General features: G+C 35.8%; 2 protein-coding genes across 2 annotated transcripts; both read left to right on the top strand.

Annotated features, from left to right (window-relative positions):
• Positions 1 to 20,798: 20,798 nt before the first annotated feature.
• Positions 20,799 to 27,250, top strand: LOC109461112 (uncharacterized). Its single transcript, XM_019757076.2, has 3 exons — positions 20,799 to 20,930; positions 22,538 to 22,605; positions 26,614 to 27,250. The coding sequence occupies exons 2-3, from the start codon at positions 22,552 to 22,554 to the stop codon at positions 27,145 to 27,147; spliced, it is 588 nt and encodes a 195-aa protein (XP_019612635.2). The 5' UTR covers positions 20,799 to 20,930; positions 22,538 to 22,551; the 3' UTR covers positions 27,148 to 27,250.
• A 24,520-nt stretch (positions 27,251 to 51,770) lies between these two features.
• On the top strand, positions 51,771 to 55,827 carry LOC141568483 (uncharacterized). The gene is made up of 2 exons (XM_074318610.1): positions 51,771 to 51,803; positions 53,672 to 55,827. Exons 1-2 carry the CDS (start codon positions 51,771 to 51,773, stop codon positions 55,541 to 55,543), a joined length of 1,905 nt encoding a protein of 634 aa, XP_074174711.1. The 3' UTR covers positions 55,544 to 55,827.
• Positions 55,828 to 72,089: the final 16,262 nt, after the last annotated feature.

Raw genomic sequence — 72,089 nt, 5'->3', positions numbered from 1 at the left:
GTGATTCTATGTTGCCAGAAGACAATATTAGGTTTAGAGGATTCCTAGCTCTACAAATCCCAGAAAAGTACATGGTTATTCCTAATGCCTTAAATGAAAATCTTGAAATCTTTGACCCAGTGACAAATAACTCCTTGCTAATCCTTCAGTTCTATGGTCAAACATGTTTGAGACAATGATTGAATACCCTAATTCTATTAATGATGGTGATGGTCCCATTAAAAATAAAACAGACCTCAAGCCTTACTCTTTGACATCAACTAAACTTCCCATTGGTCCTACTACTTTTTCAGACAACCCCACAAATAATAAGTTTTATTCAATGACTTCGGCAAACAGAAACTACTGACATTTCTAAAATTGATACAGATGAGCAATCATGAAAACATGAGAACAATCATGAAAGCCTTTTTTCCTACAAAAGCCTCTCAACATAGGGTCTATGAAGAAAGAAAAATAGCTAACTTTTCTAATCAAGATCTAGCTAATAAATTTGTATATAAATGCAATCATTCTCAGTTCAGCTATGGAGAAAATCCTTCCCTCCGTATCTGAACCAAATACTCTGTCCAAAACTGACAACAATGTGGAGGAGGAAGTCCAGATTTCTGAAGCAGACATTTTCTTTCCCAAAAGATGCAAGTACATTGAAAGATAAGTCTTTCACTGGTAAATTCAGTGCTAATTTTACTAAACCTCAAGCACCTCCAATTCAAAAGGAATATTTTCAGTTGACTTCACAATCACTCTTCCAGAAGCATCTAGGTCTAGTGTTCCAAGTTCTTCTCTTGAAGTCTACTACCAGAGAAAAGATCATTGCAAATATTCCCACTGGGGCATAGGCCTACCATCAGAATTATTTCTTCTTCCTTCTGATTTCAAAGCATTCATGAGTTCATCTAAGTATTCTGAATTTGATTCAGTTATCAGAATGAAAAAGACACCACAACAAAGACTAATAATATTATTCCACCTGGAGAAAGAAATACTGCATCTGACAAAGCCATTATTTCACCTACTATCATTATTTCAACAAGAGACATAAAAAACATTATTAATAACAATAAATTTGGAGACAAGATGTTTATAGAGAAAGACACATTCACTAAAATAGCTCCTTTTACAGAACACATTTCGGAAGAGGCACATGACATCCTTTTGGCAGGTAAAACTATTCCAAATAATGAGGATATAGTAACTATTAAGAATGTTGACAGTGTCCTTGAATATGTTGCAGATAACTATGATTTTGAACTAGTGAAGAAAGGGAATGGTCCACTTATAGGAAAGATCACATTAATGATTCCAATGTATTTGAGTCTCATGCACCCTATGCCAGTGCTGCAATCTTGAAACATTTATCCCAAGGAACTCCAATCGATATCAAAACTACCAAAAAACACCAAACTTCATCCCCAAAGTGGAAAACCCTAATTCTCACAATGATGCAACTGTTCTCAAAAGTTCTACTATCAATTTTAATACTTAGGCTCCTAGACGATTTATTCTTTAACTGAATCAAGTGGATTTTTTTCTCCTGAGTTTCAAGATGAAACAATTATGGAAAATAGTTCTCTAGTTGGAGACAATACCATCACTATTCTACCTAGTCAAAAAAATGGAATACCCATTTCTTTCAGACTCAGAACTAATGATAAGAATGGGAAAGCATAAGATATTCACAACTTATTCCATTGATTCTGCTGTGATCACCAATCGTATTGAATATAATGACCAATGAACATCAGAGCACATACATTTTTACGGATAAATGTTTTCAGATTTTTTGGGTAGATACCCAAGACAGGGATTGCTGAGTCAGATGGTAATTATATTCTTAATTTTTTGAGGAACTTCCACACCGCCTTCCATAGTGGCTGCACCAATCTGCAATCCCACCAACAGTGTATAAGGGTTCCTTTTTCTCCACAGTCTTTCCAACACTTGTTATTATTTGTCTTGTTGATGATAGCCATTCTAACTGGTGTAAGGTGATATCTCATGGTGGTTTTTATTTGCAATGGAATACTATTCTGCCATAAGAAAAGATGAAATATTGCCATTTGCGACAACATGGATGGATCTTAAGATTATTATAAGTGAAATAAGTCAGACAGAAAAAAATTGAGAACCATATGATTTCACTGATATGTGGTATATAAAACTGAAAACAAAAGAACAAGACAAACAAATGAAGAAACAAAAACTCAGACCCCGACAATAGTTTAGTGGTTATCAGAGGGTAAAGGTGGAGGTGGGTGGTATATGAGGGTAAAGTGGGTCAAATATATGGTGATGATTAGGGTTTATTGTATGTAGATGTGTTTGATATTCTAGTACAGAATACTCAAATTAGGAGGGATGTAAGTAAAATGAAAATCTACTGTTTGTTTAAAGAATAACTTAGCTCTGGAATAACTTATAGGGACTCATAATTTTATTATTATATTAAAACAATAAAAAGCCAAAGCATTGGGTGAATCACAAACAGTACACATGGGGGGGAGATGGAGTGAAAAGGAATAAGGATTTACACCACGAGGTAGACTATAAACTAAAATAATTATGGTAGCTGTTAAAACCCAGAAATACATTTTAATATAAAAATTTAGTATATGGTACAGTTGACTTCAAAACCATGGGATATGGTGGTTAATTAATCTTGCCTTAACAATTGAGTATTTGGGGAAAAATTAAGCTAGAGTGCTATTTAAAAACATACTCTGAAATAAATTCTACATGAATCAAAGACTTAAATATAAATAATACAAAAACTTAGAAGGACACATGTGTATATTTATCCAAAAAGAGTTGAGAAATCTAGACACATAAGAAATGGCAACTTTCTTGAGAAAGTGAGACTTAAGCTAAAGACTGAAAAATGTGGAGAGTTGGGGTCACCACGTGCCTGAAGCCCTAAGGCTAGAAATGGCTCTGAATCACTAGCTGATCCTATCCACAGTTCCCTCTAACACAAGATACCTCCACCCAAAGTTCCCCTCTGTCCTAATGTAAGCTGATATAATTTTCACAGTCCACAGTATCCCTTACTCACAGCTACCCCTGCCCTGTGGCATAAAATTCTCTTTAACATTATAAGAAATTCCTGATAGCAATATGAGAGAGAGAGAGAGAGAGAGAGAGAGAGAGAGAGAGAGAGAGAGAGAGAGAGGGAAAGGGAGAAGGGGAAGATAGTGGGAGGGGGAAAAGGAGAGGGAGAGGGAGAGGGAGAGGGAGAGGGAGAGGGAGAGATGAAAGGACTTCTGACCACACAGAAAAACAGTTCTAAGACGCTCTATATGAGGATGTGTTAAAGAATATTCATCACCTCAAGGTACCAAGAAGACTGGAGAATTGGGCCATTATGTGTGTGGTATATGGGCATTGCCCAATTCTACTTGTTGCACATTAAGAGTAAATAAATGATACAAGAATTAAATTTTGAATCCCTTAAATGTTACTTCCATGTAGGCTTCTGTATTCTGCCATCACAATGCCCAATGGTGCACAATATCTTGCTTTTTGTGACACCCATAATGTTTTAAATTGCTTGTATTACTTTCCTATGACTGCTATAACAAATTACTATAAACCGGGGGCTTAAAACAATAGAAATGTATTCTCTCACAGTTATGAACAATATAAATCTGAAATTAAGGTGTCAGCAGGGACTTGTGTTCTCTGAAGTTTCCTTGCTTCTTCCTACTTCTAGTGGTTGCTGGCAATCTGAAATGCTTTGGCTTATGGACACATCATGACAATCTCCGTCTCCCTTATCACATGATATTTTCTTTGTGTATCTCTCTGTCTACATTTTTCTCTACTTATACAGACACCAGTCATTGGCTTAGACCCCTTAATCCAGTATGACCTCATTTTAACTTGGGTACATCTGAGAAGACCCCATATCTGAATAAGGTCACATTCACAGGTTCTGGGAGTTAGGACTCCAACATATTTGGAGGTTGGAGGGGAAAAGACAGAATTCAACCTGTAATTTGTGTTTAATATTTATCTTCCCTAATAGGTTGCATCTTTGGATAATTAAAAAGATCACATAATTTATAATCAAAATCAGAACACTTTTAAGACTGAAAGGAGGACTATTAATAATGACTTCAAAGCAACAGGTATAAGCTAGTGTCCTGAGTAAACACGGCTGATCATTCCATCCTAAGGGAAGGGATCATATCCCCCTTGTCCACTGCTCAATTCTGAGAATTTTGAACACAGTAGATGTTCAATAAGCATGCTAAAGGAATGAATTCCATGAAATAGTGAATAATGATTTCATGTATTAGGCTATGAATGCTCCCAGGGGAAGGATGGTGTGAACCAAAGACTTAGAGATGAATATGAGCTTACCAGGACAAGAAGGGAATCACTGGTTTCAAGATGTGGGAAAGGAAGTGGCAAAGATCAGAAGTATAAACATACATGATGTGCTCAATAATACTGAAGTAAGGTTAGAGCACAGTGGATCTAAGAGAGACTGGTGACAGATATACAAAATTTTGACTGATATTATAATCTTACAAAGCAAAAACAATCAAATTGTGTCAGACACGTATATTAGTCAGGGTTCTCCGGGGCAAGATGCAGGTGATAAGGTGATAGATAAATGATAGATAGATAGATAGATAGATAGATAGATAGATAGATAGATAGATAGATGATAGATAGATAGATAGAGATTTCTTTTAAGAAATTGATTCACGTAATTTTGGAGATTGTTAAATTCAAAATCCATAGCACAGGTTAATAAAAGTTGATATTGTGGTCTTGAGTCCAAAATTCACAAGGGAAACGAGCAGGTGGGATATTCAAACAGGGTTTGCATTGTTTCAGTCTCAAGACAAAATTCTTCCTTTTTTTAGGAATTGACAGTTTTACTCTTAAGGCATTCACCTGATTAGATGAAGCCCATCCACATTACGGAAAGTAATCTGCTTTACTTAAAGTCACCTGATCGCAAATGTTAATCAGACTTATAAAATACCTACACAGCAACAGCTACACTAGTGTTTGTAACTATGCACTGTAACCTAGCCAAGCTAACACATGAAATTAACCATCACATCATGTGTAGCAATTTAGGGTTAAAATTTCACATAACTAACAGCTCATATTTCCTCAGCTAGTTTCACTGGAATTAATTTTGTTTGCAAGAGTTAAAAAGAGCTTTAGGGTAAAATGCACTGATAAAATTCTGGGGTAAATTTCCTGGAGTCTTTAAATGAGACTAAGTATATGAAATGTTCCTGGTGCTCCAGGAACTCTAGGAACTAATGCTGTATCTTACATGGTTTGGGAAATGCTGATATAGACAATGGGAGACATCAAAAGTTTTAAGCAAGGGGTTAATTTGTTAACTGTACTTTAGAAAGATTATTTTGATGAAAAAGCAAAAGTTGGATTGGGGGTGATAGAGAAAGTAAGAGGTAGAGAGACAAGAAACCATAGCAGGAACAATATTCTAATATTTATCAGTATATTCCATTTATACTATTAATCAGGATGATAATAAAATAAACACAATCTCAATGACATAGACTCCTTGATATGAAAATTTTATGTAAAAACCTGAAAGCTCTAGCATCAGTCCCTGTTCTTAGCCAAGTTGGCTGCCTCTCTGTAATGAGGGCATCTTGTGAATTGGAATTCTCACATTTTCTCTCATTCTATAGAATTTTGGATTACATATAATTTACAACAAAGTCAGAAAACGAAAGAAGCTCATATATACAGAGGGTGCCAAAAAAATATATACACATTTTAAGAAAGGAAAAAACTGTATTAAAATTGTAATACAATGAATGACGCTAGCATTCATTTGATTAACTCCATCTTTTGAGCGAACATCATACTGCACATTGCTACCATAATTCAATTCAACTTCAAAAAGTAATACATAGATGACAGCTCTTAAAATGTGTATTTGGGGGGAGGGGGCACCATTGGTATTTACTTTGCCAAAAGCATTATTCATCACCTAAATTTATATCAGAAAATCTACTAGCTGATAAGAACAAAAATGCCTAAGACAGTTTATCTACAGCTTACACATTATAATAACTCATCAAAAATTATTTTAACAGAAGTTAAAAATACTTCGAAATATTTTGGTTCAATGAAAAGAAAAAGCTAAGGAGATAAACAAATCTTGGTTAAAATACTGGCTTTTGAAACTAAGAGCTAGTTACTTATATCCTCAAGTCATTCTCTTCCCGTACAAAATTACTTTTCATGTAAAGCACACAGATCTAGGTCTGTAACTTGATTTAGAATATAGGCTGCTCTCCTAAAAAAAAAAAAAAAAATTAAAGATATGAACAAATTTAAAAACCAATAACCAAGGAGAAGCTGTGTCCAGTGCCTTCAAATTCACCTTTAGGATAAAAAGTCTGGATCTTCTTTCATCTATCTGATCTTCAGTTCATCACAGGGTGAATTATGCCAAGGTACACCACAGTTAACAGCTAACTTGAAAGAAAAGCATCACAAATCTGATTACCCATAAGTAGACCTTCCACGTGTAAATACATGATGTTTTCCTATCTATCTGGTAATAAACACCATTTTCATGAAAAGTAAAACTTACTGACTTCAAACAAATGTCAAACTACCAAAATGCTCACATTTCATATTGTTCAATAACTTGACCATTTCTCCTGAGCAAGATAGTTACTGTGGTGCACTACATACCTTCTGTTACAATTTGTTTAAAGAATTATTATTGGTTTAGTGGTACCATGCATATTAAAGAGTGTCAACACGGTTCGTTAGTCATCACTTTCTGATATTTTTGTCCCAAAAAGTCAAGGAAGTCTGCAATGTTTGCAGCTACCTTCCAATGTTTCAGTAGAGCTCTTTTTATAATCTCTAAAAACTAACGTTCAGGAATGAAGTACTTTACATTAGAAAGCTAAACATGAATACAAAACAAGCTACCCTCTTCAAATACTTTCTGCCAGCTTGGAGTCCACAACATTCACAAATAGTAGTAGCAAGGCAAATATAAACAGCAATCTTAATTACAAAAATGTTCACTAAACCTAGCGTTTGTAGTCAAGTTTCATTAATTATTGCTGTGTTAATAAAATGTTGTTATTTAAGAAAACAACCAAAACAAAGGAAAGAAATAGACTCAGAGAATTATCTTTAAATTATAAAAAACAAGCTTTTGCTTTTGCTGATGCACAATTAGCCAGAACGCTTCTTTGAAAAATGAAAAGGACAAATGTCAACTTTTGAAGATTATACCACACCTTTTTTGCTTCAGGAAATAGTCAGATTAGCCCAGAGCAAATGTTAAATAATAATAATAATATTTTGCTTAACAATAAAAACAAAATAGAAAGGATGAAGGAGAGGGGAGAAATCCTTTATAAAACGTGAATCACCTATATTCTTTCTCTGAGCTTCCAGGCTTCAGAAGCTGAGACAACGCTGACATTTCTGGACAGAGAGAGAAAATCCCTTATTACGGTATCATTTTTTAAATTTCTAAAACTTAAATTAATTTTCTTTAGCTCTGATTAAATCCAGTTTCTAATTAGTGTAATTATTATGAAATCTCAAACTGTTTTCCACAGAGTTCTAATAGACAATGTATTTGAAAGGAAATACCATAATTATTTTTGAAATGACAATGCAATAACAAATTCATCAACCATAGCTCTATCTACTTTTATTAGCAAAAGGTTAATAATTTCAGTAAACATGATAAAAATAGCTTGTCCTCTGGAATCCCAAATAGATTTAAAGTGAATCCCTTTAGACATAAACCAAGACTTTAGTTTTGTAACTTAAAAAAATGAAAATGTTTTCAGTAGCAGAAACATCTATTGTACCAAATTATGCAAGAATTCATTGGGCTGATTTTTTAATTAATTGAATGTTTCAATTTAATTCATCTCTTATTATAAAGGGAAGGGCACATAAATATCTAAATGTGTCATACGTTTTGCTCGAGATTGTGACTGTTCTCAATGATGGAGACACAATTATTATTTTGGTTTGCTATTTTTATTCTTGGAATATTGGAATGTGACAATTTCATCAAATAAATTAATCACTTAATTTTAAAATTAGAAAAATGGGTTTCACATTGGTTAAGTAATGTAACCAGAGTTTGACAACTGAATGAAGTTCAACTTTTATGACTACTGATCCCGTGTTTTTTTCTCTTAAAATCACAAGATGCCCTACTGAATAAAGTCATTATTAAAACATAGTAATTCTCCATCACTTAAGTTGTGGCTATCATGTTTTTAATGTTATAACTCAAGATTAGAAAAGCGGTCCCATTTGAAGCTAAGATTTTGTAAGTATAAATAATTACCAAAATTTCACTACTTTTTTTCTTGGGAGAAAAATTGGTTAAGTGAATAGTGACTAAAACATTCTTTCATTACTGAAGTATGATATGTGAATGTAAAATTATGAAAAAAGGCTAATTGTATAATAACTGTAATTGAAGAGATTTAGGTTTGCTGGTTTTATTTTGTTTTGTTTTGTTTTTGTCATTTCATGTGGGTAAGAAAATCTAGCAATTATGATTATATCAAAAGAAAATAAAAAGTTTAGCAGAAATGTCAAATTTCTAAAAGTTACTCATAGATAACAAAAATAATACTGATGGCAAGATTAATAAAATATTTAATACTTATAACTGTATACATTTTTAAGTTCTATGTGCATGTTTAAATTTTTCTGTCTAGTATCTTAAGTATTTAAGGTCAAAATCAGAGCCAGAAGTGCATTTTAATGACAATTTCTTGACTTCCTTTATGTGTTTAAATTATAAAATCAAGAAAACACCATAAATTTTTTAATAACAGAAAATCCACACATATATTAAACCATCATACCACACATTTTAATTTTTGCTTACATTTTTCTGTCCTTATCTATTTGTATAATTTATATACAGTGTGGTATTAGACTTCCACTTATCATTATAACATAAACGTTTTTCCAATTTCTACAAAGTCCTCATGATTATTAATATCCATATTTTTAAATTATAAGTAACATTGGAATAAACATTTAAAATTTTTTTCTATTAGTCATTTTATCAGGGATAATTTCTAGAACTGAGTCTCTTTAAGTGAAAGGTATGAACATTTTCATGTTTCTTTTGCATTTTGCCATAGCGCTTTCTTTTAAAAAATAACTCAATTAATAGAACAAATGGCTGTACAAAGAAATGAGTCTCACCACAATCCTGATCATATTTTGGTTTTACCTTCTTAAATAAATCTTTAGTGATTGTAAAATAGTAGCTCAAAGGGAAGTTCTATATGTTTTCTTGACAATAAACAAGCACTAACTTTTGTCTACATTCTTAACTACTATTTGCAGCTATCGAAATTTATTACTCTTAATCTTTACATATATCTGTTAGACTTGATACTTTTTAAATAAACTTGGTGATATGCAATAGTCCTCCTTTATCTGCAATTTCACTTTCCACAGTTTCAATTATGTGTAATCAAACATGGTCTGAAAATATTAAATAAAAAATTCTACAAATAAACAATTCATAAATTTTAAATTACATGCCCTTCTATTAGTGTGATGAAATCTCAGGCCATCTAACCAGGGACATTCCTTTGTCCAGTGTATCCATGTTTTACAGGTTACCTACCCATTAGTTACCTTAGATTGACTCTCACAGTATTGCAGTGCTTGTGTTCAAGTAACCCTTATTTTACTTAATAGGAACAATTCAAATAACTTTTATTAAGTATATTTTAATAATTGTTCCATATTATTATTAGTTATTGTTAGTCTCTTACTGTGCTGAATTTGTAAATTAAACTTTATCATAAGTATGTATATATATATAGGAAAACACATAGTATATATATATGGTTTCTGTGATTTCGAGCATCCACTGGAGATCTGGAACATATCCTCCATGGATAAAGGGGAAATACTGAATGTCATAGATGTACCATAACATGCATAAATGTTTTTCCTTTGGTTAAAATCTAGCACACACAAAAATGGTATTTCTTTTATTTACCCACCACCAATGAAACAGCTCTTGCTGCCTACTTTGAGAAGACTCTAAGACAAGATGAGAAGACCCCAAGACAAGATGAAGTCTCTGATTTTGATTGTAATCATCTTGACTTTGACTTCTTGCTTCTCTGTATATTGTATATCTTACATATATTTATATTTTATTCAGTTCATAGTTATAAAGTGTACATTCAGTTCATTGTTTTAGTTCAACATAGCTTTATACTGCACACACATAGTTTTGATTTTTTTTTTTTTTTGCCTTAGACCTTAATTTAATTTTCTCTGTAATCTTTTGTTACCTTTGGGATGTAATCAATAGTTTTCTTTTATTTTTTTTCACATATTGGTAATCTCTAGAATTCCCAACATACATTAGTAGGACATTGTAGTGTCATAATTTTAAATTGTGTGTCCTGATTCTACATCTACAATAGCATTTAGTCTTTGATAGCCTCTCACAAAAGAAAGATACATGAAGAAGAAAATGGATTATGAGGAACACTATAAAATAAATTTGCAACCATATAAAGGATTTCACATGGATAAAATAAATTAAGAAATTCTGGACATAATATATAACTTCCGGTCAAGAACATGTGCTTGTATCCTCTAACCTTTTTAGATTTATTTACCTAATAACTGCACCTAAATTAAATTATCTAAAGTGTAACTTACATTGTCTAAGGCTTATGGCTGCAAACATAATTCAGTATCATTTTATGAACAAACAATGTCTCATAGGCTCTGCTAATTATGGGAACTGCTTCTTCTCCTATTGTTTCATGTTAAAATGTAGCAAGGAGGATTTTTCATCCAGTGGAAAAACCCTATTCTGGAACTTTTTGGATCACCTATTTTTCTCTCCCACAGAAGACAAGCTGGTTTTTCCTTATACCAAGTTCATACAGATGTTGGTTCCTTAATGGTCTCCAGGCTTAGCACCTGAGTGAATGGCAGTTATTACGATAAAAGGAGCCAAATCAAACACCATCTGGAGACTGGACACCGAATAGCAACACACCAGTAAGAATGTGGAGAGAGAGAAACCGTTCTTCTTAAAGACTTCGCTTTACCCTAACCCAACTATATTGTATACTCAGAAATAATTTATAATCAGTATTCTTAAAATGCCATATATGCCCTGGGTCTAATTTTGTTAAACATATATATATATATTCTTCATCTCATTTTAGTCAGCCGCTGCACATAGGTGAAAATCCAAAAGAAGTTAGTTTTATTTATATTTCTGGTGATTGTTTTACTTTTTCATTCATAATCAAAAGTCAGTTATATCTGAAGAGTTGATAGTGTACAATATCTGTATTTTATTTTTTTTATTCCCAATCTAGTAAAATATTGAGAGAGCCAGAGTCACCCAATGGGAATAGTTCTGCAAGTACCAAAACCTCACCTCCAGTCGCCTGCCTCTTAGATACGTATTAATTTACAAGGGGAATAGGACAGTTTAGCACATGAAAAACAGTTTACCCAGCCTTAATGCCAAAAATTATCTATACTTGTTTGTTCATAAACATCTGTTTTTATAAATATTAATGGCTTTTTAATAAAGAACATCTCCTATGATCCCATAAAATGCAAAACCTAATTTCTTTTCTCAAAATTAATAGTTTTCAATGGAAAAGGAAAGAAAATTAGAATCATCTGGAAAGACTTTAAAGTTACAAATCCCTGTTTCCATACTCTATCATTCCTAATTCTCATAACCCTCACTCCTTGTAACAATGGAGGTAAGCTTCACAGTAGAACATGTCACCTAAACTGTTTGTCACATCATCCTCTTACACCTCCCTGCTCCCTATTTTCCCCATTCCAAGACAAGTACTCAAAATGAATCCTTAAAAATAAACAAACAAATTTTATCCTGTTTCTAATGCTGTGGAATAGATATTGTCTAGGTTTAGTGACCCAAATTATGCTGATATTTAGAAAAAAATTCCAAACCTACCTGGAAAATTTATGACAATTTGTGCAACTTATTTTTGCTTTATCTTAGTCAGGTATCTGACTATTTCTTGGAATGTATTCACTTTGAAAACTAATGTTTCATGAAGAGGCAGGAGGAATGTCATGTTTAGAATCCCAGTATTAACTTTTCCCAGTGAAGACAAAATGAAAGACAAGGGCCTAAATGGATATTACATGGGAATGTCATGTTAAAATTCCATGTAACTAAAGCTAATTAAAATTGCCCAAGCATTGCTGAAATGAGTCTTTCACTGGGTAGATATGCTCTGATTGATCTAAGGTACTTCTAGCTTTTAGGGTCTGTGATTCTGTGCAAATGAGTCAGCCACATGAGATTCATAGAATGCTCTATCAATCTCGTATTTGGGGGCCTATGAAAAGACAACAACGTAAAGCCTACATAGTCTCCTTTTATTTTTTTATCGAGAGTAGTAAAATTTATTATGCTCTTTTTCAGGATAGAAATTACAACAGCATGTCCCAAAAAGCTCTCCACGAAACACTAAAACACTAGTTCAGAGAAATGCTACACACACACACACACAACATTTCCATGGCAAAGTAAGTTTGGGAAATACTGAATATCCTTTGGATATGCTAAATTATTCATTGGCATATTATATTAACAACTCCAGTAAGTGCTGGAATAAAGAAATGTTTACTTTACCCCAATATTTTCTACACTTATTTGACCACCAAAATGTTTTCAATATAGTACCTATTATGAAACATGTTTTGAAAAAATCTGTAATAAAATGATTAAGCTTTGAGAATAGCAGAGATACAGTTTACTTCATATTCACCAAATGTCATAATCCAAAACCCTCTACTTGGTGGGTACACCCATTAAATTACTTGTGGACTGAAGTCAGAATATTTACACAAATTTAAGTGATAGTATAGATATATACTTAAAGGCTGATTTCAGGCTAGTTCATACACATCATCTGTAAAAATCATGTGTTTCGTATTCTCTCTTAAGTCTAGTGAAAGTTCCAAAGAGCACTTAAAACTATTTAAACAAATAAATTCTGAGCAATCAGGAAAACATTTTGTAAAATTTGGACACGCTCCTGGAACTCCACATTGTCACCACGACCATCCTGAATCCCACAGGGGCCACCACACCCACCATCCCCACAACCACTATGGTTCATCACCCAGACCTACACCGACACCTGATAATACTGTAAGCCTCAGTTCTCAAGTACCACTACCCACTTCTAGTTCTTCTCCAACTGTAATTCACACCACCACCACTGCTGCTACCATCATGGACACTTAGATGGTTCTGATGCTGTTACTGCACTAAATATTCTTTGTATTGAATTTCATTTAATTCTCGTAGCAACCCTATAAAGCAGACTTCATTGTATCCTTTTTAAAGATGAGGAAACTGAGGTTATGAACATTTATGTGACATTGCAAAGATCACAAAATATAAATGGCAAACCAGTCTTCAAACTCAGATCCATTAACTCGAAGATCCCAGCTGCTAATGTCCTACCCAGTATTTGAATATTTTAAAACAATTGGAGAAATAAGAGCTTATGTACTTTTAATTAATAGCTTGTGGTGTTTTCTTTTGTTTTAATGGATTATGAAAAACTGAATATGCATATATTCGTGACCACTTTCTCTCACCATTTTAGTTTTAACAAAAATATAGAAAAAAGATACAAAAATAAAGGGTTGTAGGTTTTCACTGCTTCTTTAGTTTTGCTATACTGTAAAAAATTTCAAAGGTAATTTGATTTGTAAATTTGATCACATGCCTATTGGTTTCTTCTTTACTTCTCTGTAGAGTGACAGCAGTATTATCAGCACCTTTACTCTTTCAGATAGTTCTATATCACACAAAGTACATGTCCAGGAAAAAAAAATGTGAATGCAAAAAAATAAAAAATTGTTTGAAGTCACCCTAAATAGCATCAAGTTATAATTTTATAAAGCTTAGAAATTACTTTTCTTTTTTATGCAAAACATAAGTGCATTAGTCATAACCAAACAATTACATATATATGATTTTTTGTAAAATGTAATTCTATAAAACACATATGTACATATAAAATTACCACCATGATAAAAGTTACAAAGAAGAGGTGCCAATACAATTCTACTTTCAAAGAGATCATAATTTAATAAAACATATTTTCAAAAAGCATAGAAAGAATAAGTAAATTAAATTTCTTCATATCTACAGATATTCTTTTTCTGAATATCTCAAACACTATTCTTTCATGTAAAGAAGTATTTTCTCCAGAGATTATTCAACTGAAACTTTACACCATTTCATGAATCACTTCATCCAAAAATACATTAGGTCACTCTCTAGTTGATAAATTAATTCATCAAAGTTATTTAGAAAAATTACCTAGATCTAGAACAGGGAACAGAATGCAAATGCAAATAACTCAATCATTATGCCATAAAAATTCAAGTGGCAAAGATAGAAACAAGGCAATTAACTGAATAACTATATTGGGAATCTGTAGTAAATACTATACGCAAGGCACGAACAATAGTAAGCAAACAAAGGAGGGAGATATTTATTCCCCTTCAGGGAGAGCAAACACTTAGGAAAATTATTATAATAAGAGCAATGAGTTATATAGAAAATTATGGGTAAACTACTATAGGAGACACAGATAATTACAAAATCTTGGTATTGAAGGGTGTAAAGTGATATCACTAACTAATAAGACACAACCTATTCCTGAAGAAATAAGAATTAAAGGTCAATAATGCACAAAGCTATGATTAAGGTCATAAAGATTGATCTCCAGATTGTAGTGTGGAATTTCACTGAGGTGATGAAATAAATATTTTCATGGAAGAGATGAAAAGGGAAGGAGTGATTTTAACAGGCAGAAAAATATAGGACGCCCATGTGTGGACAAAAATACAGCAAATGCATGGCGCTAGGAGAAAAAATGGCATTCATATTCACATACTCCAAGCATTTAATTAAATATATACACATGCCAGGACTGCAATTCTGGGAATATAAAAATGAATAAAATACATACCGCACTGTCAAGCTGCTCCTAATTCTGTGAAATCCAAGTCGGTCATATAGGTAAGACATACCTAGAAAAAGAAATGTCAGAATAGGAAGTTATAATCATATTGTCAAGAAAGAGGATTAAAAGTTTGGATTAATTCTATAGAAAAGAAAAATTAACAAACATTTATTTATCTACCACAGATTATTATAGAAAATATATTTTATAAATAACAAAAGCATTTGGTTTCTTACGTGAGCCAAACTCTTTTCTAAGAGCTACACATATAACTAATACTCACCATAACCTTATAATTCCCATTATTATTGACACTATAAAGAAAGGAAAACTGAGGCACATAGAGGTTAATCAACTACCCAAGGACACATAGTAGGCAAATGAAGAGCAGGCATTCAAACCTGGCTAATGTAGCCCACAATATTTTCTTCTCCCACCAAAAATGCCTAGGGCATCTGGAATAGAGAAACAAATCAGGAATCCAATGTGATGGTCCAGTCAGCTTTGTGTTCTGCTTATTCTGGAGTTTTATAAGGGAAAGATTTGTTCAGCTAGGACTGTGTAGACATCACATTAATGTAATTCATGTTGTCTTTATCATTAGCAATGGTTTAGAGCACATTTCTCCTCAAAACACAAGGTCTCCTATATATTTACTATTGCATAGTAAAAAAAAAAAAAGAGAGAGAAAGAGGGAAGAGGAAAAGGGGGAGGAGAAGAAGAGAAACAGGGGTGAGCAAAACTTAAAGGAGAAAAGCAGAAGGAGAAGGAAGAGTGATAAAAATAGATATATCATGAGGGAAACCCAAACTCAGACCAGAAGAAAGAAGCGCAAGGAAGGCAAATAGAAAAGGAGCAATCAGATGTGAGAAAACTAAGGAATTTTTCATAAAAGTCAAGAGGAGGAAATGGTTTAAGAATGTTAAAAAAAGAAAATATTTTAAAAAGAGAGAGAGAAAAGGAAAAATAAGAAAATGAGAACAAGAAGCACATGAATAATAAAATGTTTGGAAATAAGAGTCTCAGCATTCTCCAAATTATAAAAACGGTAAGGGGTGAGGGTAAGCAGCAAAAAAGGCTTTCTATTAAAGAGACCAAAAGAGCTAGGCTGATGGCTTGAAGAGGTAATGCAATCAAGAGCATACTTTAGTTTTAGGAATTACTTCAGTTGAAAATAAGAAAATGAATGTTTAATTATAAAAAGATGATAATTATAACAAAAAAACTGCATCTCAGAGAGCAGAAAGAATTAGACTTTCACAACAGATTGCCTCTTTACAAGAAATAAATGATTCGCTCAGTGAAAGCTATTGATTCTTCCTCAACCCTCAATCTCAGGGACACGAAACTGACTTGTCATCCTCTTGCCTGCTGTTTCCCAGTTGTGGTAGATGGTACTAATGTTCTCAATCACTTACTTCCACCTCTTTTATAAAAAGAAGATTTTAGATTTCTAGTCATTGCCATATGTCTTGCAGGGCATCCTGCGTTCCCTGTAGAGCATACGTCCCTAACTCATTGACAAAATGGTACCCTAATTTGCTTTGGCATTGAAATGTGAGCTCATCACCATTGGCAAGTGGAAAGCAGGAATTTCATCACTCCTGCTCTCTTGTTTTACTTTATACTACAAGAGCTGCATGTCCTAAATAGAGACTCTATCTTCAACCTGGGTCCTGGAAAAAGAAAACACATGATGGAACTGCAGAAACAGGCTGTCAACAATTGCCAACATGAGAGAAATAAATGTTTGTTTTATTAGTCACTGAGATGTTTGTTGTTGTTGTTGTTACTGCAGTAAAGCTAACTAGCACAGAGAACATTACTCTTTCAATGTTCTAAAAAACAGTTCTCACTTCAATGAAGCCTGTGACATTTAGCCATTCCTCTTCCTTCCCTTCTGTATTGTTGCTATCAACATTCAATACTGCAGGAAGTTGGTAATTATAATTTTGCATTCTTTTTCTTATAGGAGGTTCCCAAAATTATTAATAATAATCTGTTGGTCCCTAAATCTGCCTGTAATGGGGACAAAAGGGAGCTATTCAATTTAAGTTTATCATTTTACAAAGGAAGAAAATAAAGTCCTGAGAGGCTAATGAACTTTCTTCCAAAGCTATACTGTTCATAGATACCAAGGTCAGTTCTGGAACTGAAGTCTTTTGATTTCCATTTTGGAGAACAATACACTACTGTCTCCCAAATATAAAGTTGTTATTTAAGACATTTGTACTAGATTTAATAGATTTTATTTATTTGAGTCCTTCCTTATTTTTTAAGTAACAAATTCTTATCAATAAATTACGAATAATTTTTTTAGAAATAAACCTTATTAAACAAGCCTAATATGGTCTTAGTACTGACGCTCTCAGCTCTTTTCTCATTTAAAAACCTGAATGTTAATTTCTTCCTGACTAGGTCTTAGAGTTGTTTTGCATATTAAATGAGAAAATAAATATAACATGATTTACCAACTAACAAATATGTTACATTTTGGGGAATTTTTTTAAAGTATTGGATCTTGTTTACAGAGAAAATTTGTATACAACCAGATTTTTAAAAAATAATGTGAAATTGTGACAAAGGAAATATATTTTCAATAATGAGATAAAGCCAGAATATTCCCCAAGAGAGATTTTGGGGGGGAAAAAACAGAAAAACAAAAAACTAAATTTGTTTGGTTATATGAGAGTTATCAATCAAACAAAGTCCTGATTAAAAGGCATTGTACACTTATTTACATTCACAGATTAGAGAGATTCGGGTTATACTGTGAAGATCATTTTCATACTTACTACAGAATAATATACTTCCTAGTTGAAAACAAATGAGAAAATTTCTCATGGTACTAAGTAGAAGACAAGGTAGTTATCTTAAGCAATTACTATGATTTTGTTTTATGGACATTGTTAATTCTTTTTATCTAATTATATTTCCCTTTTAACTTTATCTACTCGGGATGTTGAGGAAAAAATTGTAGCCAACTTCCAGAAAGTCTATCGAAGTTTTGGGTCTGGATGTCCAGCAGCATCCATGCTGTATAAATCAGAGCTATAGCTTTTCTTCAATCTGCAAGCCTTAGTATTATTCCCACCTCATCTTACTAGATTCCTTCAGTCCAATAGAATATGTTTTCTTTCAGTGCCTAATGGCATCACTGACTAACCCCACACAACAAATATTTCCACATAAAATTTTAAAAGCAAGCTGTAAATTCAAAAGCATGATACATATTTAAAGTGTCATTAACCCAGAAACAAATCATCTATTTCTACGTAATCTAAAAGAAATACATTCATATGCTTTCCGTAGGTCCAAAGAAACATAGTTATTTCTATTTTACAATAGGGCAGCAAACTTGAAATATCTTGCTGCATGACTGAGTTTAATTCTGTTATATCACAAAAATATTTTTCATCTGTCACATAAGTCTCTACACTAACAATAGTGTGACTCTACTGTTATCTTGAACTTCCTCTGACCAAAGACATTAGCTCATTTAGTTACTGTTCTAGAAAGTATTCAATCAGGATCTCTTAAAGCCATGAATTAATTAAAGATTAACTTGAGTGACTGTTTCTTTCTTAACAGACATGTGCTTCCTTGGCTTATGTTGCTCTAATCCTTTGTTGGTCACAAGCCACTCAGAAATTACCTTTCAGTTTTGCCAATGTTAATCCTAAATCCTTCAAAGCCAATGATCCATTACAATGTAGATCATACCTGGATTTAAAACACTTGGTTAATAAATATGCTGGCGTCAAAATAAGAAAGAAGAAATACTCCTCTTTTGACAACCTGAATTAATTGTCAGAGAAAAAAGTAGATTTTTTAACTTTCCATATTTACATAGAAATAGAATCATCTTCACTGTGTGGGCATGTAATTGTTCAGTAACTGATTAGGGCCTAAAGTTAGCAAACCAATAACATGGTATTACACTTGATTATGTCATTAGAATTTTTTTAAGGCAATGAAATTGTGACATGGCAAATGAAATTAAATACAGTAATTTAAAACTAAGATCAACTCTTAAAATGTAGCTTTTTTGTTCCCACACCACCTATGACTCCCAAAAGGTTTTTAAATTACCAAACATTTAAATATCCTGTGAGTTTGACAACTAGCGCCACGTCTGACACCCAGGAAGCATTAAATAAATGTTGAATGAGTGAATGAATGAACGACAGAATAACTAAACTCCATGGCATGGAAATTATAAATGTCCACATTTTTCAATGAAGATATTGAGGCACAATGAGTCAACATAGCTTGTCCTAAATCACTCAGCAAATAAATATTGGTATTAGGCTTTGAATAAAATGCCTTGACTATACGAGTAAATTGACTTGATTAATCTCTGCAGAATACTATAACAAATGTTTGTTAAATTTATGAAGGTTATTTAGTTTTGGGAGGCAGCGTGGAGTACTGGTTAATTCAGTATTGAAGTCTTAAAGTAAGAGACTTAGGTTCATTAGGATCTTTGTGTAAAACAGAGATGACAGTAGAATTTATTTCATCTTGCCATGTAGTATATGGTAAAGGCTTTTCAAATAATAGCAATGATTATTATATAGTAATTTGTAAAAACTAGAGATTATAGAATCATCCAGAATAGAAAAACTCTCAATGCCTGGGTTTATCAAAAATATAAAGCAGTGACTTTGCCATAGATATCCACTTGAAAGTAAAAATGTATCTGCATAATTTCTCCATAAGCAAGCACTTTCAATCATAACATTTTTGTTTAATTCAATTTCTCAAGCCAATTATAGCAAACAGCTTGTGTCTTTTAAAACACAATCTCAGACTACTGTTTTAGTTCTGCATTGGCAACAGGAAACTTCCTAAAAAATGTCTATTTAAGTATGTTTTAAATAATCTATCTTGAAACTATCACAGACACAGAGAATTCAAATATAATTGAGACTGAGAAACTGTATGAATCTTCTGACCTTCCCCCTTTCACCACTAGATTTTTCTTTCTTGTTATTTTTAAAACTTAGATCAAAATTTTAAAATCCAAGTACTCATCTTCAAAAACATTTATTCAACTAAACCAATTACATAAATGGGAGAAATAATACATAGGACCAGTTATGTAGAAATGCCCAAGTATAAAAGAGTAATACAATTTTATTACTTCAACTGAAAAAAGAATAGAAACGTGAAACCCACAAGATACAGCACAGTGGTTCAAATAATCAAGCTATATATTTGAGATACTCTGTACATAACTGGCCATGGTACACTGTGTATGGCATTTAGCAATATTTATGTAATAACAACTTCTAATTTTAATTCTAGGCTTTTTTCCTAAAAAATTCTCTCTATATTATGTAAAAGTTCAATATAAAAATAATTTGATTTTTTAATTTCCCACATAATGTAGTTAAGTTTCAGACAAAATAGGAAATATTGTAACAATAACACATAACAAAAGATGACCCATTAAAATTACTTGAAGTAGAACAACTTGAGCTTTTTCTTTAAAATAAAGGAGCAATGGTGCACCACAAGCTCCAGAGTATTTTACGGAGACAAAAGGACATTATGATTCATATACGTTATGTTTCCTTAGGAGACACTAATATTGAATGGGTCAAAGATCCTCATAAATGAAAAAAAAGAAAAAAAAACATGGAGAAAAAGATTGCCAAATTGGCAATGACAACTTTTCTGTCTTTGTTTAAAAAAAAACACCCAGAAGTTTATATCTTCCAACTGGTGTTTCCCTTATTACCGCTAGAAATCCATTGCAACGTATATAAGAGCTTAGATTTCTTGTTCTTTCACACCTTCATTTGTCATCTTTTGAAAAGTAACTGGCAGGAGACATTTTGACCAGCAAAATAATCAGTCCTTTAAAGGATCCTCACAAAGGTAGGTACATGGAAATATGAACTGGAGAATTTTTACTTTGAACACTAAATTTTTCTGAGACTTTTAAAGATATCATTTTCATGGGTTTTTTATAGAAGATTTTCACTTAAAAGGATAATATGTGCCTTACATGAAATACAATAAGCCACAAAATGCATTAAATCTTGTGAAATTCTGTATCTCAGAGAAAAGCATTCACGCTGGGCACTTGGGAAATCAATCCGTCCAATTACACAATCAAATTTTCCCCATGATGTACGTTAACTTTTTTGCGCTTCATAATGACCAGAACACTTACCAAATGTACTCTGAGAGAATTTTTCTACAGTGTATTTTTATTATTAGTTTTGTCTTTGGTTTTATAAATTTTTAAACTGTCATAGGAAATGTGATATTTTAAAAAATAACCATATGCACATTCATGCACGTGAATATTCAGTGCAATTTGCCCCTAAGATTCTTTTAAGGTCTGGATTGTTCAGGCAACACACTCAACTCATGGGTAGAGTTGACTATAAGAAAACCAGTCTGCACAAAGCTGCATGCAGTGCTTTCCCAGAACTTGGAATATATTGTAAATTTCAAGCCAATTAAGAGTACAAGATCTGGTCATCTCTCTTTTCTCTATCTTGGTCGTTGGTGTGCATTAGGTGGATTATTGGAAGTACTTCGAGACCACTCATCATGGAATAAAATAACTTAGCAGAATGTTGTTAGAACTAGGATATATACATCGTATGACAATCTTTCTTTAAACAACAGTTGATCTTTGAACAATGTGTGGGTTGGGAGCACTGAACACCTGCAGTCGAAAATCTGAGTATAACTTTTGACTCACAAGTCGTCCCTTGGTATCTGCTCCAGGAACTCAAGGATACCAAAATCTGCAGATCCTCAAGTCCCTTATATGTAATGGTGTAGAGCAACGCTAATAGTTCACCCTCAGGACCCCGTAGGTTCCCAGCTGAAGGATCAAAACCATTGTTTTCAGTCTGCAGCTAGTTGACTCTGTGGAGGCAAAACCCAGGGATATGGTAGGTTTACAGCATATTTACTGAAAACAAATCCACAATTAGTGGTCCCTCAACAGTTCAAACCAGTGTTGTTCAAGGGTCAACTGTACTCCAAAATAGACACTTATTTGGACCGAACATCTTGGTATTTTTAAATAGTGATTACATTCCTCTACAGATTTCTACAGATTTGTATTTGAGATATTAATGTTGTAACTAGATCATATGTTTTAATTTTAATTTCTTAGGACATCTCAAAAAATAAGGAAAGAAAAAGAATCAGCCTACTAGATATGGTAGCTACTTCTAAAAGCAAAAACCTTACTCATAAAAGCTTCTATTTCAAAAATACTTTATGAACAACTCTTTGCCATTATCTCCAGTGTAATTTTACAAGTAAAAGTGAAAACTAGTTCCATCGTTTCATAGTTAAATGTTATAAGCCTAACAGTAATTCCTCCATATTAATACTGAGTCCAAAATTAGGCAAATTTCTTAAAATGCTACAATGCTATTCCTGCACTATGTCATATATCAGTGGTTGGGACACTTTCAAAAAAAGGAATACTGATCAGCCATTGTGCTTATTTTCAGGGGTAACCATAAGGATGAAACCAATATGCTTAATCTTGGGCCTTTTGGCCCTTGTAGCATGTTTCTCGGTAAGTCTCATTAATCACATCTGCGTATTTTTCTCACAACTATTAGTTCAGATTTTTTGCATTAATAATGTTACCCTTCCTTACATATCAGTAGCTATCAATGATTGATGGAACACTGTTGTAGTGCTTTAATTTGAATTTAAGTTGGAAATCTAATTTAATTTAAATTGGCACACATGGCTCACTGGCTACTATATTGGACCACTTAAATCTATATCAGATTGCATTACACAGGCATGTATAAATTGGGTACCCATACATTAGCTATTTCACAAATAGGTAAAGAAATGTATTGCAAATTTTTTATCCAATATACTTAAAGATACTATTTGAATATTCCTGAATGTATTATTTAGTTTTATTGGGACTCTATTTTCTCATCTGTATAATAGGATAGTTAAAATACGATAGTTTTTCTCAACATAGGATTCATGGAACATCTACATCAGAGTAACCTGATTCACTTATTAAAAATATACTGTGCCAAGCCTCATCTCAGAATGAATAAGTGTCTGAGAGCAGGAACCAGGAATACGCATTTGCCAAGGATTCAGGCAACTTTTGAAAAACTATAAACATTTACATCAATACTTACCATACATAACGGAGTGGGTTAAGTACCACAGAAGCTACTAAATATTCAAAGTTTCAAGGGATAAAAAAAGCCACACGTTTTTGTGTTTAAAGTAGTGGGATAAATTTCAAGGTAGGGATAGATTAATTCCAGTGTTAGGAAAAAGAGATTAATTCCAGAGTAATGTCTACCAAAGAACTGTAAAATCTATTATGCCAAGTGGAAAAAGAACGAAAGCTTTTTTTTTAGAAGATGAGGCCTTCCACAGAGCAGGCTACATTAAATTATACCATTCTAAAACATGAAATAGTGCTTCTTCCATCTACTCTTGGAAATTTGAATAAAAGCAGGCCATTAAATAGGTCACTCAGGCAGTCTGACCTTGGCAATATTACTATTGCATTGTAGATATGACATGATTTTTGATAAACCAATAAAACATATTGGCATGTTTGAAAGGTCATGTTATGCTTTATTTATCTGATCTTAATGCTGATTGTCAATATTTCCCCTGAGAATATAAGAAAAGAACACTTTTTTATTTTAAAGATTCTGACTTTGATTATCTAGACAATGATTCCTTTGGCAAAAAGAAAAATTTGAGAGTTCCAATAATACAAGCAGTTTATCATAAGTAGTTTAGATAGAAATAAGCCTTTTTCTTAATAATATGAGTAGGGTAAGTAGTAATATTGATCCAGTCACCTTTTGAGTATTCATTCTGTTGTTGGTAATTTTTAAATGCTTTACAGACTTATTTTAATCCTCAAAAAAAGCCTGACAAAGGGACTACTATTAAGTCCAAAACAAATAAATTTAGATTCTAAGTATCCATGTCTTAGCTGGATTGTTCCTAAATCAAGTTATGCAGGAAATTAGCTCTAATTATAACCCATTGAGAGAGTAACTTTTTATTCTAACATAGTATTTTCATCATTTTTACCAAGTTCATTACCTTTCTTTAGTTGTGTATAAGAAACTAATCACTGCAAATGGGTTAAGAGATTAGGAAAAGAACAGATTCTCAATGAAGACTTTTTTTTCATTAAATGTAAGTGTTAGATCATTATCTGGATATCCTTAGGAGAAAAGGGTACTTTCAGCTAATTCTGTGTCTCAGCAATGAAAATGATGTGAAATATTTTCCTACACTAAGGATTTCTTTTCTTGACAATTAAAAATCAAGTCCTGAACTTTTCAAAAACCTTGACTAGCCTTTGGATTGTCAGCCCTTTGGTCAAATGCCCTCCATAATTCAATAGGCTATCACTAGCTAGAGAGGGCAGACATAACAACTCTTTCTACAGAAGTGCCTTGGCATTTTTTTGTTTCACTGGTGATGCCAAGAAAAGAGTTTTACTGTCATGCTGGGGTCAGAAGGCAGTAGAAGAGTGAATAGGATATGCCGAGAAGTGGGATTAGTCTCAGCAAACCTAGACTACCCTTTCAGAGAGCTTTGCTCTAAAGGAAAGAGGTGAAGAGAGGGTGATAAGAAGGGAACACATGGTTGAAAGTGGGCCTTGTTTAAAAAGGTAAATGTAACGTAAGTGATACCAGTAGTTATTTTCTGAGGAAAACAAGCCAGTTAAAAGGCATGTGTGGAAGTGCAGAAGAAAAAGAGAAAATTGACAGAGCCCTGAGAAAATATTCATAAAGGAAAAGGAAATATCCAGATATCAATGACTTTATGGTGTATGTCCAGTAAATCAGTGAAGCTCATTTCTAATTTCTTGCATTACTTTGGAGAAATAGGAGAAAAGTCATTTTGGTGGGGTGGATGAGGGCTCAGGAAGACATAGAGAACTTTAATGAAATTGCCAACAACATGAAAAATTAGTCTTCTAGGAAATGGAGTGGAGTAAATCTAAGGCTCTTGAGAGGATTGCAGGGCAGTGCTGAAGGACCATAATTTCTGATGGAACAGGGTTTTTGACATCTGCCACCACCGGTTAAGGACCTGCCAGTAGGAATCAAGGAGAGGGATAATTTAGGGGAATTCTAACAGTCTGAAATTGGCAAGTCCAGACAAAAAGACGAAGGGCCTGAGGCCAGCAGCAAGCAGGGAATGCAGTTGTGTCCCTCAGGCGACTAGGACTTGTGCTTTCCCATTCTGCATTTTGTATTACTTACCCCTCCTTTCAAAGGCTACCTTCCCAGTGAGACAATCCTTAATCTTTCCTCTATCCAACACTAATCACTCTAAATCCTTAATGTATTTGTTTCCTGCACTATTTTTCAGCTATTTTACTTCCAAAAATTGTATTTCCAAAAATTACAACCACTATCCTAGATGTTTACATAACATCTAAGGTGAGCTAAGCACTGCTCTGAGCACTTTACAGATAATATTTTACAACAAATCTGAGAGTGATCCTAGGACACAAGCACTCTTACAAACGTCGTTTTCCAGATGAGGAAAGAGAGTCTCAAAAAGGATTCCACATTCACACAATGTTTAAGTAGCAGAGACAGACTTCAAAGACTGGCAGGAAACTCCAGAGACTATCATTCTGCCTCCCGTTGGGCCATTTTTGTATCATTTTGTATTGTTGCTACTTGGTCTGCAGACCCACAGAAGGCATGTTTCTATACTACATGTCCTACTTCCGTGTATTACACAAAGTAGGTGCTCAATAACATGTTTGACAATATTAGTTTTCAAAGCCTGGAACAATCCTGAACTCTTGAGAGATACAAAGAGACATTTTTTCCATTTGGAATTGATTTCAATAACAATCTCTATAAGGAAAGGATATGATTTTATCCAAAATCTTTCATTTTTCCATTCAGTACTATCTCAGCTTTTTGTATCGAGAGCCTAGGCATTCAGAGAGCAAAAGAGAAATTCTTCCTTGCTCTGATATAGACTTTTAGACTGCATTACTTAGATACATATGACAGCTTTCTCTTGCTGCATAACAAATTACCACGAATTAGTAGCTTTAAAAAAATCCATTTATTATATCACAATTTCTTTGGTCAGAATTCTGGTTTTCGCTTGGCTGTATTCTCTGCTCAGGGTCACCAGGCTCAAAAAGTTTTGCCAAGACTGTGTTCCTTTCTGGAGCCCAGGATCCTCTTTCAAGCTTGCGTGGTTTTCAGCAGAATTGGATCCCTTGTTTTCAGGATTTAAGGATCTTATTTTCTTGCTGGCTGTGAGCTAGGGGCCATTCCAAGATTTGACTGCCCGTCTATCATTTACTTTCCACAATATGGCTCTTAGCTTCAAAGCCCATAGGAGACCATTTGCAGCAGCTTCAAATCTCTCTGACTTCTTCTGTCTCTGAACTGTAGAACTATTTTAATTTCAGGCCAGTTTGTGCCAATGTAAAGCAGGAATCTTTGGAACCACCATAGAATTCTGCCTGCCACAGAGAGTATATGTTCTTATGCTTTAATTCAATTTAAAATTGTTTATTTCTTTTTCCCCACAGCCTGGTGAGAGTCAGAGAGGCTACAGGGGACCATATCCACCTAACCCATTGTTGCTGCCTCCTCCTCCTCCTCAGCCTTTACCTTTGGACCCAAGATTTGTTCCACTCCCTCCTCCTCCCCCTTATGGCCCAGGGAGCATTCCATTCCCTCCTCCTCCCCCTTATGGCCCAGGGAGAATTCCACCCCCTCCTCCTCCCCCTTATGGCCCAGGGAGAATTCCACCACCTCCTCCCCCTTATGGCCCAGGGAGAATTCCACCCCCTCCTCCTCCCCCAGGTTATCCATATTCACCTTTCCAACCAAGACCTTATCCACCTGGACCTCCACTGTTCCCTGAATACCCTCCATTTTATCCTGCCTCCTTTACCCCTGCACCCCAAATACAAACTACTACAACGAGCTCCACTATGACCACAACAAACCCCACCACCACCAAAACAGACTCCACCAGCCCCACAGCTACTGCTTCTACTACTCAAGATACAACCACTAAAAAGAGCTTTTTTGATAAAGTCATTTCAATTGTGGGTTGAGGATGAGATATTGCAAAATCTCTGAGCTTTGGGGAGAAATAATCTTAGAACGAAACTGAAACAACCCACACATATATTATGCAAACAAAGTAAAAATAAAGAGTTGAGCAACAACATGAAATCTCCAGAGTTGTCATGAGAACCACCAGTTTGTCCCCAAGTATTCCACCCAAATGAAGATTAGTGCTGCCAGAAGCCTGGCCTTGTACCATGAGGCCAAAGATGTAATTAGGGAAAAATGCAGTGAGATACCAGAATTTGTAGGGTGATGAAGCTAGAAGAGTAGGCAACAGGATGCCCTTTTGAGTACCATAACCCATCCTACAATTACAAAACATGAAATACCATGTTAATAAGTATTAAAATTAAGCTCTCCCACAACATGCCCCCTGAAAAATCCCTGAGGATCACCAGATCATTACTCATAAATTGGTTTTAATAGGAACTGTTCAAAAGCAGAAATGCCTTTCTAGGAAATTTAAATATCTGAGTGAGATACGAAGCACAAATCTTGGAATTTGATACGAAAAATCATTGTGAAAGCTAAGGAAGAGATAGATGATGGATTCAGATATCAATATTAAGAGGCTGATGGCTAAGATTTCCAAGTTTCCATTGCTTCCAACTGTTAGTTAAGGTTTTAATCAAAATTATTATGACTATTTCAGAAATGGCCTCATTTATGTCATGAGAGCTACATTTTTCCTACATTTTAGACTGCTACCCACATTGTGAAACACTTATGAATCCAAACTTCTTGAAGATACCTAAAATAAGTCCAAATTTGTTGAGATGTACTTAATACTATATTTAATTCCGTAAATACTTGTTGAGAATCTACGATGACACAGGGACTGTTGTTCTAGTATTTGACCAATCAGCAGTTGTGAAGACAGTCAAAGTCACTGCCTTCATTGGGCTTACCTTCTAGTGTGACAAAAAAGTAGATGCACACAAATATAATTTAAGAAGTGAGATTGCTTTGAAAAATAATAAGGAAGGGTAAAGAGATACAAAGTGGTGGTGATTGTTTTGAGATTATCAGGGAGAGCCTCTGAAGAAATGATATTTAAGCAAATATTTGAAGAATGTTAAAAAGCAAAACCTTAAAATATCTAGAGGAAGAGTATTCAAGGCAGAAGGGATCAAGCATGTAAAGGTCTGAAGCAGTGATGAATTCTGTGTGCAAGAGAACCAGAAAAATGTTAATGTGGCTCACTCTTAGTGAGAAAGAAGGAGAGTAAAAGGAGATATCAAGAAGGCAGAGACAGACCAAATCATAAAGGACCTAAGATTTGAATTTTATTCTAAATGTACCAGAGGTCACTGGAGCTCTAAATAGGGGAATAACATCAAATAGGGGAATAAAATATTCATTTTCCAAACTTCACCTCTCTGGCTGGTCTATGAATACTACACTGTTAGTAGAACAAGAGTAGAGGCTATTTCAAGAATGGTTGAGAGGGAGTGGGTGGGATCAATGGAGAAAGGGAGAAGTAGTGAAACACAGAATAATATGTTAAGTTTGAGATCTCTCTTTAAGTTCAGTTCTATTTTTTATTACTGCCATAACATATTACCACAAATTTAGCATCTTAACACAAATGCATTATCTCACGGTTCTATGGGTCAGACAATACAATATTCATACACTAGCATGGCTCAGCTAGTTCCTCTGCTTAGTCTCACAAGGCTGAAATCAAGGTATTTGCAGGGCTGCCTTCCTTTTGGGAGGCTCTAGGGAAGAATGTTTCAAGGCTCATTTGTCTCTCCTACACTCCTCTACTGCCTGACTCTTCTTCTGCCACATCTCTCTAACTCCAGACAGAGAAATGTATCTACTTTTAAGAACTCAGGTGATTAGATTAGTCCTATCAAAATAATCCAGGATAATCTCTCTGTTTAAATAACTATATTTAATGACATCTGAGAAGTCCCTTTGCAGAAGTACCTAGATTAATGTTGGATTAAATAACTAGGAGATGGAAATCTTGAGGTCATATTCCCAGAAAGTTTGAAGAGACACAAAGTAGAGATACTGAGAAGGCAGGATATACACACAAGAGCAAAATAAACAGAAGAACTTAGTTTATCTAGGCTCCCAATTTTGCCAGGAAAGAATGACAGAAAAATAGATGGGAAAGTAGAGCCACTCTAGGAATTGTGGTTGTCTATGAGCTAAGCTGTACTACAAAGGCTGGTGAAAGTTTACAATGGTTTATAATGACAACTCAGACTTGGCTAAGCATACTCTCACTTTGGAGTATTATCAAAAATGTGAACAAGTAGAAAAAACAATATGCAGACATTACGAAAATGTAAGGTGAATGAGTACTGTGGCTTCCTCATACTTCCCTTCTTTCTCATGGAGGCACGCCCAGATTTTGGAGTTTTCAACTGTCGATGTAAACTAAAGAGACTACCAGATCACAGAACCCAGAACTGACATTTAAACTTTTTTAGGCATGTGAGGAGAGGTGTATTAGCACTGAAAGTTCCACCATATTGTCTTTTAAGGAATTTCTTGCTGAGCCAGTTATTTGGCCTATTTTTTATATTTTGTTTCTTAGTGTGGCATCAAGTCTAATCAAGGTTTCAAAGTACTGAGCATGAAATGGTCTATGAGAACATGCAAAAAAAGGATTATAGAAATGGACTATATTATCTCAGCTGGATGACAACACAAAAGACAAAGATGAAAGGAATGTATATGCTTTATTGTCATTTGTCTTTAATTCCCAATAATTTATATGTAAGTTCTTATATGTCAGATAGAGGAAAAACTGTATTTTCAAAACACAGCTAGTATTCTAAATGTGACTGGATTCAACCAGTGGGATACATTCACATGAGATTTGGAAAGCAAAAGTAGGGCAGAAGCCATTTTCTTGCTCCTTTGGCTACTAGCAAACAAGATCAGATAGATGTGTTTGAGGCAGCTGACAGCTGCCCCATAGCTGTGAGACAATTCATCTGCAGTGGTAGCAGCAAAAACAGCTTTGTACTCTCTGAATCACAACTATAGCCGTACAAGCAGACCATGGAAGCCCCTTAACTTCCATTTCTTCAATTATTCTTTCCATTGCTTTGTAAACACATGGTTATCCACATGGACTTCCTTTCTACTTGAAAGGATCGTTTCTTATCTTGAATAGAACACTGACCAATACAAAAGAAAGATAGCAAACAAGGAATAGGTGATAGATTTAACAGATAGCAGACCACTATCTATCTATTCCACCATGTCAATAAAATCCCCATTATGAGCAAGTCTCCTTCTGTCTTGGGGTTTTCCCTTGAATCGTAAACTAAATATGGCTTTTTCTTCACAACAGCAAACATAACCTTTCTCGTAAAAACTACTCTTTATCCTACTCACTATAAGCTGCACGTCTCCAGGAAATTTTGTCTGCTCCCCTCAGCCACATCCAGATCCTTCTACTACTGCTCTTATTTAATAATTCCTCCTATTAACAGTCATGTATCACTTCCATTTTCTCACCTAAGCTACAAATCAATCCCTAGAACATGTTCCCAGCTTCGTCAAAGAGTTTTAGGCCCTATTCCATTTTCTTCCTCCCTGTTCCACCCGTCACACCCTGAATCATGTTAGTCCCCCTGTTTTCACTCCAGTTGATTCCTAGTTTTATAATTGACAACCACATCACTTTCCATGGCCCACCCACATCACTTAAGCCAGTCACCAGCAAATCATTCCCTTAGATAAAGACATCCCATACAATTCTTTCTTCTCAAATGTGGTACTCTAGAACACTCTTCTCTGGCCCAGTTTTCGGTCTTTCTAAATTTCCCATCCCCTCCCTGTATTAAATATCCTCTTTATTCTCACTAGGCTCTTTTAAGTCTTCCTGATTTGTTAATATATGATTAGCATTTGGAGCTCATTTATTTCCATTTTCTGCCTGGATCCTAATATTGAAAAAATTATATAGTTTTACATGGTACCAGTAAACATTTTGAGTTGATAATAAATTAACTACAACATTTAATAACAACTTCTAAGTATTGTAAACTGATTCAATGCTTGAAACCATGTAAAATATAGATATCAAAAGATAGAATAGATTAAATATATACATATACGTAAACTGTTCTACAATACATGTGTTAATATTTTTCTTCTTCAAATGAGGCTCAGAGAGCTAAAATAACTTGGCTAAGGACACGCATCTTATTAGTGGCAGAGCCAGGATTCCAACTCAAGCAGATCCAACTGACACTTGTAATCTTTACACAGTGTTTACAATTTCTAACATTCCCATTTTGACTTTTATGTAATGAGCAATTCCCACTGTCTACTTTCTCTGCTCCCACTCCTAGGTCAACTGTTGAGGGAGATCACAAGTCTATGCTGTCTAGACAGGCTAAACATTCCTGCCACTTACTGCAATAAGTCTACTCTATATTGCGAACAGTCCAGAGCAAAAGTATACATCACAACTTTATAAATATGCAAATTAAAAATATCAACTATTTTGTAATTGAAATAAAATTACACCTTGACCCATGATGAAATGACAACATAAACAAGACACCATGTATATACCCATTCCTCATCTTAGCTAAATACACAGGACCCTGCTAAGTCTACTCATGAAGCTGAAAAATAATCTTACCTTGATTCCTGTTAGGTACTTCTTATTTCATTTACTAACAATTCTGCTAGGTAATGTTTACTTCATAATGCCAGCCTTCAGAGTGTGCCTTTCTACAAATGTTATGTTCTACTGTGATATCATCCATCATGCCAATTACAAACAATATGGATGCAGTAACATCAAGATTAATAGGGCTTCAGAATATCTCCTATGTGGCCCAGAATCCTAAATTGCCATTAAAGAATCATATCACTAAATAGTGGGCTTAATGAATCCACAAATATTCAGAAACTCCTCCATGAATATACATCAAAGTGACTTCTCTGGAAATATTTATTCTAAAGAATAATTTTGAAGGAATATCAAACTTATAGAAAACTTGTAAAGAGAGGAGAAGAGTTTAAATATTGAAGGAATTCAGATTATAGCAGCAACCATAGCGTGTCAGAGGAAAATCTTTGTCCCTTTTGTTTCTGGATATACAACTAAACTATACTTCCCAACCTTCCTTGCAATTAGGTGAGGCCATGTGCCTGAATTTCAGCCAATGGAATGAGAGCAGAAAGTGATGTGTCACTTCTAAACCCAGCCATCAATCCTTCTTATGTGTTACTCCAGGATCTTTCCCCTTCCTGCGGCAGTAACACTGATCCCAGGAATACCTGTCTAAGATAACAGAGTTGCCATCATCCTTGTATTCTGAACAACTATGTGTTAACAAGCCTCCCCAAACTTAACCCTCACAACCTATGATGTTAATACAGAGTTATATGAGAAAGAAGTTAAATTATGTTGTTCTGAGCTACTTTGTTTTGGATATATTTTTTCCTGCATCTTTGCATACTCTAACAGAGAAATTGGTAACCAAGAAATTTTGAAGAAGGGTGCTGCACTAACAAAAGAGAGACTAAGAAATGGTTTAGCAATCAAATAGTAGGTGGTGAGGATATGGAATTAATAGGATGAAAAGAACAAGAGCATATTATGCAGTAACAAAATTTAGGTAAAACTGCAAACTGCAATAATATGGAAGACAGATCATTCATATGCCTACTGAGCCTGTAACTCTAGGGAGGGATTTTTGTTCCCCGCCTCCTTTGAAACATTTATACTGTCAGATAATTTAATCTTCATGTATGTTTTCTTATGTATTTTCATGAAGTCTTTTCTAAATACATTGTAAGTTCCAAGATAGATAGACAGATAGATAGATATTATAGATAGATGATAGATAGATAGATAGATAGATAGATAGATAGATAGATAGATGATAGATAGATAGATAGATAGACAGACAGATAGATAGATAGATAGTGAGATACATATATTGTTTCCTGCATCTTCCTTGTTGTTTAGTAGCTAGTCATAAGTAAAGAAATAATTAATAATTGATTGTTTCACTTTCTACACAATAAAGATTATGAAGGGGTCTAAAATTAAACTGGGTAAGAATTTACAGAACTCTCAGGAAAACAGGATTCATAAAACTGCTACTATTTACACAGATTCTAAATATGATTTGGAGTCTATTGTTCTATTGGCACAATTTGGAAATTCCATAGATACATAACTTCCATAGGTATTCCTGCAACCACAGAACCACTCTAAACTGGCCTAGTCCTCTTTCTAAAGAGATACTGAGTTGTTTTTTTCAGAGATAACAGGAACAAGATAGCAAATCAAACAGTCGGACGTGTGCACTAGAGAAAAAAATTGACCCTAGAATTACCTTTCAGTGTCACCAGATCAAAATCCACCGCAGACTACATTCTAACACACACACACACACACACACACACACACACACACGCATACATACATACACACTCTCACACACACACACACACCACCGCCCCCAAATTCAAATGTATGACCCTTGAAAAGTTGAGATCCCCCAGCATCTGATCCTAAGATCTCATTATGCTTAAATAATGTAACTCTATAGAATATGCATTACTTCCCTCTACTTCTTCCTTTAAATGTAACCCAAAAACCCCTAGTCGGGGAGAGAGATTTGAGCTTCACCTCCACATCCTTGCTGGTCAACTTAGCAATACACAGCTTTTTCTTTTCCCTATGTGTGTCCAGCAGTGAGCCCTTGCTTGGTCACAGTTTGGGCAATTATACAGGGATCAGGGTCTTGTGACTGCCTGCCCAAGGCACTGTAGCCCCACAGTGGGGTGTGAGCCCTCACAACTGACCCTGAAAGGCCACCTAGACCTGTTTGTCTAAAGGCTTGGCTGCTGGGTTTGTGCTTCCCCACAGGGAAGCTCCAGGCTCTGCTGCACTTTTACTTTTGAGAGAAAGAGTTCCTGGATCAGATGTCTATAGGGCGAATGACCTTGCTAATATGTACTTGGGCCTAAATTGTGTAAGAATTTCTTGAGGATTGTGGGTTTGAGTCCCACTGCCAGAGACTTAGGTTAGAATCCCAGGGCTAAGATTGTGTGTTCAAGTCCCACCCTACGGAGATAATTGGAGGAAAGTTTATAACCACTGAAGTCCTCAAATATCAATTTAGAGTCCTGAACCTTGGGTTCCAATCCAGATTCTGCTTAGAAGAGTATGCAATCTACTGTATTGTATGTGTGTTGGTCTTGTTTTGTGTGCATTTTGTTTTAGATTAAAAGTTCTGTAATTTGCCAGTCTTCAGCAAACCCTGAAGGAGTTGCCAGTTGCAGCCAGGCAAGCCTAACTAAGGGTAGTGGTTTGTTGCATTTGAACCATACTGAGCAAATACTTTCTTGATTACCAACCAGAGGTCAGCCCTCCCCACCTGGAGTGGATAAAGGGTATCCGTTGCAAGATGAGTCTGAGTCATTAGTTTGCCCCTGTTGAGGGGATCAAACTTAAGGTCAGAAGCATTGTGGCAAGTTCAGATACTGGAACACCACATTAATTGGACTGAAAGTGAAAAGTCATTGACCCAGTCACCTTAAACTAAATTCTCTTAAAATCATGGGAATGTTAACAGTATAACTGACTGGAGTCCCTTGGGATGTATTTTTCAGAATTGGTCAATGTCTAGTTATGAGCCTATGAAAAGGAAAATAAAAATGGTTTTATTTTGAAACACTGCCGGGGCCCAATATCAGTTGGAGTCAGGGGAGATTTAGCCCAAGAATGGGTCTTTGAACTATAACACTATTTTACAATTAGACCTGTTTATAAAAGAGAGGAGAAATGAGACATGATCCCCTATGTAAAATCTTCATGTCTTTATATCAAAATAAAAATTTACAAAAGAGATGTAAGATCATGATTCAGAAGGAGAATCTGCAGTAAAAGCCTGTCCTTTCAGAATCTAACTCAGATGATGATCTTGCCCTTTGGCATTTACATCATGCCATGAGTGCAGCTAAAAATGACCAGGTAGGACATAATGCACCCACTGAAGTTGCTGGCTCAGTATTGTACCCCTCTTTACCTAAGAGTCAGAGAGGAATACCCACCCACCCCCCAAAATAAACTGTCAGTGTACTCAGTTTTATCCAGGGAACACTCCACCCCACGTAGGGCAATTCCCATTAAGACAAGTCCCTACAAGTCTTTGCCATCAAGTATAAGGATAGTACTAAAAAAGGCTTGTCAAGAGGTCCAGAACCTTCCTGATTAACCTCATGACCCAGTCAGGGCTCCGCTATACAGGGTATACCCAGGCTTGAGCCAGACTGGAATCCCAATGATCCCAAAGGCCAAGCAAAATTAAGCCATTACAAAGCACATTTAATAATGGAAATGCCCAAAACAAAAGAGTCTAAATAAGGTCTGGGAGCAACAGCAAGGACTAACAGAATCCCTCTTCCTTTTTAAAGAACCTTTGAAACCTATAGACAACATATTCACATTGACCCAGAAAACTTGACACTAGTTAATATGACTTTCATCAGTCAGAGTGCTCCTAACATAAGAAAATAGTTACAATGGGTAGAAGGAGGTTGGGGATTCCAATTTCTCAAATTTCTCAAGTGGTTGAGAAATAATTGAGACTGGAGCTACATATTCTGTCCTAAACACCAAACAAGGTCCCCTCTCCCCTAAAACCATGGTATATCCGAGGAGACCTCCCACAAATCCTTCCTTCAGCCACTTGAATGTCACATAGGAGAAACATATCTGAAGCACAGTTTTCTGTATATGCCTAAGTGCCCTATTCCTTTATTGGGTCAAGATTTATTAACTGAATTAAATGTCCAAGTGTGTTTTTCACCAGAAAAGCTAGATATTGAGGTGCTCCCTGATCGAGCCTGCATCTTTCAAGCTGCACTATTATAATTGAAAAACAAGCCTCAACCATAAATCCCCTAAGATATTCTATAAAATGTAAGAGTGGAGGTTAAAGCTGACAGGAGTCCAGGAAGGGCCAAGATGGCTAACTCAATAGTAGTAAATCTCTGTCCAGGCACCAAGACTCCAAATTTGAAGCAATATCCTTTAAAGAGACATGCTAAGGAAAACATAAAGCCTCTGATAACAACCTTTCTTAAAAGCCAATGAATTCTACCTTATCAATCCCCATATAACACTCCCATCCTGTTGGTACAAAAATTTGGGACTGGAGATTACCATTTTGTACAGGAATTGAGAGCCATTAATCAAATTGTAGAGGATATATTGTCAGTGATGCCGGATCCTTATACTTTGCTTACAACTTTATTGGAGACTTTTACTGGTTCACAATTCTGGGCTTAAAAGATGCCTTTTACTGCATACCCCACAATCCTTAGTCCCAGGAACTGTTTGCCTTTGAATGGAATGATCCAGAGACTAATATAAAACAACAATATTGATGGACGGTACTCCCACAAGGGTTTCAGACCACCTCCACCATCTTCTGAGAAGTCTTAGCCAACAACTTAAGGGATTGCTAATTAAATGAGGAAGTCTTACTCCAATATGTGGATTTCATAGTAATTGCTAGTAAAACTTTAAAAGCTTCAGAACAGAATACAATCCTAACTTTAAACTTTCTAGCAGACCAGAGACATAAAGCCTCTGAGGGAAAGGCACAAATTTCTCAATCAACTGAAAATACCTAGGATTTGAGTTATCAAAAGGACAAAGAAACTTGTTGCTGGATCGAAGAGAATCATTCAGTGGCTGTACTGACCACTGAAAGACAATTACAAGGATTTCTTAGAATGACTAGGTTTTGTCATATTTGGATTCCTAATTTTGGACTCATAGACAAACCCCTATATGAGGCTCTTATAGGAAAGGACAATGAGCCATTAAGCTGGACTATAGAATGCCATAAGATGCTCCATATCATCAAGGAGAAATTTTTAATAGCCCCAGCACTTGGTCTCCTGGACATTAAAAAACAATTTCATCATTTTGTAGATGAAAGACAGGGCATCAGTCCTGCAGTACTAACTCAAAATTAGGTGCCATAAGAAGACCAGTAGCTTACTTTTACAAATACTTGGGACATCGTAACTCAAGGATGGCCAGTTTACCTCCAGGCTGTGGATGCAACCTGTGGTATTTTATAGAAGGCTGAAAATTTTACCCTGGGCTGGCCTACCATTGTATACACTCCACACTGTGTGCTACCTCTCCTGAACAAAGGGTAAATGTTGGCTTATTTTGGGGAGGCCGGACAAATATCAGGCCATACTACTGGACAACTTGAATGTAAAACTGCAAGCAGTATCCTCTCTAAACCCAGCAATCTGCTCCCAGTATAACTAGAGAGCCTGATCACAAATGTATACAAATAATTCAAGAAGTTTATTCCAGCAGACCTGACCTGACTGATCAGCCTTTAGAAAATCCAGATATGGAAGTGTCTACTGCTGGGAGAATCTTCATGGACCAGAGACTTCAGAAGGCTGAGTATGCAGTAGTAACTCATCAGGAAGTCCTAGAAGCAGAGCCCTCCCTTCAGGTACATCTGCTCAGAAAGAAGAATTCATAATACTCACAAGAGCCCTGCACCTTGGAGCTAAGAAAAAGGTAACTATTTATACTGCTTAAATATGCCTATTCTGTCATACATGCTCACAGAGCCACATAGAAAGAGAGAAGTCTACTAACATCAGGAAGAAAAGAAATTAAACACAATGAGATACTGACTCTATTGGACTCCATTAAAATGCTGGAAGAAGTGGACATAGTTCATTGTCCAGGTCACCAAAAGACTGATAGTTATGTAGCTAAAGGAAATAATTTGTCTGATGAGGCTGCAAAACAGGTATCCAGAATCAAAAACTCCACAAATGCAAAGGATTATAAAGAGTAGTACAAAATTGACAGATCTATGCCAAAAACAATCCTAAAACCAGGCCATCTCCAATAATAAAAGGGACAAACAAACCCAAGGGACAGAACCAGAAGATGATTGACAAATAGACTTAACTGTTATGCCAAGTGCCATGGGAAATTATAAGTATTTGCTTGTATTTGTGGACACCTTCATGGGATGGTTCAAAGCTTTTCCACGCAGGAGAGAAAAGGCTTCTGAGGTGACAAAGGCATACTGAAAGAAATTATCCCTCATTTTCAGTTGTAACTTATGATTCAAGGTGAAAGTGGAGATTTCATAGCCAAGGTAACATTAGAGGTGTCTGGGTCCCTCAGAATACAATGGGAGTTACATGTTTCTACAGAAAAGACTGAAAAGATTAATTATATCTTTAAAATGATAACTGCCAAAATATGTCAAGAAACCAATTTAACATGGTAATAAGGTCTTACCAGTTGCCCTGCTTAGGGTGAGAGTCCCCCAGAAGCATGCTCCCATTGAGCCCTTATGGAATGTCATGTGGGAGACCCTTCCTGTACACTAAATATTACTGTAGCATTTAAAATAATCATGTTGTAAAAGAATTAGATACTATAAAATATGTGTAGGCTCTAGGTGCTATGTTACCTGCCGTACATAAGTATTCTTCTAGCTGGTTAATGTTTCCAATGATGTCCCCTCGCATTGTGTGAGCCCAGGAGAATGGGTCCCCCTCAACACTTGGAAAAAGCTACACCCTGAAGATCAACTGCAGCTGAAATACGCATAGAATGGACCCTATGGAGTCCTTCTAGTTACACATTCTTCAGTTAAGTTAAAAGAAGTTAAACCTTAGATATTTCACAAGTAAAAATAAGACCCATCGCTAGCCAGTACCCCCCTTTACAATTCCCAAACAGAGCACAGACTTCACGAGTGGGAAAAAACCGGAGGACCCTACTGTCCTAACATCGGATGGGCCTGAAAGCCCACCACTGACTTTTCGGCTCCTAAGTACACTTGTGAACTCTTAACTAATCTTAAATTGCTTTTTAAAAGAAACAGGACAACCAAGACACAACCTGGCCAAGAAGAGAACACACAGACATCTCAAGAGTAGACTGGTTCTTCCCAAGAGTCCAGACCAGGCCTCTATAAACCTAAATTCCACTTATATCTCTCCTTTATTATGGTTACCCTATTAATCCAACCATTTAATACTAAACTCTTTTAACTTACTATTGTTCTGGTGTTTGGGGTTAAGCAATGTGTTTTACTTTTTACTGTTTGTGATATATGCTTGCATAGTCTCAGTATTCTATTTCTTTATGCTTTCTTGTACTCTTCCTAAAGGAGTACATCACTTCCTCTGTAAACATTAGGGTTAAGTTTCCTCCTTTTTCCTGATAAAATCTTCTCCCTTCTCACTTTAGTTTTCCTATTTACTAATGGCACACTATACTTTGTTACGTCTATATTTTTTGCTTCTGGCAGTCCTAACAACATTTCACCCATGTAGGCCTGCCACAGAATGGCTGGCCAGTAAGCCTGGATTGGCTAATTGTTGGGTCTGCACCCCTTTTAATCATATGGAGGATGAACCTATGTTTATTGGTATTCCCCTTACTCTTGCCACTCTATTAAATCAGAGTGGAAAAATGTCAGGGTACACCTACACAACATCTATAGCCACATATTGATTGGGGTTTAGATCCAGGTTTGGATGGGCCAATCAAAATCCTACAGACCCTGCTAGTCGTTGGCTTGAGTCAGTATGAAAGGTACAGTCCTGCCCTTCAAAGCCTGTTTCAGCAATTATATGGCTTTGGGCCTCTTTTGGTGTTTCTCAATCTTAATTTACATTGAAATGTCACACTTGAATACAATACTACCTCAGGGAGTCTTGTCCCTGTTAATAATGAGACAGCGTATGAATATACCACCTTCAGAGTTTTCCTAATATGGGGTAATATGCTGTTAATGTCATTGCCTGTTGGGAAACTAAAATTTTTCTTCTCAATATAACTCAGAATATATTTGAAATAGACCTCCTCTTAGTAATTCCTTGGATCCGGGAACTAGATGGTGTGACATCTCACTTCAACTATACAAATTCTACTAACCTTAGGCCCACCCTGCTAACACTAGTTTACGGAAATTTGAGATGTAATTCCAATCACACTCACAACACTCAGACTCCTTTAGGGACCTCCTATCACCCCTTATGCGCTCACAGTTTCATGTCCACCAATAGTCATGGATGGATAATAGACTCTTAGATCCTAAAATATTTGTTCTCAATACTACCCACAATAAGGTTTTGTTTTGAGGGATACTAACTGCTGTTTTTCACAAGGGTATTGGATTATTTTTCCTTTGTGCTTCCAACCTTTACCACACTCTCCCCTTATCCTGGTGAGGCATTTGCATGGCAGCTGGAGAGTTGCTTGAGGCATACAACCTCACTTCCCTGGAAACTTCAGCTGAAATTCCTAAATTAGGCCCCTTCCTTTCTACTGCATTTCAAAAGCCCAGGATTAAAAGAGACCTTTATGGTACCTCACTTGGCTTTGGAATTTTAAGCACCAATAACCCCATAATAGATCACTCAGGAATTGGTCATATAGAGATTTATTCTGTTTTTTTGGGAAAGCCAATCTAAAAAGGTCTGTCTATAACATTTCAATTTTAATCCAAAAATCCTGGAAGGCCCACTGTTTCTACTATAGAATATCAAAAAATAGCTATTAATTCACTGGCTGAAATGATATTACAAAACCCATGGGATCTAGACATCTTGATAACTGAGACAGGAGGGACCTGCACATTACTAAGGGAAAGTTGCTGCTTTTATATCATCAACACCTCTGGCCAGGTAGTAAATGATTTAGAGATCATAAAACAAAATATTAAGATAATGGCACAAACAGAACCTTGGCCATAGACAGGCACTCTGATCTTTTCAGCTGGTTACCTTCTGGAATTGGGTCCTTCTTGAGCTCGGAACTACAAATGCTAATGATCTTACTCATATAAATATTAACTATTTGAATACTCTTCAAAGTTATTCTGGCTGACTTTAATGCACCTAGCCCTTCCCCATCCCAAATTATGGCTCTCACAACTTAATACTTCATCAAGACCCACAATCTGGTACTTGTGAGTATATACAACTAAATGCAAAGCAATGTCATTCTTCAGATTCTGATCTCCATCCCTGAGCAGCAGGAAACAACTGTCAAACCCCAAACTTTCTTTCTCCCCAGTGATTGTCATGATGGTCATCATCATGGTTCAGGTCCTGGGGCACATAAAGACAAAAGTTACGATCCTTTGTCTCATGCGAGGATACAGGTGTCCTGGTGTACTGCTACCTCTATTGTTGCTGTGGTCTCTGCTTGTAAATTAAACACCCAGAGTGTCCTCTAAAGCTCAGAGACCATCGCGGAAGAGGTGGGCATGGCAGATATAAAGAGCTGGATAAGAAGGGAGCAATGGGTGGACAAATCTGACTCCATCTTGAAACAAATCCACCATCTTAAGTGAACCTGGGCCCTGTTAGGCTATTTCCCTCAAGACAGAAATGAATAACAGAAAGGGGGGAGGGGTTGTAATTACAGAACCAATCCAAACTGGTCTTCTCCTATTTCTACGGATATACTGAGTTGTTTTTCAGAGATAACAGAACAAGACCACAAATCATGCAGTCAGCCATGTACAGTAAAGAAAGAATTCACCCTAGAGTAACCTTTCAATGTCATCTGGACGAAATCCACCATGGACTACATATTAAACCCCCACGAATTTAAACACGCAAGGCATAATAAGCCATGATCCTCTAACAACTGCACACTAAGCTCTCATGCTGAAATAATGTAACTCTATAGAATATACATAATTTCCCCCAATTCTTCCTTTAAATGTAACCAAAAATTATTGGTCATGGAGACAGATTTGAGCCTTGTCTCCTGTCTCCTTGCTGGTCAACTAGCAATAATAGATCTTGTTTTTCCCAAAAACTGATGTCATAATATTGGCCTCTATGTGCATCAGGCAGCAAGTCCTTGCTCAGTAATAAACAATCTAGATTATCTAATTAAAGACAAAGATCATCAGACTTAATTTTTTAAAATTATATATTGTCTACAAGAGATTCCCCTTGAACATAAAGACAGTGAATGATGGAGGGTGGGGTCAGGAGAATGGAAAAAATTATGCCATGAAAATCACTATCCAAAAGGAATCTGGTATAGCTATACTAATAGCAGATAAAATAGACTTAAAGAATAGAAGTATTACCAGAAATAAGGCATATTTCTTAATGTACAAGGATTGATTCAATAATAATATAACAATTTTAAATTTGTTTTAAAACAGTCTTAAGTATATAAAATGCAAGAACTGACAGAACTGAAGGGATAAGGGAGCTATTACAACACAAGAGCAAACATAAATCACAGACTTAATTCTGCTAGACACAGATTTATTTATTAAAAAAATTTATGTTAAATAACTGTATTCTCTAACAATAGTAAGACTCCACCAGCAACCTGAATCTCCTGTTGCTGGTGATTCACAAAAGACAATCGCTACTTTAGGTATGGTTCTAGAAAATACCTAGTCAAGATCTCTTAAGGTCAGAATTTAATTAAAATTTTCTTGAGTACAGTTTTTGTTTTTCAAAGAAGTGTGTTTCCACTTGCTTCAGACACTCTAATCCTCTTTTGGATATTATCCATGCAGAAATTGTTCCAGTTTTGACAATGTTCATCCTAAATCCTTTACAGCCAGTGTTCCATGACAAGTAGAAATCACACCTTGTATTAAAACACTTGGCTGAAAATACATCTTGGCATAAAAACAATTTACACTATCAAGGAGAGAGAAAACTTATCTTTTTAAAAATGTGAATATGTGACTACAGAAGGTAACAACTTTCGAAGTATTCAGCATTAAACTAGAAAGATTTGTTGGCTCACACAAATGAATAGCAACAAAATGTGTCAATATGTCAAACATAATTAGCAAAGTAATACATTGTGCATGCATTCTACTTGTCAACTACATGAAATCATTAGCAAAGAAAACTTGGTAATTGAAGACCATTTTCAACTCAATTCCCCCATCACCTCTAAAAGCTTTTAAATCACCTTTAAATTTAAATATGCATTATACCTCAATTACCTAGACAGTTATCATATCAGGATATTTTTTTAAATGAATGAAGAAAGAAATACCCATTGAAATTTCAACTAACATTTACTAATCACACGGATCAGACTTTCATGTCTAATTTCATTTAATGTTCAGAACATTCTATGAAGTGTCTTATTTGAAGATAATGATGTTAACACAATGGGATTAAGTAGTTGCCCATACAATATACAACTAAACAAAGGGCCAGAGTTGGGATTCCAATCAGGCTACTTGACTCATCCCACACGCACCACTAAACTACTCTATGACAAAAGTCTGTCACATTTTTCTGACTACAACTCAAAGACATAATTTACATGATAACCCTACATATACCCACATGTATAACCATAAAATATTTCTTAACAAAAATACATGTGAAACAATCTAATATTTTCTTTTATATTCTACTCTAGCTGTTCTTTAAATTCTGTTTGCTACTCTCTTAATTGATATCACAGATTACAAACGGGTTGAATCCACAATTTAATAAGAGTTATTTTTTAAAAAGTGTATTAATTAGTTAAGCAGTTGGGAAACAATTGAATTTGGGGAACAAAATAGTACAGTGGAAAAAATTCAAGCTCTGAAATGTGTCATATTTAAGCACAATGCCTATCCTAAATATTTGTGTGAACTAGAACAAGTTACTGACCTTCCCTATGATTTAATTTTCTAATCAATAACATGGCAATAATAACATATTACAAGGGGTTATTGTGAGGATTAAATAATCTAATCCATAAGAAGTGAATATCACAGTCGAGGACATGGTAAGGACTCAACAAATTATAGCTGAGAGAATAAAGTATAACATCTTCTAACATAGAATAATTTTTTTCTCAAATGAACAAATTAATCTCATATGGGTAAGTCTCGCGGTACCTGGGTTTTTTTAAAAAACACAAAATTGATTTACTATATCCACTTGCCATAAATTAAAAATAGGTTATATAATTCTCCCATACCTACCACCTCTGCTAGGCTAGTATGTATTGTATCCATTCATATTGTTTAGATAATGGAGATAACACCATATACTTGCAGAACCCAATACATCTTCAGGTATTTTCTTACCCTTTAAGTAGTCCAGCTATTCATTTGCTACAGGAAATTTATTAAGAAATTTCCATGTTTGATATTTTAAGTGGCTCAAAAGCCTGTTTACAGTACCTTTAAATAAAATTACACTTAATTTTAAATAAAATTACATCTAGGAAAGAAATATCAAGTTAAGATTAAGAAAGTATAAAGATTCTGTTTCCTAATTGTCCGTGTCCCACCATGAGATCCTTTATCTTATTTCCAAAATTGAGACAAAGTATTTATTTTAACTACCTCCTTTCTCATTCTTCAAAATCCTTCTTCACAAATAAACCAATTCTTACAATGTACATGTCAGTTCAGATATATATGCCTAGACATGTGGAAACGCCAGAATCCACACTATTTCACAGCAGTGGTTCTCAAAATAGGTTTCATTTGGTAATCACTACAGGGGACTTGTAAAAATACTTTTGTCTATCTTCTTGCCCCATAGATTCTGATAAAACAGTCTGGGATAACGTCTCAGAATTGGGAATTTTAAAAAATCTCCCCAAGTAATTTTAATGTGCAGTCAAATTTGAAAACCGTTGTATTAGAGCATTTCAAATGCTTCCCCAAGGCCTGTTAGACAGTGATTGGATTATACTTCCATGAATGAAGTTGCCAAACTGCTGCAACTGTCAGTTCTTTGTTTAGGTAAAGAACATCACCCCAGATTACCTTCCCGCAACCTTTCTCTTAACTCCAATAAAAATTCAGACAGAGGTACTTAAGAGGAAGATTTTTCCAGTGGAAGTTCTTTTCCTTCTTGAATTTTCAAACAGTAACTATCTAACCTGATCTGGCAAAAGTAAGATTAAATAACAGTTTGGTTGTTCCAAGGGAGAATCTCCTGCCAAGGTATGTATTGGAAATATAGATGCAAGGGTTTTAACTTTAAATTCTAACTGTTGCTCATATCCTCAAGCTTATTGTTCTCACTGTGTGATGTATAATGAAATATTAGTCAGCCTTAAAAAAGAAGCAAATCCTATCATTTGCAACAACATGGGTGAAACTAGAGCATTGTGCAAAGCACAAAAAGCCAGATAGAAAGAGACAAATATCGCATGATATTACTTACAGGTAGGGGAAAAAAAGAAGAAGTCAAACTCATAGAAACAGAGAAGAAAAGTAGAAGAAAAGTGGTTGCCAGTGGGATGGGGGAAATAGGGAGAGGTTGGTAAAAATGTACAAGTTTTCAGTTATAAGATGAATAAGATCTGAGAATCTAATGTATAATACAGTGACTCTAATTGATAACACTGTGTTGTAAAACTGAAATTTGCTGAGAGTAGAACTTAAGTTTTTTTTGCAAAAAAAATTAAGAAAAAAGGGTAAATATGTGAGATGATGGATATGCTAACTCAATGAGAGGAATCTTTTCACAATGTATACATATATCAAATCATCACCTTGTACCCTTTAAACAATCTTACACATTTGTTTGTCAATTACACATCAATAAAGCTGAAGGAAGAAAATCAGATGTGTTTAAGAAAAAAAATATTGTTAGTGGTAAAGTTCACAAAATCTGTAACATTTAGGAAAGATTGTGTCAGGAAGAATATTCATGCTAACTGGTTACACAATTTACATCCAATTTCACAATCTGCTGAATCTTTTCTGTTGTTACATTTTAATGGTCTCTAAAGCCAATCATGAGTAAAAGAGGCTTAAAGATACATACAGACAGATTTGCATTTCTGTTGCTTTTGTCTGCATTGTGATTTTTCTTTTTATGTATTTTTAAACTGTATTCAAAGAGAGCATATTTTAAAAAAGCAATTTTAAGGGGGTGGCCTCATAAATATACAACTATAGAATCTGTGGACCTCTTTTCCTGTGTCATTTTCAAAACAATCTGTTATCATGATGGTACTTGAACTCTGCCTTCCCAGAGCACAGGTTGCCATGTACTTGTGACAATATGCTGAAAACTATAATCAAATTAAGGGCAAAAACTCTTTTTCCTAATTTAGTCAATAATTGGACAATAATTTGGACAATAATTGGCTTTTGGGAATCACTTGAGGAAAAAATAATAAGGAAATAATACCTTAGCAGATTGATGATAAAAGAAAGATACACGTCCCACAGTTCTTGTCCCTTCAGATAAATTTAACAGAGGAATATTTTTCTTGTTTTTAAAAAATAGTTTTATTAAAAGTTAGGTTTTTCAATACTTCAGTGCCACATTGACTACCCAGGTCCTGAATCTATAGAAATCTATACATTTTAATTAATTTTAATAAGCTTTATAAAATGTACATTCTAATAAGATGTCTTTCCAAAGTATCACCTCTAGATACTGACCACAAGTATTTTCCAAAATGCTTTCATTTATAAAATGCATTTGAATAATTATCTGGAATTACCTTTCATAAAATAACAAGTCCCATCATTTTGCCATGAAATATTAAATTATAATAATACTGCTATGCATATATGCTTCTTCTTTTCCCCCAAATATCAAGCATATATTTAAAAGACTGTTGTGCTTTTTCTTTGTCCTATTACATAACGTGTGCTAGAATCTTTTCTAAATTTTTATTTTAAATTAAGAAAACTAATGTTGATAAATTTAACTAACCATGAGCAATCATTGTTCTGCTTTCAGGAGCAAAATTACAGAATGAAACAATTAACTTTCATCTTCAGCCTGTTGACTCTTATTGCATGTTTCACGGTAAGTTATCCCAGTCATAAATATTCCTGATACACTCCTTATTGTTTTGATACCAATGATGTTCTTTATAACATTATAATGTCAAGATATCAATCATTACAGACTAGTTCCTATTTTCCTTTTTCTTTCTCTTTTACGTATGACTCTGTGGTCAGTAGTTGTGGTGATGAAGGGACAGAATGCAGGTAGAATCTGAGAGAGTTTTTTCTTATCTAGGAACATCTCCTTTTTCTTTTTCAAAAGAACTACAATCAAACTGTCAGAAAAATATAATTGAAGCTTTCTAAATGTTTAAGGTACAGGAAATGGGAAAATATGAAGTTGAAGATAAATTTTCTAAAAGGACAAAATAATGCATCAATGATTATACCATTATTTTCACTGAAAATATTTGTAAAGAATTTAAAATTAGAAAGCCTTTCTGATGTCTAAAAACACACTGGTTACAGCTAAAATGTTCCTGTTAATTGACTAGAGAGTAAAGTCCTACTCTACTGCTCACTCCACTCTTTACTTTTTCACTTAAGAAAAAATAAAAACAGAAAAAGAAAGGTCAGTCAATCATGAAACACTTTCTTTATTCAACCTTTGAAAAGCATCTGGATAGGCTCTACAGAAGATCCAAAAATATACAATGCAAAAAAGCAAGTGATAAGTTCCACAGCCAAAAACATCAATAGAATAATATGAACCTCAGAGAAAGAACAGTTACCCTCGTGTATGTTGGTATTGGGGTAGGAGTTAGAGAGGAGAGCGACTGCTCAAAGTTATGTCTCACTTTTAAGAATTACTGATAATTTTCTGTGTGTTGACCCCAGTGCTGGATAACACAAAAAGTATCAGCGTTGAATTCAAAATTGGGATCTTCTTAGACTAGGGCTTCACTTCATAGTACTTTCCTGAGAGAAACTAGTTAGGAATCAGTCTATATCACACAATGAAAAAAACATGTCAACAGGCACAAGAAATAATATAAACTCATACTATAGAATTATTATTCTGGTACATTTAATGACATCTGTATAAATATTCTTGGACAAGTGGTTTATTTTGAGCTGAGATTCTCATCTATAATATGATGTTGCAGTAGAACCATGTTTCATTCCATGAGATATCTGTATCAGAACACATGATCTATTTAATTATTCAGAATATATATTTTCAGACTGTATCTCAGGGCTGAAAAAGATAATATCTGGCTTTTAAGGCCTGGGAACCTGCATTCCAGAAGATTCTTACGCATGCTGAAGTTTGAGATGACTCAAATAGCTTTTCTTAAAATTAACTTATTGTATTATTGGATATAATTACAAAGGCTATATAAAGAAAGCTTTTAATGTAAATACAACTGAAATCAATACATCCAATGAAAAAGTCTTAGGTTGGGGGCTGGCCCGGTGGCTCAGGTGGTTGGAGCTCTGTACTCCTAACGCCAAAGGCTGCAGGTTCGATTCCCACAAGGGCCAGTGCCAGACGGCTCAGTTGGTTGGAGCATAGGTTCTCAACCACAAGGTTGCCAGTTTGACTCCTCGAGTCCCGCAAGGGATGGTGGGCTGCGCCCCCTGCAACTAACAATGTCAACTGGACCTGGAGCTGAGCTGCACAACTAAGATGGAAAGGATAACAACTTGACTTGGAAAAAGTCCCAGAAGTACACACTGTTCCTCAATAAAATCCTGTTCCCCTTCCCAATAAAATCTTTTTTAAAAGAGAGAGAAAAAAAGAAAAGGTCTTAGGTTAATAACTAGAATTATCAAATTTATCATGTTAAAATAGACTATCTTTTTTGGAAACGTTCCCCCACACACTGTGACAAATATAATTTATCTGGCCACATTAATAAATTTTGGTTCAGAATTTCCAAAATATGTTAATAGAATGGAAGAGAGAAGAAGTTCCGTGGACTAGTAAACTTGGGAAAGTTGTGTAAAATGAAATATAACTTTGTAGAGCAATTTTCAGAGACAGTAACAGAGAAGATGATATCTTTGTTCCCCTTCTTGCAACCCTCTGTTTCATACTGACAACAGGCAACTTCTAAGGAGCCTTATACAAAGCACCAATCTTGAAGACTTTTACAAATTAATGGCACATTTTTATTCCAGATGCCTGAACTGCAATACTAATGAACTTAAGACAAATTCTTTTCTAGTTTAAATCCTCTACTTTTTATATCATGGGGATTCTATAACCTAGAATCCCCGTGACATAAGAAGCAGAGGATTCTATGTCCTAAAAAAACATGAATTTAGTACATGGATTTCCTCACATTAGAATTAAATCTTGCAAAAACCCTGTAGGGCCAGACAGGTACTAGGGATGCTCCAACACATAGCACAGAGCAGCAAATGAGGTAAGCCCTCAATAATGAAACGACTGAGTGAATGGGCTTCTGTATAGTTGACTCCCAAATATAATAGGTTTCTGACTGTTTCATGCCATTTTATAGGATATCTGAAGTATGGCATGAGGATAGATTATAGCCCAAGTCTAAGCTCCAAGACAAAAGATGCATAATTGACAAGGGATGTGTGCCATTCACACAGGATGGTGAAGGGTGACACATTCTGTCCACTAAACTACTCTAACCAGAGTAGTCTGGCAGTTTCTAATCCCTAATGACAAAAAATAGAAGTGGAGAAAAGTAAAATAGTAAAGTAAAAAAAAAAAAAAAGCAATAAAGAATAAGCAGAAATGAACTAAAGCCCTTAGTCTGAACTGAACTGACTATATAACCAATTAGCAAATAACCTAGACCAGCTGATCGTAATCAAAACACTACAAACTCTAATAGGCACACAAATCACCTGAGGAATTATAGAAATGCAAATTTTAATCCAATAGGTTTGAGTGGGGCCCAGGAGTCTACATTTTTAACAGGCTGTCAGTTGATGCTAAAACTGATGCTGCTGGTCAGCAAACAACATATGAACAGCAAAGCCCTGGCCAGTGGAGGCCATAAAACCAAACTGAGAAAAACTGAGGACTCCTTAAGGGTTTCTCCCCATCAGATGTCTTCAAGGGAAGAGCCTTATGCTCCTTGGCTTGTGCAAGGAAGGGACTAGCAGACTGAAATCACATAAAGGAAATTTCTGCTTATCACTAACTCATCTAATTTTTACTTCAAATATTTATTGAACACTTGCTGTCTACCAGGCACAATTGCAGATGGGGAAACAGCAGTGAGCAAAACAGACAAAAAGTTACTAACATCATGGAGCTTATATATAATGCAGGAAAAGGAAGAGGGAATATTGAACATTGGGAAGGGTGAGGAGGGACTAGAACAAGGTTGCAATTTTAGATAGGGTATCCAGGTAGAAATGATGTTTGATTAAAGACCTGAAGGAAGTGAAAAAACAAGCCATGCAAGCAGAGGAAACAGGAAATGTCAAAATCTGAAAGAGCGGCATGCCTGCTTGGTGTGACAAACAAGGTTGGTAGGTCTGGTACAGAGTGAGAGGGGAAGACAGGTTCATGGGTGAGACCAGAGGAGGGTTAGATAATGTAAAGTCTCATGAGATTGCACTGAGCTTTGGTTTTTACTCTGAGTAATAATAGGCGAAAACTTAGTACATGAAGTCACGCACAGCCTCAGAGACTTACAGTCTCTTCCCACACATTTCACTTTCCATCATTAGTGATGCTTTGTCAAAAAATAAAACTTCTAAAATATCTGAACAGCACCCATAAATATTTATGTAATGCTGCCCATTGATAGGGGTGTAATAGGGATATAAAAAATTGATAAATATGATCTTTAACTTCAAGGGGCTTAAATCTGTCTGCATATACAGGATAAATCAGTAATAGACAGAGCAGGGATTAATAAACTTTTTCTGAAAGGTGCCAGACAGTAAATATTTTAGGCTTTGTGTGTCATGTAGTCTCTGAAGCAACTGATCAATTCAGCCAATATAGCTCCAAAGCAGCGTTAATAAGCAAATGAGGGTGGCTGTATTCCAGTGAATCTTTATCAATCATGTAAGCTGCATTTGGCCCACAACTTTAGTTTGCCAACTCCTGAGCTACAGAAGTACATACCATGGCAATAGGGCACGGAAAAGCCTAAATACTTCATCTATAAAATATTTATAATATTAACTCAACATTATTAAGTTTATAAAAAGTAATATTCAGGTTTCATTGAGAATCTATACATGCCAAATTCTATGCTAAATTCTTTATAATTATTGAGTCATCACTCTTTGTAAAAAGGGATTAAATTGTATGCTGGGGATAGAATCCAGGATAAATAGCAAATAGGATATTAGGAAGTAGAAACAGAAAGTCTAGCCTAGGTTCCCCTAATATCAGTCTAGGAAGGGAAAAGGATAGGTACAGGGGTACACTAGTTTGAGAATGGGCTTCTTTAACATACTCATATGATACGTAAATTGATATTATAACCTGAGGGAATAGAGCCAAGGATAAAAAGAGGTTGAAGGGAATAAAAATAATTAAGACAGGAAAGCCTCTAGGGAGGAAGAGGAGATCTACACAGAAAACAAGAGGTTGGTTGTAAACAAGAAGCAGGAACAATTGGATATAGGTGAATTTTATAGACGTGTAGGTAGAAAAGCAAAGTTCTCCTTGTAATAGCCTCAATTTTGCAAAATAGGTGGCAAGATCATCTTTTTTAGGGTGTGGAAGAGAAGAGGGATAGAAAAGGAGTGTGGATGTTGAGAAGACAGCCTTTGGGGAAAATGGGGAGGGATGGATTGGCACTGCTGAGGCACCAAATGAGGATAGCCATTGTGAATCTCTAGTGTTTATAATATTTAGGGATCTGCAGCATTCTCCAGTAATGTTCACCAGCCTGGAAGTAGAAATAAAGAAGGTAATTCGTATGGAGTTGTTCCAAAAGTTTGATGTTACCTGAGTCATTATGGTAGAAAGACAAGGAGATAAGGAGATAAAGGTTGCAAGACAGTGACCAGAATCTTTCACCTTCATGAAACCTCTTCCAAACAAAACGGTCTTATGACTATTTCTATAATACGATTTGTATTTTCCTGACTCTGTTCATTGGCTTACAACATTCTTTTAATTTGATTTCCTATTTCCCATTTCAATTCTATTATTTAAGGCTCATTTCAGAAACTATCGTGCCTATTCTACAAAGCAATCCTTAATCCTTGCTCTTTTGCCAAAAACAAAATTTCCCTCCAAATTGTTATTTAATGTAGAATTTTTTGCACATTTATCAAGTATTTCTTGAACTGCTACCAGATTTTTTACTCAATCATGAAGTTCAAAATAGCTCAAATTTATACTGAGTCCTTACCTTATTTACTATTTCTAAGCAATTTACATAGATTATAAATAATCCTATCAACCACTATATAAGAAAACTATTTCTAGAATAATTTTAGAAATGAGGAGACAGAAGCAGAGAGAGTGTTAGCACCTCAACTAGCTTGTAACACTGGAAGGATTGGCTTTAGAAATCGGACTCCAGAATCCTTGTCTTAACCAACACACTATACTGCTTCCCTCAGACTTTTTGTTGTATTGCCTTACAGTGTACTTTGGGGGGGTTATAGTTCCTACTAGATTTCAGACTCACGTAAGGATGGTTCATGTCTTAAATCTGGTTTCCTTAGCTGTTAAAAGGTGTGTTGCATATAATAGTTTCTCAAAAAACAGTTACAGAATGAATTATGATTCAGAGCCTGCAATCTTATTGAATTCTTAGAATGCAGAGTAAAAAAGAAAATTCCCTGGTAGTTCCCACTGAATTGCAGGAGTTTCCAGGCAGGAATTCCTGCCCATTTTCAGGAATTTTTTTTTGCTTTTCTGTTCACGAATCCCAAGAAAAGTTGGTCGGGAAATTGGGAAAATCAGCTCCTTGATTTGGTAGTTGATTTGGTGGTTGATAGTATCAGCCATCACTTTGTGGAAATGATTCATCCTGGAGAATGGAAAACCATTTACATCTCAGAATTCGGAAACGGGAAAGCAAATAAAATTCCTGAGAAGAGGCAGGAATTCCCGCCTGGAAACCCTATAGGACATTTGGTCCTGGGCAAAACGTCCACAAGGACATTTGCTCCATGGCAAAAGATTCTTGAAATTTGGTCCTGTCCAAAACATCCATGCTTAGGAAACATCCCTGGGTCCAAACAACCCATAACATGTATTGATACATTTGGTTTACAGAATTAATACATAAAAAACACTGTTATGTTTTATTGGTTCAATAACTGTATTGTGATTGTATTGACAATAATAGCCCTTCTCACTTCAGAGCTTAGCTGGTCATGGCACATGGGGTGAGACAGATGGGTCCTCATGGATCTAATGTTTCTGTGGACATCTTGGACAGCACCAAATGTCTGTGAATCATTCCACTGCAGCATTTCCTTCCATTTGAAACTACTTCCAAAGGTGGTTTCTTTTATTAGGCAATCAAGGTAATTTGGCCCCTCTAAACCTTGTAGGTCAGAAAGTAAAGTTGTTGTTTTTTTCCTTTTTTCCTTTTTTTTTTTTTTTTTTTTTTTACATTTAATACTATCCTAGTTTTTATTTAGTGACCAGACTACCAGAAGGGAAGAAAATTTTATATTCCACTTTTTTTTCTAACTTATTTTCTCAGTGAAATATGTGACTATATGATTTTTAAAAGTACAGATACTAAAGCTTGAATTTTAAATGGTCAAATATAGAAACCTGTTTTTTGTTTCTGTTTGGTTTTTACCTCCACAGTGCAGTGAGAGCCAAAGAGTACCCAGAGGACCACATCTACCTGGCCCGCTGCCACAACACCCTCCATTCTACATCCCATACCCTCCTCCTCTCCATGGCCCAGGACGTATTCCACCACCCGGCCCGGGACGTATTCCACCACCCGGCCCGGGACGTTTTCCACCACCCGGCCCGGGACGTTTTCCACCACCCGACCCGGGACGTTTTCCACCGCCCGACCCGGGACGTTTTCCACCGCCCAGCCCGGGACGTATTCCACCACCCGGCCCGGGACGTTTTCCACCACCCGACCCGGGACGTTTTCCACCACCCGGCCCGGGACGTTTTCCACCACCCGGCCCCGGACGTATTCCACCACCCGGCCCGGGACGTTTTCCACCACCCGGCCCGGGACGTTTTCCACCACCCGGCCCCGGACGTATTCCACCACCCGGCCCGGGACGTTTTCCACCACCCGGCCCCGGACGTATTCCACCACCCGGCCCCGGACGTATTCCACCACCCAGCCCGGGACGTATTCCACCACCCAGCCCGGGACGTATTCCACCACCTCTACCTCCTCTTGTTCCACCAGGATGCATTCCTCTTTATGCTTTTCCCTTTGGCCCAGTGCATATTAATCCTAGACCCCATCCATTGAAACCTCTACCTTTTCCAGGTTATCCAAATTTACCTTTCCAACCAAGACCTTACCCTCTGCCATATCCCATGTCTATTTATTGTCCCTTCCCTAAACCTCAACCCGCAATTAAAACAACCACCATACCTACAACTGCAACCACTACCAGTACAGAATCTGCCACCACAACAGCAACCGTCACCACTTCCACAGAACCCACCACCACAACAACCATCATCTCTTCCACAGAACCCATCAGCACAACAGCAGCCACCACTTCCACCGAACCCATCGCCACATCAACCACCATGACTTCCACAGAACCCGCCACAACACCCACCATCATTTCCACAGAACCCCCCATGACAACAACCACCAATGACATAGTAGCTACTACAACAGTCCCTACCACCGCTTCCACAGAAACAGCTATAAGAGAAGCTACCACTGATTTCACAGAAACCACTAGCACAACAGCCATCACCACTTCCACCGAACCCATCACCACATCAACCACCATCACTTCCACAGAACCCACCACAACAACAACCGTAATCTCTTCCACAGAACCCATCAGCACAACAGCAGCCACCACTTTCACAGTACCCACTACAATGGCAACTACCATCACTTCCACAGAACCCACCACAACACCCACCGTCATTTCCACAGAACCCACCATGACAACCACCACCAATGACATAGTAGCTACTACAACAGTCACTACCATCGCTGAACCCATCTCCACAACATCAACCACCACCACTTCCACAGAACCCACCACAACAACCATCATCTCTTCCACAGAACCCATCAGCACAAGAGCAGCCACCACTTTCACAGTACCCACTACAATGGGTACAACCACCATCACTTCCATAGAACCTATCACAACAGCCACCATCATTTCCACAGAACCCACCCCCGCAACAACCACCACGATGTTTGTACTACCTTCTTCGGTAGCAACAACCACCACTTCCACAGAACCAACAACAATAGCCACCACCATCACTTCCACAGAACCAATCATCACCACAACAGAAGCCACCACCTCATCAGCAATACCTACCTCTTCGTCAATAGACCCCACCACTACACAATCTACCACAGCTACTACTCAAATTATAACCAACCCTCCCACCACCATATTACCCAGTACCACTATCCAAGTGACAACACCAAAAACGAAAAATTTCAAGTATTATTGGGATAAATTCCTTTGCTTTTTTGATCAAAATTGTGAGAAATGATATTTTCCAAATTGCTCTGAGCCCTTAAGAGAAATGAATTGTAATTATTTCAATGAAACCAACTCTGATAACTAGCACACCAAACAAATAAAATTAAGTACTATTTGAGCAAAAATATGCATCTATTGCTGTCATGATGACTACCACTCAATCCTACAGTTTATTATCTCCCAATAGCTGATCAGTCAGTTTCCCAGAAGGAAACAGGGACACTTTATACAAAACAGGCATTTAATAGAGTATGTACTTAAAGAGAGGCTTGATTTAGTGAACCAACAAGGGATGTTGAGAAATATAGAGAAATACAGAATCTAGCTGGTAGTGTGCCTAGGCTTACTTGGGTAAAAGGATCAAATGCCTATACCAAAGCCTGAATGAAAGCTGGGACAGTGAAAGTTCACCCAGTGGGACTTATTGCTGTGAATGGATGTAACTACTGCAGCCCACAGAATGGAGAGAGCAGGATGGTACCCCTACTTTTCCCCTTCTCCTATTGCTTTCATCAGTGGACTCCAATCAAAATTTCACAGGCAAGGGAACCTATGTAATGAGTTTGTATGGTCATCCTCCCAGGGTGGAGAGCTAAGCAGAGAAAGGTGAACTGCTAACGAGGAACTGTCAGCACAGAGTGACCTGGTTCAGCATTTTGAAGCCAAATAAGTAGACAAGAAAGTATATGAGGGCTCCTGGCTTCCTGCACAGAAAGGAGAAGAGATGGCAGCAAGATGAATTATAAAAGTATATCAATTTGTATTGCCTTTTGCAGGGAAACTAGGTAATAAAAATATAAATAAAAATATATAAATTTAAAAAAAGAAACATAAAACAAAATTGAAATAAAAATACTACATACATAAATATGTCAATATAAACAAAAGGCATATTTTAAAAACTTTAAAAGTGCCTTCTTAATTATAGCAGCACAGACTATAAATATGAAACATAAGGTAATATCTTAAAGTTGATCATTTTACCTCCCCTCAAATTATCTCTCATATTACTATGTAATCATTTTCTATAATGATGGCATCATTGATTTATTCATCTTTGGAGTGAAAATTCTCTTCTTTCTATTCTAGCAAATCTAATTGTCTAAATAGGACATGAGACAGAATTGTATCTATTTTATTAAAATGGAATTTAAATGAAATTTGATTATAGCAGGAAACATTTTGAATAAATTTTTTATCTTACAACTCAGTTGACACACAATATTATATTAGTTTCATGTATACAACATAGTGATTAGACATTTATATAACTTATGAAGTGTTCACCTCATCTCAATAAATCTAGTACCCATCTGACACCATACATAGTTATTACAATATTATTGACTATATTCCCTATGCTATACTTTACAACCCCGTAACTATTTTGTAACTACCAATTTGTACTTCTTAATCCCGTCCCCACTTCACCCATCTTCCCAACAACCCACCTGTCTGGCAACCATCAAAATTTTCTCTGTATCTATGAGTTTCTTTCTGCATTGTTTATTTGTTTATTTTGTTCTTTAAATTCCACATATAAGCAAAATCACAATATATCTGTCTTTCACTGTCTGACATACTCCACTCAGCACAATACCCTCCAGGTCCATCCATGCCACAACAAATGTCAAGAACCCATTCCCTTCCATGGCGAAGCAATATCCCACTGTATATATGTACCACCTCCTCTTTATCTACTCGTCCATCAACAGACACCCAGGCTGCCTGCACATTTTCGCCATTGCAAACAATGTTGCAATGAACATATGGATTCACATGTCTCCATAAAGTAGCATTTTGGATATTTTCAGATAAATACCCAGAGTGGGATCACTGGTTCCTTCTTTGTCTCTTACTATAGCCTTTGTTTTAGTCTATCTTGTCTGGTATAAGTATTATTACCCCAGTTTTTTTTTTGTTTGTTTGTTTGTTTCAATTTTCATGAAATATCTTTTTCCATCTTTTTACTTTCAGTCTGTGTGTGTCTTTCAATCTCAAGTGAGTCTCTTGTAGGCTAACTCTTCAGCCACTCTATTTTTGACTGGAACATTTAATCCATTTACATTTAAAATAATTGTTGGTAGATGTGTAGTTATTGCCTTTTTTGTATTTATATTTTTTATCTTTTATTTTTCTTCTTCTTCTTAAAAAAAGTCCATTTAACGTTCCTTGTAATACTGATTTTGTGGTGATGAACTCCTTAAGCTTTTTCTTGACTGGGAAGCTCTTTATCTCTCCTTTTTAAATGATAGCTTTGCTGTGTAGAGTAATTTTGGTTGTAGGTGCTGGCTTTTTATCCTTTGAATATTTCCTGCCAATCCTTCGGGCCTGCAAAGTTTCTGTTGAGAAATCAGCTGACGGTCTTATGGAGCTCCCTTGTAGACAACTAACTGCTTTTCTCTTGCTACTTTTAAAATTCTCTCTTTGTCTTTAACTTTTGACATTTTAATTATGATGTGTCTTAGTGTGGGCCTCTTTGGAGACATCTTGTTTGGGTCTCTCTGTGTTTCCTGGGCTTTTATGTCTATTTCCTTTGCCATGTTAGGGAACTTTTCCATCATTACATGTATTTCTTCAAATAGGTTTTCAATTCATTGCTCTATCTCTTCTCTTTCTGGTACCCCTATGGTGAATGTTGGTATGTTTGATGTTGTCCCAGAGGCCCCTTAAACTCTTCTCATTTTGTTGGATTTTTTTTTTTCTTTTCTTTTCTTTTTCTTTCAATTAATGCTTAGATTTTTTTTTTCTTTTTGCTGTTCTCATTGAGTGTTTTCTGCTACCTTAACTTCTAAATCACTGATTTGATCTTCATCTAATCTACTGTTGATTCCCTCTCATGTATTCCTCATTTAAGTGATTGTATTCTTTATTTCTGACTGGTTCTTTTTTATGTTTTCTGTCCCCATTTTTATGTTTCCTATCTCATTGTTGAAGTTCTCCCTGAGATGACTGAGCATCTTTATAACTAGTGTTTTTAACTCTGTTTCTGGTAGACTGCTTGTCTCCATTTTGTTTAGTTATTTTCGATTATAGCAGAAAATTACTTTTCAGAGGTGCAACCAGCAAATATGGCTACAGAATTAGTTGTCCACAATCAACCTAATAATATCAGGTATATTTCTGTCATTTAAAAACTTTGTATCTGACTGTCTGTTCATGATTGTATTACACAAAAGACTACACCAAATCTTTATGGAATATATGAAAAGTCAGAGTTATATATCCATGTGTATTTGGCCTTTGAAGAACAGCTCTGAACTCCTACTTTAGAGCATTAAGTCACTACATTCCAGATTTCTCCAATGTTCTTTTCAGGTGCCATCACCATAATCTGGCTTCTAAACCTCTATGCTGCTTAAGCATTACACATAAATCCAGGCCCCACTAATTTTCCAGCTTGGGATCAGAGTCACTGTACTAGCTATTCTCTGTTGCTCTCCTCTTCTTTTTTTTTTTTTTTTTTAATTTATTTTTTATTTTTTTAAGTTAGGGAACAGTGTGTTTCTCCAAGGCCCATCAGCTCCAAGTTGTAGTCCTTCAATCTTGTTGTGGTGGGTGCAGCTCAGCTTCAAGTCCAGTCTCCATTTCTCAATCTTAGTTGCAGGGGGCGCAGCCCACCATCTCATGTGGGAATTGAACCAGCAACCTAGTTGTTGAGAGCACACACTCTGACCAACTGAGCCATCTGGCCACCCCTCTGGCAGCTCAGTGGCAGTTCGTTATCTTCAACCTAGTTGTGGAGGGTGCAGCTCACTGGCTCATGTGGGAATCTAACTGGTGACCCTGTTGTTAAGAGTTTGCACTCTAACCAACTGAGCCATTGGGCCACCCCATCTCCTCTTCCTGATAGCAGCAACTGGACTGATTCATGCCACCTCCAGTTTAATCCTCAATTTGACCTTTATCTAGAAAATAAATACTAATAGGTACTTTACTATGACCTGTATGCAAACATAATCAAAAACATATTTCCATCAGGAGCTCTTTGTCCCTTTGACTTTTGGCAGCCATCAGTGTACCATCCCACAGAGCTTTTAATGTGGAAAATTTTTGCCATTTCTACATATGCCCTATTTCAATTGCCAGGCTAGTTTGGCCACCTGGAGGGACTATTTTGATGAGGACTGATACCTGCCCATATTTTTCCATTCTTCCATGAGCCCTTGGTAAAATGAATTTCTTGAGTCACAACACACTGACACTCTAATGGAATACAGGGGCTCATCATTTTTGCAAGTCTGCCATTATTACACTGAGCCCTGGACAATTCAGGATAATCTGCTTATATTAAGATGATGTGATTAGCAACCTTAACTTCATCTGCCATCTTAATTCCCCCTTACTATGTAACAGAAATTGTCACAGATTTTAGGGATTAGGGCATAGACATTTTGGGGGTTGCGGGAAGTTTTATTCTTCCTACATGAATGGGAAAAGGACACAGATGCTACTAAACATCCTACAGTGCACAGGATGGCCTCTACAAGAGTCAGTAGTGTTAACTGAGATGGAGAAACCCTGATCTAAGGTGACAGATGATTTATGCTGGGAGGGTTTGGCTAGGAGAAAGCAAAGGGAATCCCTGGGAAGCAAGAAATATTTCCTGTCTTGATCTGGGCTCTGGACACTCAGGTGTATGCATATGTGACATATGTAAATATTCAAGATGAAACAGGTAAAGGTTAAGTTGTGCACAATTTACTGGAAGTATATTATATCTCCTTTAAAATGTCACCAATTTTTAAAATATCTGTTAAGCTTCTGGTTTTGAAAATGCAGGCAAATGCTAAAAGAAACAGCTAAAAGAGTTGGAACTAATTCCCTCTGGAGAGCTGCCTGGATGTGAAGGGGTGGGACTGGGACAACTACTTTTCCCCTTATAATAGTGTTTGATCTATAAATTATATTTCTTTGATAAAAATGAATAATTAAAAAGTGAGGGTAATGGGGATCAAATATATGGTGATGGAAGGAGAACTGACTCTGGGTGGTGAATACACAGTGGGATTTATAGATGATGTAATACAGAATTGTACACCTGAAATCTATGTAATTTTATTAACAATTGTCACCCCAATAAATTTAAAAAATAAAAAAAAAAGTGATAAAATGGATTTAGCATGGGAAATCTAAGAGCCTTACCTAACAGAGACAACTTGGTACCATTGAAGTAGGATGTTGACAGACAGGAGAGAGAAAAATCTAAAATCTACATAAGCCATCACTGGCACAATTTTTTTAATTTAGCACTTATATGGTACTGTCAGACACTAAGAGCTTTACAAACACTAACTCATTTAATCCTCCAAACTATTATTGTTCCCCATTATACAGATTAAAAGTGTCAGAGCCAAGATTTTACCTAAGCAGTAACATGTTTTATCTAACCTTTTGGTAAGTCATAAACTTATGGATATTAAAACTATTAAATGCCCAGATTATTATTATATAAAATAACTATTATATTATTCATCCCAGATGAAGCAATAAATAAAGCCAAATATTTCACATTTATTCATACTTAATCTCTCTCTCTCTCTCTCTCTCTCTCTCTCTCTCTCTCTCTCTCATAGAATCTCACATACCTCCCACAATTTGCATTAGATAAACAACACCAGTTTACCTTTATTTTTGTTTGTTAGTAAGATAGCAACAGTAGTAGTCACACTAATAAATCTTCAGTGCTTGGTTACATATGTGAATCTGCTCCTGAAGGAGATAAAATGATTGACCTCAGCATTCTATGCTATAACTAACAGGCGGATCCATATCCTGCATTTTTGTAAATTCTTTGATTAAAATATCTTTTTATTATTGATAGTTTAAATTTTTCATTTACGCTTACAACTCATTGGCAATAGCATGTACATTTTTTAAATCATTGTCAAATGCTGGAAAACTTTTACCAAGTTTCTTTCACATATGAGCTATCCGATTTCAGAGTATTTGAAGTATTCCTGTAAAAGTAACTTAAATACCTTTTGAAATGATGGCAATTTATTAATGATGTTCTCACGTTTAGTAGTATATTATGGGTTTTATAATATTTTTGACAATGTTAGTTTCCTGAACATACAAAAAACTTGCAGCTTAACACAGAGCTGTACTCACTGTTTGAATAGCTTTGTTCATGCACTACAAAAACAGAAAAAATGAAAATTCTGTTTCATGATATCCCTGAAATAGATAGACAGATGGTAGATGATAGATAGATAAATTTTATAATCAAGGCAAGAGTTTCCATGTTGACTATGCATCAATGAAAACTAAATGTTCTGTTTACAATTTTACACATCTGATGAGAGAAGAATTTTGTACAGACTCACTTCTGGCTCTGTACCTTTCAAACCGTCTTTCTTTTCCCCTATCCATATTTCTTTGGGTGCTAGGTACCTTAGATATGTTCTTACTCTGATATGACCTTTGGCCCTACACATTCATATCACAGTGCCAGGTCAATTTATACAGTGGACAGTAGAATTATTTATGTAAGTCTCTCTTATACTTGGAAGGCTAGCAATAACTTACCTATACCTAAAAGTGAACGTGACCCATAAAAATATATCCTAATATATCTAAACTAAATATATTCCCATCACAACTTCCTCATAACCTGTTCTCCAAAATGCCTGCAGCATCATTTCAAATGCCACCAGACACAAAGGGAAGTGAGACAGAGTGATGTTGAAGAGGGAAAGATAGTGATCTTAACCAAGCATGGTTAAATATTTTATTTCTGCAAATATTGCAAAAGTATATAACCTATATGACCACATTGTTAGGTATTCTTCTGTAATAGTGAGGCATACTTCATTTTTGATGTTTAACCATTGACAGCATTTAAATCCCCATCCTCTTCTCTACCTACACCATATCTGGGCAACTATGGTAAGAAGGCCTGTGTGTATGACATGTCTTTTGGTGCCTGAGGGCAGCTCCAACTTTACAAACCCCAAGCCCACTGTGAATTCTTCCCCAGACCCACCCCTAACCACCACATAGGTCCAACTCACTCTCTCTTCTTCCCTCAGGCCAGCTGGACCAGCTTGCACCTGTGTTGATCTCCACTATGTGAACAATAAAGCCTTTTGTGTCCCTCCTGCTATGTGTGGTATCATCAGTCTTGACATTCAAATCAGTTTGCAGGGTGGAAGGGTGGGTGGTGGTTCATTCCCAAGGAGTGAGACGAAGCCTTTGCAAATGACCAGCCCTGAAGCTTAACTATTACTAGCTTCATAGTAAATCCACGTCTGAGTGCTTCTATAATTTTCTCCCTAAAACTGCCATTCTTATTTGAGCAAGCCCAATGCACAATAATTCATATTTGCAAAAGAATATGAAGTAGGAAGGTAGTTCTACACTTAAGAATTTTTATATACCTCCTTAAAAGGACTCAGGTCCTTCCTCAAAATACCTATTGATTAACCCAAAGTCTAGAAAAAACACACTGAATCACCAGCAGAGTAAATACGTTGTAAGGCCAAAAAGTAGAAGACAGCAAAAAGGCTTCCTGTCCTTCAGCTGGAAAACAAGCAAGATGCTGCCATAGAATACAACAAAGGTTTCAGCTGCATAGCAACAAGACGTTTCTGATGAAACAGGAAACTGCTTCAACAGAGCCGCAAGATTTTATGAGCCTTGAAAATCAGTGTGCAAAAGACCTGCCAATCCAGAACAAAAAGAAACCACTAAAATAATTTTAAGTGTCATTTCCAAAAAAACAAAGCATTCTATAAAGCTGAAAAAATTGCTCAATTCATCCTTAGGACATGGCAATTCAGAGGTTCTCACCTGTCATGGACACAGGTGATGTCAACTGAGGTTAAAGAGAAGGAATTAAAATAAGTACTTTCACTACTAAGTACAAATTGTTTCTCTAACCTTCTGATGCACACTCTTAAAAATTAACTTTGAGAAAGAATAAAATTATGAATTTTTTAATCCCAGAAAATTCTATTGTTAACCCAATAAAACATATAATGAGTCTTAATTAAGAAACAAAACATAATTCCAAATCAATTGGCTAACTTGGCAAAGTTTCCATACTTGGGTTTTGGCAAATTGTAGAGATCTTTTGGAAGGAAAAGAGAAAGTTTCATGCAGACACTCTTCCCTAGACTGGAAAACAAGTCTAAGACATATGATACCACTGCCAAAACCAAAATACAATGAAGGAAAACAGAGATAATATTTTTCAGTCCTAATTAAACAGAGTATAAGCTCAGGCAAAAGAGAGGAAGAGGTACTGGAAGGAAATAGCCTAGAGATGGGCTACTTCATGGGGAATGAATCTGGGTGGCTTGAACTATAAGGACAGGTAGGAAGAAAGTTACTGAAATCAGTTGGTAGGCAGAATTAAGACAAATATCCACAGGTGAGTTCACTGCTGTCCAAAATAATAAATATGATTTCTTAAGTATTTTAGAATTTATATATTAAGGATTTTGTCATTCAGGGTGGAATGCAGGGTCTCAGCTCCCTCTCCCAACATAAGAACGCAGGATATGGTGAGGCCAAAAAGGAACACCCACGGAGCCATAGATAGGGGAGTCATACCGCTATATTCTCGCTGGCGGCTGGGTTATAGACACAGGAGGCAGGAGCCACACTATCCACAACCTGCGTCCACTTCTCTGACAACCAACCTCACTTGCTAGCTGCAATCCACCATGCTAATTGCAATCTGCTCTTGTAGCTCAGCCACCATCTTCTTGCTAGCCCCCATTTTTTGCTAGCCTAGCCATGGCAGTTATGTTAGTGGCCAATGGCGCACTGGTTACAGCTGACGGCCAATTAGTTACAGCTAATGGCCATCCAGTCACAGTTGAGGGCCATTTACTACCTGAGTGAGCACCTTTCCACGTGAGAGCAAGAGCCTGGAAACTGCACTCCTGGCTCTGTCCCCACAGATTTACACATATTTTCTGAAAGAAATTTAATTCATGTAAGGTTAACATGCTATTCCATCTGAAAGAAATATAAAATTACATTTTCATTATTTTGAAAGGTAAAGTAAAAATTATTTACAACAAAACGTATTGAGAGCTTGCTCTTTCCAAAAGTCTTACTCTGGTTCCATGAAGGGAGGTTGCAAAGAGGTGTATTCACTTCAGTGGGAGTAACCACCATGTGATGAGCTGGATAACAGTTGAGAGCTGTGGAAACACGTAAGAGGAAGAGATCAATTTTGACTTGGAATCACTTTAGCAATTATATAAAAGAGCAATTACAAAGTATCCTTATGAAGAGAATTTAAAAAAATAAACATCTAATTCAACTAAATCATGTGGAAAAATAAGATTCATTGATTATCCTATGTAGTCAATATGTAATTAATATTAGTGCCTAGTATATAATAGATGCTGAATAAATGCTGAATCAATAAATGAACAAATAGAAAAGGAAGGAAAGTAGGCAGGGAGGAAAAAGAGATGAAGAGAGGAAGGAAAGGAGGAAGGGAGGGAGGGAGAGAAGAAGGAGGGAATGAGGAAAGGGGGCAGAGAGAAAGGAAATTCCTTCTAGTTCTAAAGTTCTATAAATTTATAATGAATCTGTTCAAGCATGCTGGTGAGCCAAAATATTTTAATGTTTACATCATATCCTGAAGCAAATGTGCACTCTTATAATGGAACTTTCTTGTTTAAAAACACAAGGAAATCTTGGCTCTAGTTATACTTGTGCTCTAAAAGAGTTAATGTGATTACTTTAATCAGAGTATATAACTTAGACATTCGAGAACCTGACTTATTGAGGTATAATACACAGGTCCTTGAGAGAAAATAGCTGTACAAGGACAACTGCCAAACTCCCAGTGTAACAACTATCAGTTCTAAGCTTGAGCAAAAGCAGCAATCTGGATGTGACATTCCCTTCCATCTCCAAAGTGAATAAACAAGGAAAGCTATAAAAAAAATTATTGCCCCCATCTTCTGACTTATTTCCTTTATCTTCAGTTACGCCTGTATTGTAAAGATATCCAAACGTAATAGTTGACAACAATCCACAGGACAAGAAGTTTGAAAGAAACTGTGAAGTATCTCATGTAGGTAGGTATTTAGAAACTCTCAATTTAATTATTTTGTGATTAGACCCAGGGGCAGGCCATAATTTTACTATTTTTTACAGTTGATAAAATATCTGTTCTGATTATATCAGTTAAACATATGCTTTAAGTAGCAAGAGAAAAGTTAGTTACCTACAAGAGAGCTACCATAAGACTCTCAGCTGATTTCTCAACAGAAACTTGGAAGACCAGAAGGGACTGGCAGGAAATATTCAAAGTGACAAAAAGCAAAACTACTTTACCTAGCAAAGATGACTCTACCCAGCAAAGCTATCATTTAGATTCAAGGGACAGATAAAGTGCTTCCCAGACAAGAAAAAGCTGAAGTTCATCACCACCAAACCAGTATTACTATACAAGGAATGTTAGAGGGATTTCTTTAAGATGAAAAAAAAAAAAAAAATCAAAAATATGAATAATAAAATGGAAATAACTACATACCTTACCAATAATTACTTTCAATGTAAGTGGATTAAATGCTCCAATCAAAAGATAGCGGGGGGAGGGTGGTTGAGGGGGGAGGCGGCCGGTTGGCTCAGTTGGTTAGAGCACAGTGCTCATAACACCAAGGTCTCTGAATCAATTCCCTCACGGGCCAATGACCTGCGCCCTCCACAACTAGATTGAAAACAATGACTTGACTTGGAGCTGATGGGTCCTAGAAAAACACACTCTTCCCCAATATTCCCCAATTTAAAAAAAAAGATAGTGGGGCTGAATGAATAAGAAAACAATACCCTTACATATGCTGCCTATAAGAGACACACTTCAGATTGAAAGACACACACAGGCTGAAAGTAAAGGTATGGAGAAAGATATTTCATGAAAAATGGAAACAAACAAGCAAAAAGCTGGGGTAGCAATATTTATTCCAGACAAAATAGACTTTAAATCAGACTATAACAACACACAAGGGACGACCTAGAATTTCCACTTCTGGGTATTTATCCTAAGAAACCCAAAACACTTCAAAGGGACATGCTTATCCATATGGTCATTGCAGCATTATTTACAATAGCCAAGCTATGAAGGCAAACTGAGTGTCATTGAATAGATGAATAGATAAAGAAGAGGTGCTATATCCGAGATCTGAAAATTAAGTCCATGAAATCATCCTAGAAAAGTGCTACATACCTCATTGCTGAATATCACTATGGTCACCTTCAAAGTACTCCCCTTGGGAAATACTCCACCAATGCCAGCACCTAGTCCACCCTTCAAAGCAATTTTGAAACTTTCTGGAATGGCCATCAGAGCTGTCACTTGATGTCCTGAATGTTATCAAAATGTCTTCCTTTCAATATTTCCTTTATCTTCAGGTAAAGAAAGAAGTCATTGGGGGCCGGATCAGGTGAGTAGGGAGGGTGTTACAATACAGTTATTTGTTTACTGACTAAAAACTCCTCCACAAACAGTGCCATGTGACCTGGTGCATTGTCGTGATGCAAGAGCCAGGAATTGTTGGTGGAAAGTTCAGGTCACTTTCATCTAACTTATTCACAAAGCCTTTCAGCACTTCCAAATAGTAAACTTGGTTAACTGTTTTGTCCAGTTGGTATAAATTCATAATGAATAATCCCTCTGATATCAAAAAGCTTAGCAACATCATTTTGACTCTTTATTTTATTTTATTTTATTTGTTTTCTTTAAAGTTTATCATGGTGACAATTGTTAGTGAAATTACATAGATTTCAGGTGTACAATTCTGTAATACATCATTTATATCTCACCTTGTGTATTCACCACCCAGAGTCAGTTCTCTTTCCATCATCATATATTAGACCACATTTACCCACTTCTAGAGCCCTCCTCCCCCCCTTACCCTCTGGTAACCTATAAACTATTGTCTATATTTATGAGATTTTGTTTCTTCATTTGCTTGTCTTGTTCTTTTGTTGTTTTCAGTTTTATATACCACATATCAGTGAAATCATATGGTTCTTGACTTTTTTCTGTCTGACTTACTTTGCTTAGCATTATTATCTCAAGATCCATCCATGTTGTCACAAATGGTCCTATTTCATCTTTGCTTCCCGCCAAATAGTATTCCATTGTGTATATACACCACAACTTTTTTATCCATTCATCTATCGAAGGACATTTTGGTTGTTTTCTCGTCTTGGCCACCATAAATAAATCTGCAATGAACACTGGAGCACACTTGTGTTTATGGATAAATGTTTTCAGATTTTTTGGGTAGATACCAAGGAGAAGGATTGTTGGGTCATATGGGAATTCTACTCTTAATTTTTTGAGGAAACTCCACACTGCCTTCCATAGTGGCTGCACCAATCTGCATTCCCACCAACGGTGTATGAGGGTTCCTTTTTCTCCAGTCTCTCCAATACTTGTTACTATTTGTCTTGTTGATGATAACCATTCTAATTGGGGTAAGGTGATATTTCATTGTGGTTTTTATTTGCATTTCACTGATGATTAGTGATGTTGAGCATCTTTTCATGTCTTTTTGCCATTTGTATGTCCTCTTTGGAGAAATGTCTCTTCAGGTCCTCTGCCCATTTTTCAATTGGGTTGTTTGCTTTCTTGTTGTTGAGTTGTATGAATTCTTTGTATATTTTTTATATTAGTCCCTTATTAGAGGCACTGTTTGCAAAAATCTCCCATTCAGTTGGTTGCCTCTTTATTTTGTCAATGCTTTCTTTTGCTGTGCAGAAGCTTTCAAGTTTGATATAGTCCCATTCATTTATTTTAGCTTTTACTTCCCTTGCCTTTGGAGTCAAATTCATAAAATGCTCTTTGAACCCAAGGTCCATAAGTTTAGTACCTATGCTTTCATCTATGCAATTTATTGTTTCAGGTCTTATGTTTAAGTCTTTCATCCATTTTGAATTAATTTTGGTACATGGTGACTGATAGCAGTCCAGATTCATTCTTTTGCACTTGGTTATCCAATTCTCCCAGCACCATTTATTGAAGAGGCTGTCTTTTCTCCATTGTATGTTTCTGGCTTCTTTGTCAAAAATTATCTGTCCATATTTATGGGGTTTATCTCTGGGTTCTCAATTCTATTCCATAGCTCTGTGTGTCCGTTTTTCTGCCAATACTACGCTGTTTTGATTATTGTTGCCCTGTAGCACAAACTAAAGTCAGGGAGTGGATACCTCCAGCATTGCTCTTTCTTCTTAGGATAGCTTTGGCTATTCGGGGTCGTTTGTGGTGCCATACAAATCTGATGATTTTTGTTCTATTTCTTTAAAAAATGCCATTGGGATTTTGATGTGGATTGTGTTAAATCTGTATATTGCTTTGGGTAATATGGCCATTTCAACTATGTTGATTCTTCCAATCCATGAGCACAGAATGTCTTTCCATTTCTTTGTGTCTTCTTCAATTTCTTTTAAAAATGTCTTAATAGTTTTCAGCATTTGGGTCTTTCACATCCTTGATTAAGTTTATTCCTAGGTATTTTATTCTTTCTGCTGCAATTGCAAAAAGAATTGCTTTTTTTTATTATTTCATTTTCTGAGATATCATTATTAGTATATAGAAATGTAATGGACTTTTGTACATTGATTTTGTAGCCGGCAACTTTACTGTATTCGTTGATTGTTTCTAATAGCTTTTTGGTGGAGTCTTTAAGGTTTTCTATATATAGCATCATGTCATCTGCAAAGAGTGACAATTTAACTTCTTCATTCCCAATTTGTATGCCTTTTATTTCTTTCTCTTGCCTGATTGCTCTGGCAAGGACTTCCAACACTATATTGAAAGGCAGAAGTGATAGGGGACAGCCCTGTCGTGTTCCTGAATGAAGAGCAAAGGGCTTCAGTTTTTCACTGTTAATTGTGATATTAATTGAGGGTTTGTCATATATGGCCTTTATTATGTTAAGATATTTTCCTTATACCTATTTTATTAAGTGTTTTCATCATAAATGGATGTTCTATCTTATCAAACACTTTTTCTGCATTGATTGATATAATCATATGATTTTTGTCCTTTATCTTGTTTACGTGATGTATCACATTGATGGATTTGCGTATGTTGAACCATCTTTGTGCCCCGGGGATGAACTTCACATGGTCATGATGAATAACCTTTTTAATGCATTGTTGCATTCGATTTGCTAGAATTTTGTTTAGGATTTTTGCATCTGTATTCATCAGAGATATTGGTCTGTAGTTTTCTCTTTTTGTATTATCCTTACCAGGTTTTGGTATCAGGGTAATGTCGGCCTGATAAAATGAGTTAAGAAGTATTGTCTCTTCTTCAGTTTTTTGGAAGAGTTTGAGCAGGATTGGTATTAGATCCTCTTTGAAGGTTTGGTAAAATTCACTAATGAAGCCACCTGGTCCCGGACTTTTGCTTTTAGGAAGCTTTTGGATGACTGATTCAATTTCTTTACTGGTGATCGGTCTATATAGATTTTCCAAATCTTCGTGATTCAACCTAGGAAAGCTATATGTTTCTAAGAACTGCTCCATTTTTTTCTAGGTTATTGAATTTGGTGGCATATAATCCTTCACAGTATTCTTGGATGATCCTTTGTATTTCTGTGGCATCTGTGATAACGCCCCCTCTTTCATTTCTGATTTTGTTTATTAGTGTCTTTTCTCTTTTTATTTTAGTGAGTCTAGCCAAGGGTTTGTCAATTTTGATATTCTTTTCAAAGAACCAGCTCTTTGTCACAATAATTTTTTCTATATATTTTTTGTTGTTGTTGTTCTCTGTTATTTAGTTCTTCTCTGATTTTTATCATTTCCTTTCTTCTTCCGACCTTGGGTTTCATTTGTTCTTTTTATAGTTCTTTAAGGTGTAACATGAGGTCGTTTATCTGGGATTTTTCTTGTTTCTTGAAATAGGCTTGTAATGATACAAATTTCCCTCCTAAAAATGCTTTTACTACATCCCCAAAATTTTGGTAGGATGTTTTTTCATTCTCATTTGTTTCTATGTATCTTTTGCTCTCTCCTCTAATTTCTTCTTTGATCCAGTCGTTCTTTTAAAGGATGTTGTTTAATCTCCATGTATTTGTGGTTTTTCCTGCTTTCTTTTTGCAGTTGATATCGAATTTCAAAGCTATGTGATCAGAGAATATGCTTGGTATGATTTCAATATTCTTAAACTTGCTGAGGCTAGTTTTATGTCCCAATATATGGTCTATCCTTGAGAATGTTCCATGTACACTAGAAAAAAATGTATAGTCTGATGTTCTAGAATGAAGTGCTCTATAAGTGTCAATTATGTTCATTTCATCTGATGTGTCATTTAGGGCTGCTATTTCTTTATTTATTTTCTGTTTGGATGATCTATCCATAACTGTCAATGATGTATTTTGGTCCCCTAGTATAATTGTGTTTTGGTCAATTTCTCCCTTTAGTTCTGTTAGTAGTTGCTTGGTATATTTCGGTGCTCCCTGATTGGGGGCATAAATATTGATGACTGTTATGTCTTCTTGTTGTATAGTCCTCTTTACCATTATGAAATGTCCATCTTTGTCTCTTGTTACCTTTTTTATCCTGAAGTCTGTTTCATTTGATATCAGTATGGTCACACCTGATTTTCTCTGGATACCATTTGCTTCGAGTGTCGATTTCTACCCTTTCACTTTGAGTCTATGTTTGTCCTTGTAGCTGAGTTGTGTCTCGTGGAGGCAGCATATTGTGGGGTTTAGTTTTTTGATCCAATCTGCTACTCTGTGCCTTTTTATTGGTGAGTTCAATCCATTTACATTTAGGGTGATTATTTATATGTGAGGATTTCCTATCATTCTGTCTTTGGTTTTCTAATAAGACTGTGTCTCCATCGTATCTTTGACTTTTTGTTATCTATTATTTCTGTGTGGTGGCATTCTATGATTTTTCCTTCTATTTCTTCTTTTATTATGTTATATGTTTCAGTTCTGGATTTGTTTTTGGGTGATTACCATTAAGTTTACGTAAAAGAAAGTTTCATATTTAGTGTATTCCATTTTCTTCAGCATGCTTATTTTCTCTATTGCCATATTCCAGTCCAGGTTTTTACTCTCCCCCCTTTTATGTTTTGGTTGTCACAGATTATCCATATGTATGCTGGCTGAGTAGCCTCCTTCAGTATCACTCGTAGTGCATGTCATGTGTTAGAAAATTCCCTCAGCTTCTGTATGTCTGGAACGGTCTTTATTGCTCCTTCATATCTAAAGGATATCTTTGCTGGGTATATTATTCTTGGCTCACAATTTCTCTTTCAACAGTTTGAATATCTGATTCCACTCCCTCCTGGCTTGTAGAGTTTCTGCCGAAAAATCTGATGATAAACTAATGGGCTTTCCTTTGTAGGTTACCATCTTCTTTTCCCTGGCTGCCTTGAGGATTCTTTCTTTGTCGTTAATTTTTGACAGTTTCAATACAATGTGCCTTGCAGAAGGCCTGTTGGGGTTGAGGTAATTAGGTATTCAATTTGCTTCTTAGATTCGAGGATCCAGTTCTTTCCCAAAGTTTGGGAAATTCTTGTTGACCATTTGTTTGAATATACTCTCTGTTCCCTTCTC

The sequence above is a fragment of the Rhinolophus sinicus genome, linkage group LG02 (genome assembly GCF_036562045.2).
Source record: "Rhinolophus sinicus isolate RSC01 linkage group LG02, ASM3656204v1, whole genome shotgun sequence".
NCBI lineage: Eukaryota > Metazoa > Chordata > Mammalia > Chiroptera > Rhinolophidae > Rhinolophus > Rhinolophus sinicus.
This window is presented reverse-complemented; position numbering and strand designations above follow the sequence as displayed.

Coding starts and splice junctions, on each gene's coding strand:
- LOC109461112 (XM_019757076.2), top strand. CDS start 22,552: ATGAAACCAATATGCTTAATCTTGGGCCTTTTGGCCCTTGTAGCATGT. Junction 22,606..26,613: donor CCCTTGTAGCATGTTTCTCG/GTAAGTCTCATT, acceptor TTTTCCCCACAG/CCTGGTGAGAGTCAGAGAGG.
- LOC141568483 (XM_074318610.1), top strand. CDS start 51,771: ATGTTCACCAGCCTGGAAGTAGAAATAAAGAAG. Junction 51,804..53,671: donor TGGAAGTAGAAATAAAGAAG/GTAATTCGTATG, acceptor TTACCTCCACAG/TGCAGTGAGAGCCAAAGAGT.